Raw genomic sequence first — 69,125 nt, forward strand, 5'->3', positions numbered from 1 at the left:
CCTCATCCTTTCTATTTCTTCACATGCCCACCATATCTTTTTATTCTGTCTTCTTGGACACTTATTATTCCCTGTCTTTCTGCTAAGACCCATCCATCATTATTCGTTTTATTTGTTTCCAGTTTATGATTCCTGCTTTTGCTTTACTTCTGTAACCAGCTCTTTTCTGACACTGTATCCCCGTGACACTTTTGTTTTTTTTTCTCTCACAATTCCTTTCTTTTTGTCCAGGAGTTGGATCTTCTATATTCTGATCCTCCCTTCTGTCAATCTGGGAAATGTAAGCAGATGGCATGTGTTGAAGGGGATTTAAGAGTTGCATAAGTCTCAGATTCCGCCTCTACACTCTAGAATCTGGCTCCGGACCCAGGACTTGCTGCCAGCAATGAGTCTGGGGACAAAGGGATGAGATGTGACTTGAAAACATTCGGAGCAAGCACTCCTATCGGAGGAAGAGAAAACTTTTTCACCTTGAAGTATTGGTACCGAGGTAAGGAGTGCCCTGTAAAACGCTGGTAGCATTACTTTATAGAGGCTTTATATAATTATGCAGTAAACATTCCAGGAACATTTCTTTTGTATTACGTTACTTAATCCAAGCGAGTTTTCACCCTGGTCAGTTGTTATTTCCAAAAGACAGGCTAACAGTTGAGATCGACAGAATTGTAGTCATGCATGTCAAATTACCATATATATAAAGAACTATCCACCAGCTGATAGTTGTATGATAAGGACTTATATAATGTTCTGCTCCATTAGTTGTAGCTCAGTCCATCGGGAAGAAATATTGCGTTTCCTAGTAAATGTTTACAAAGAAAGGAGTTGAGGATATGTCTGTGATTACACTGGCATTGGATCAAATGACTGCTTACGGAAAAACAAGCAGATCCATTTTTCAAAAGTGTCTTAATTTTATAATCTAATTAGTTATTTAAAAGGTTTCATTTCTTTACGAACAAACACTAAACATTCCAGGCATACTGAAATGCCAGTGGTCACTTCGTGCCCCTAGCTGTTTGTAATAATCACACATCTATTTTCAAAGATGCTATGCAAGAAATTGATACATGGCCAAAATCCAAAGTGAGCAGCGAGACTGTCAATGTTTCCTTTAAGTTTTGAGGTGGCCTGATTTTGCGGCTTTGCTGTGGAAGCTGACGAAGCCTTTGTTTTTTTTAAAAGTCGGTTAGTCACAAAAAAGGCTGACATTAACACTGCAATGAAGTTACTGTGAAAATCCCCTAGTCGCCACACTCTGACGCCTGTTTGGGTCAATGCACCTAACTGGCACATCTTTCAAACTGTGGGAGGAAACCCTCACACATACACAGGGAGAACATGCAAACTTTGCCCAGACAGTGATCCAAGTTGGGAATCGAACCCTGGCAATGTGGGGTAGCAGTGCTAACCACTGTGCTGCCAGAGGTTTTCTGAAATGGAGATAAGGGTTTGCTTAACTGCTTCCTTGTTTCTGTCATGTGAGAATGTATCTTTCAAATGGCAATAACGACGTGGGCTTCCACCGCAATGTGATTGATGAGCTTTGGAGTGCTCTGCCTTTCAGGGTTCTGTAAGCCTGCGTATCAAGTTTAAGTGCAGTTTTCTGCCATTATACAGTTCTGCAACATTCTATGAAATGAACTCCAGTTTCCCAGAAGGGATACAGTGATATTAATATGAAATACATTGATGGAAAGGAAGTGAATTCTGAACATTCTTTCATAGTGTCAGGAATGTGGTGCTCTTCCACTGCAGGCCCGTTGAAGTAAAAGAGACCATTATCTCAGCAGAATGCTCAGGGAGGGCACAGAATGAGCAAAGTAACGGAACATCAGTCATGAGTGATTTATAAAGCTCTTTCTCAGTTGTGCACCGTTGAAAACCAATACTTCTACAATGAAATTCTGTTAATACATTTGCTTTCTCACTGAATGAAGGTTATCTTTGATGACTGTTTTAATAGTTCCTAGTTTTTATAAGTGTTTGGGGAGGGAGAGGAGCTATGGTGATATTGTGCACAAGTGACACAATGATGTTTCAAGATGATTTATATCATTGCAGTGTCCATTCACCAACAAGCAAAATAAAATTGATCAAATGTGTTTGAATGATCCTTAACTAATGTTCAGGCCTTACTCTTCAACCTCCCTTCATTGAGGGGACTGAACTTGCAGAAACCTTAGTGAAAATTATTAAGTAAAGACATGGACCAGTTACAAGAGCTAATTAGCATGATATTATAATGCCTGATTCCTAAAGTTTCACATGATTCTGTTAGCAGAAAGGTCCCCTATTGAGTCATAGAAGTTTACAGCATGGGAACAGGCCCTTCAGCCCAACTTGTCCATTCTGCCCAGTTTTTACCACTATGCTCGTCTCAATTGCAATGCATTTGGCCCATATCCCTCTATACCCAGCTTACTCATGTAACTGTCTAATGCTTTTAAAAGACCAAATTGTACCCGCCTCTACCACTGTCTTTGGCAGTTTGTTCCAGATCTCACCACCCTCTGAGTGAAAAAATTGTCCCTCTGGACCCTTTTATATATCTCACCTTAAACTTATGTCCTTTAGTTTTAGACTCCCCTACCTTTGGGAAAAGATGTTAGCTATCTACCTTATCTATGCCCTTCATTATTTTATTGACCTCTATAAGATCACCCTTGAGCCTCCTACGCTCCAGGGGAAAAGTCCCAGTATATCCAGCCTCCTTATAATTCAAACCATCAAGTCCCAGTAGAATCTAGTAAATATTTTCTGCACTCTTTCTAGTTTAATAATATCCTTTCTATAATAGAGTGACCAGACAATGCTCAATGGGCAGTTTTCACAAAATCTCAAGAAAATGCACTTGTTCATTTCTCAGATGCCTTACGACTTCTTTATTACTCTGATTAAAACATGCTTTGAAATGCAACAAAACTTTTGTGACCTTTGAAAGATACCCCAATGGCAAATTCTTCTAATGTCTTGCAAACGAATTAGGTTAGTTAGAAAATTGATACCTTCTTATAGATAAAAAGCAAGATGTGTATCATTGAAACCATCACTTTTCTATCTGTAGCTGCCTCTATATCATACCCTTAACATCAGAATCATTCTGAGATTATCTGTCGGCTACTGCTGATAGTAAAATGATAAAGTCACTGTCGCAGATCAGTATCAATAGCTGCGAGCAGTCTTGCATCATTTTGGCATTGGATTAATAGTAATATAAAAGGTCTCTTTCACCGCACCAGGTTTGACTGTTATTAAACAGCAATGCCAAGGGAATTTGCCTGTGCAACAGGCATGTAAACAGCATTCTTCAAGTTTAACGTGGTGACAGGTCAAACCTACAGCTTATCCCAGATTGAAAATGAATTTGGAAACGTTTAGAGCTTATTTATTAGGCACAAGCAGGGTTACATTAACACTGCAATGAAGTTTTTGTGAAAATCGACTAGTTGCCACACACCAGCACTTGTTTGGGTACACTGAGGGAGAATTTATCATGGCCAGTGCACACAACCAGCATGTCATTCAGACTGTGGGAGAAAACTGGAGCAGCCAGAGGAAACCCACACGGACATGGGGAGAAGGTGCAAACTCCACACATACAGTGACCCAAGCCAGGAATCAAACCCGGGTCTGCTGTGCCACCATGCCATCCCCTTTAAATACTAAATTTTCACACTGCTTTTACTGGCTGCAGGTGAGATATTTATCCACTGACTCTGGTGGGTTGAAGGTTGGGGGGGGGGGGGCGGTGGGGTAGATTTTAAAGTTTGGGTAATCCACCCACTCCCAGAGCCAAGAGTCCCCCTGAGGTCTGGACATCACTTCAGCAGTGATTCAAGCAAAAAAAAATCCTGGTTCCATTCACACTCCAGCTCTGCCAGATTTCATAAATATTACTTTCAAACATAACTTTTCAGGATCTCTCCAGCTGTTTTGCGAAGGGCATGGGGCCAGCATCCCTGTCAAGTGGTCAGAGAATGCATCGATTTGATAGTAAATTTACCAACATCATTTTGAGGATGCTACCAGTCTTGCTGCATTAAAATTGGCCTCATCAGCTTTTAAAGTGCTTCTCATTGGGAGCCAATCAGTTCTAGGTTATTTTACCTACTCTTGGGTGAATGGACAACAATCAAAGTGGAAGCACAGCTGACTTTTTTTTTCCTCCATTCACAAGCATTGTGAATAATTATTAGCAACCTGATATCTGCCCTAAGTTGGTTCCACTAAAAGAGCATTTTCTGCCCTTGTTTCAGTTGGGCGGGATTGGTGACAAGAGTGGAAAATCTGGTGAGATGTACAAATTGCGTTTCACGCCAATGTAAAAGAATGAGGCAATGGTTCAAAGATGTGTGGGTTAGGTGGATTGGCCATGTTAAATTGCCCCTTAGTGTCAGGGGGACTAGCACATTATATTGCTCCCAAATGCTACATCAGTACGCCTATACACCCCAGGTACACATCAACTGCTACCAAAAGTCAAAAAGGAACTCAACAGATATTACCTGCCATTGAGCCCACCTGTTTGGGGCTTGAAACAGTCCCCAAATGAATGGCCAGCTCAGGTTTTGCATTGACCTCACACATTTAAAGAAAACGGTCCATAGGCAAATTCATCCGATGGCGGCAATGGATCACAGCTTGGAAAACTCACTAATAACGTCCTCTTCACTAAACTTGAAACTAATAGCAGGTTCGGGCAAAAACCCCCTTGCCCAGGAATCCAGGCTGTTAACACCATTGATCACACAGTTTGGATGCTTCTGCTTTCTTTTGGGGGTATCATCAACTCCAGAGATATTCCAGCAAAACGCATCAAATATCCTAGAAGGTCAACAAGCAGTAATTTGTCACATGGATGACATTCTTATCCATGGAATAACAAGACAGGAGCATGACAACAAGGTTTGGGAGATTCTCAAAGCCCTACAAGAGGCAGGTCTCAATTTAAAGGAGAATTCATCAAAACTGTTATCAAGTTCCTGTGGCACATCATCCAAAGACAGGGGATAATGCTAAACCCTCAAAATGCGAAAGCTCATAACCAAAATGTGTTACTGACATCCAGAGGTTCCTTGGAATGGTCAATCAGGCTGGCAAATTTATCCCAAATCTAGCCACCATTGTTGAACCTTTGAATGATCTTTTATGAAAGGGCCAACACTGGTTTTGGGGCATTGAGCAAATCAATGCATTTTGATGCTTAAAAGAAAAGCTTACCTCTTCCAATGTACTGGCATATTATGATCCAATATTGCCAAGTGTGGTGACTGCTGATGCATCCCAGTGTTTGGATATTCCTGGAAGACAAAACTTCTAAATCTGTCTGGCACATTGCTCACAGGATATCATTCTTGCTGAGATTATATTCACCCTCCCTTATCTCGCATTGTCTCCATAGGGGATGACAATCAGTTTCTGGATGGCATTTGTGCTTTTGATGCATCTTTGCCTGGGACCGGGGTGTAATTCCATCATCTTCCATTAATATTACCCATCAGCAATTCAACCTGAATTTATATTCTCAGCCATCTTTGGCTTCTATGCCCATTTTTAAAATCTGTAAGTCTTATTTAAAATCCAATATTTCCATGCGTAATTCCATTTATTTCCTTAATTGTGACAAAACTACCTTTAACCTTTATAGTTAACCATGGATGGTGTATCCATCCCTTGGACTTTTCTCTTACTCACTGAAATGTATTTATCCTGTGTATCCTGAAATATCCCATTAAATGTTTGCCATTGCATCTCCATTGACCTATCCTTGAACCAATTTTGCCAATTCCAGCCCTCATAATTGCCCTTGTTTAAGTTTAAAAACGGGCGGGATTTTTCAGCTGCGCTCGCCCCAAAACCAGAAAATCCAACCTGAGGTCAATGGACTTTTGCATGGTCCATCCTGCCTGCTACGCTTCCCGTGGCAGGCAGCATGGAAAAGCTCCACCCATAATCTCAGACTCACCCACTTCTCTCTCAAACTGAATGGAAAATTCAGTCATATTACTGGCAGAATCTGAGATTGACCTCCTCGAATTTCTCAGTAAAGGATACCTCATTACTATTCTTGTTACTTGTTAATTATTTTTCCTGGAGATTGGAAGCTGGCAGACTTCACGCTGTGTTGGCTGATGTGGTAATAAGGGTGTTGTCGAACATATTCTCCACACATGGCTTTCCGGAAAAAAAAATGCCTTTGAGAATGGGCCACAATTCATTAATGAGCAGTTGAAAAAATGTACAGATGTTGTGGGATCATCCATGTTGCCAGTTCTCCCGTCCACACACAAGCAAATGGAATGGCTGAGAGAGCTGTGAAAACCAGTAGGAAGTTAATGACCAAGAACTTTGATTGGAATTGAACCCTGCTGCCTTACAGAGTGACACATTTAACTTGTGGAATCTGCAACCAGTTAACCATAAAAAGGGTGAGGAACATCAAGACCAGCCTATGCAAGAAGCAGAAGAATTAGTAGAATTCCAGACATAGAATCAAGGCTTGAATTCCTTTAACACCAGTCCAGAAGATCTGGATTTGGGATCACAACTCTGAAAGCATAGTTCCTTCAATGAATGAAACATCTCTGTTCCTACATGGTCTAAACACCAACTTGCACTTTCTGATGAAACAGGAGAAGTTGATCCCATTGGTGCCTGCAAGAACATGTGCTCGATTACCACTCAATTTAGGATGAAACTCTGACGAAAACATCAGTCAACTTGCAAAATGCTGACCCATCCACTGAACTATTTAAGTGGTCACAAAGGTAAGACTGGGGAGAATTGTGAAGACGCCATGGAGACACATCCTCTGAACTGTGGACCTTGGGCAGGGAGGGGGGCGGAAAGTGGTGGTAAGAAAGTGCAATGTAAAAAGTTTAAGAAATAATTTAGCATTGTTATTATAGAAGTTGACAATATACTTGAGAGAAGGGGTGTAGTATGCTGAGTAAATGGAATAGTTATGGCAATTAGTCATGTATATCATGCTGTAACAGTGACATCAGCAATCATGTGCTAGGGCCTCTGAAGAGGAGATGGAAAAGTGTGTACTCATTGGAGATGTGCCTACCTAGCAGCTCATAATGTGTAGAGTGTTAAATAAAGCAGTTTGAAGTAATCCTCTGGTGTCAGACCACAGTTACTCAACTCCAAACTCCTTCCCAATGAAACAGCCATTCCTTTCCAGTCATTCACTGCTCACTGCGCCGTCTTCTCTATACTGGGGAGATCAAATACAGATTCTGTCACTACTTGTGGAATACCACTTTTCATGCTGCAATTTTAGTCTTAAGCTTCTGGTCACCTGACATTTTAATGCTTTGCTCCACTTCTGCTGTGATTTCCCTCTCCTCAAATTCTTACCCTGTACCAATGAAGCTCCAGGGATGTTTGGTTTGGTACTTTTTGGCCTTCTGGGTTCAACACTGAGTCTGATCATTTCAGATCATCATTTCTGCTTCCATTTTTTTGGACAGTAGCTACTGGTAATAATTCTGCTGTTCCAATTTACATGCCCTCTAAGCTCAACCTTTAATTCTTTTCCCATCATTATCTCTTCAGGCCTTGCACTGTTAACTCTTTCTCATTTAATCACTCCTGTCTTCCTCTTGTACATTTCTGTCTCATCCCTTTCTTTGCCTCTGTTGTGGATTAAACCTGTTTCATCTGTAATTTTTTTAGGTCATTAACCTGAAATGTTAACTCTGCTTCTTTCTCCACTGATGCTGCCAGATCTATTTTAGATATCTGAATGTTACAATCCTGTGGTGTTCCAGCAGGAACCTGAGGAGGATTTTGAGGGTCAGAAAAGATTGGGAATGGTTTTCAGCATTTTTCCTTTTTGCCACTACACAGGTGATTACACTAGTAATGGGAGGCCTGCTTTCCAGGAGAGACCCATGATGCCATGCTGCCTCACAGTGCCAGGGACCCAGGTTCAATTCTGGCCTTGGGTCACTATCTGTGTGGACTTTGCACTTTCTCCCCATGTCTGTGTGGGTTTCTCCCAGGTGCACCAACTTCTTCCCACAGTCCAAAGATGTGGGTAGGTGAATTGGCCATGCTAAATTGCCCCATAGTGTCAGGAGGATTAGTAGGGTAAATGTGTGCGGTTCTGGGGTTAGGGCATGGTATGAGTAGTTGTTGGTGTAGTTTTGATGGGCCGAATGGCCTTCTTCTGCACTTTAGGGATTATATGATTCTGTTCTACTCTAAGGGGATGTACCCACATCCTAGGACATTCAGAGGCCTATGAGAAGATGGGGGAAATGAAATGGGGCAATTGATTGGAGCAAAGATTGTTGGTAAGCTTATAATTTTTGTTTTATCACCTATGTGGCAAATAAAAAGATCAAAACATTTAACTTTGAAAGGGTTAACTTAGGAAATGGAAAAAAATGGTTCAAGAGAACTTCATTTCAAATTGTAAAAATTACAATTCATATTTCGGAGAGATTTTCTGGCACTGGTTCCAAGTGGTGACTTGACTGCATTGTAACCCACCATCACTGTGGCAACTATACTTTCCAAAAGCACCCCAAAGGATATTTGCATCTGTTCAATGCAAAATAATCCAAAACAATTAATCTCTGAAAAGTACTGTCATTTTTTTCAAGTTGAAGACCGTCATGTTAAAAATGTTGATGGCTGCCTGACATTATAACACAAATGGAATGCATTCCATTCTCTCACAGACTGCTAATCACAACACCAGGGACAGAACTTGCGAGCTCTTGTCAAAACTGGTGAAACTTGGTAATGCTTTATGTCACTGAAGCCATTTTAACTTAGAGGGGTTGTGTGGAGTGTAATATTGGCCAGAATTCTCCGGTCTTGCATGCCCCACTATAGCTGCCAATGAGAATGGAGAATTTGGCACTCAGCCAAATCTCCACTCACTGCAGCTGGATCAGAGAATCCCAGCGCGGGCAAAGTCGGAGAAATCCAGTCATCATCTCAATAATCAGCAAAATCCCTCTCCCGAGTTTAATTCACCGGGAGAGGGGAATTGTCGAGTCAACAGGATGTGTTTTGCCCTGCTGTCTCACAGTGCCAGGGACACAGGTTCGATTCTCAGCTTGGGCCACTGTCTGTGTGGAGTTTGCATGTTCTCCTAGTGTCTGTGTGGGTTTCCTCCGGGTGCTCCGGTTTCCTCCCACAGTCCAAAGATGTGCAGGTTAGGTTGATTGGTTATGTTAAGTTGCCCCTTAGTGTCAGGAGGACTAGCTAGGGTAAATATGTGCGGCCATGGGGATAGGGATAGTGGGATTGTTGTCGGTGCAGATTCAGTGGGCTGAATGGCCTCCTTCTGCACTGTAGGGATTCTATGATTCTATCACCACCTCCCAAAGTCAAAACTGACCCCAACTGAGTTCTTCCAATAATCCCTATTCGAACCAACAAGCTACCTGTATAAGAATAGAAATGTCTTGAATATGAAAATTGACCAGATTCATGAGATATTCTTGATTTAACAGAAACTTTAGCTTGTTAAAATAGAAACATAGAAAATAAAAGCAGAAGTAGGCCATTCGGCCCTTGAAGGCTGCTTCTCCATTCATTTTGATTGCAGCTGATCATCAAGTTCAATGCCCTGATCCTGCCTTCCTCCTGCATGCCTTGGTCCCCTTAGCTCCAGGAGCGATGTCCATTAATGAATGTTATTACTGTAACCAAATAACATTAGCGCACCAGCAGAGTACATTTACAAAGAGGCTTCAAAGATGAATGAACTCTATAAGTCCGGTATGGCCCAAAGATCCATTTAGTTGCACAAACAAAAACAGAGTTCTACATGAAAAGCCCCAAAGCAGTTTTACAAAATTGAATGGATTTGTGGTCGTTTTAGTTGGAAGCTGAATAAAAGTAGAGTTAAAATGAAACTCTGAGGATCTTCCTATTTTGCTTTTGCTTCCTACACAATGTACTGTACATTGAGTAAATGCATCTCAGGTGAGAATGAGCGGATCAGCAAAATGTCAAAACCTCATCAAAATAAAGAGAAATGTTAAACCAGTGATCAAACTGATGAATCATCTGTGCCTCAGAATCCCTCTAATTTGCAGTTTTTCCAAAGAGTATGAAGAATTGGTCTCACTCTCTCATTCTTCGTGCCATTTTGCAAGAGGCAGTCATTCTTCTCTTTTAATGGATGCCTCAATATTGAAAAATGATCCAATATATGTGAAAAACAGAATGCATTTTATTCTAAAGGCCATTTGCCCTGTCAGTTTTCTCCTCATCTATCTCAAGGGGATGTTACAGAGGCTTGAGGCACTTGCTGATAACTCAGCAAAGGGAGCTTTTAAGTGTGACCCTGGGCAGCAAATGTTAACAGGCTATTTGACTTTGGACGCTTCACAGTTACTCATCTCCACATGCATGCTCTATCTCACAGTGGTTATTGGGGAAGAAGTGAGAACTTGAAATAGTTTTCCCTTCCCAACCAATTGTGGTGATGTTCCCAGTATTCCAGCTAATATTGTGGCCGCCTCTTCTGGGGACTGACAATCACCATCGGATTGTTGCTTTGCTTTTATTTATCTCCGCTAGGCCAGAACTCCACATTTCTGGCCAAAACCTCTGATCCCAGCTTCTGTAGAAATGCGACAAGTAGAAAAGGAACTACTTTTTCATAGGATTGGATTGGTGGGGGAAGAGAAGACAAGCTCCTTTTTTTATGGCACAAGCTGCTTTATTCTGGTTTACATGTCCCAAAGCTTGTTTAAAAAGCTATGCAGAGAAGGTGAGTGAGTCAAGGGGCAGGTGGGTAAGTTGATAGGTTGGGTGAGAAAGTTGGGCAGGTATGACAGATGGATAAGAGGGTAGGGTGGATAGGGAGGTAGGGAATGAGGGATGACGGAAGGGAAGGAGGTATGGTTGGTAAGGGGGTAGAGTGGGGAAGATGGTCGACTGGATAGGGTGGTGAGGTAAGTAGGGTTAAGGGGGTTAGGTGTGTAAGGACGTAGTGTGAATGAGGGGGTAGGGTGGCAATTGAGTAGGGTGGCATGGTGGCAAGTACATAAGGTGGAAGGGTGGCTGGTGGGCAGGATAGCAACTGAGTAGGACGGTAGGTGGGTGAGGTGGCAAGTGGGTGAAGTGGTAGCATGGCAAGTGAGTAGGGTGGTGTATGAGTAGGTTGGCAGGTGGGTAAGATGGCAGATGGGTGAATGGGTATGTGGGTCAGGGGACAGTTGACTCTGGCTGGAGGTGATTTGGAGGGTTTGGGGATGGGGGATGGTGATGGGGGCTAGTAAGGTTGAGTCGGGGTCTAGTCAGGTCGAGTCAAGGGGGCGTCAGGCAGGGGTTGAGGGGTTGGTTGGGTGGTCGGGGCTAGTCATTTCAGGTCACTCGTGAGTCTGGGGGAGTCAGAACATAAGAGATTAGGGGTGGGGCTGGGAGGTCAGTTGTGCAGTTGCCAAGGAGTTAGACTAGGTTCTTTCTGTCCTATCTTTCCCTGTAAGAAGTCTTACAACACCAGGTTAAAGTCCAACAAGTTTATTTGGAATCACAAACTTTCAGAGCGCTTCTCCTTTATCAGGGTCACCTGCTGAAGGAGCAGTGCTCTGAAAGTTCATGATTCCACGTAAACCTGTTGGACTTTAGCCTGGTGTTGTGAGACTTTTTACTGTGCCCACCCCAGTCCAATGCCGGCATCCCCACATCGTTGCCACATTTCCTTGGTAAGGATCCAGGTAAATAAGTTGGAACGATGCAAAATTCCTGATTCTAACTCGGAGTTGGAGACTTTTTTTGGAAGATTCCAGGGAACAGAGGAATTGTCCACTGGAAAGTTAAACTTCCTGGGCAATTCTCATGGAGTCAGTTCGCTGGGAGTTTTGAGGGATTCTGTAGCATTTCTTCTGGGGTAGCTGAGAGTCTCGGACCATGCTGAGACTGGGAGATCTGGGCTCATATAATTCAGCATTGGCCAGGAATGAAGCCAAGAATTTTCTAACCTTGCTCTACCTTGGCTTTAACAGCTGAGCCATTAGGAGAGCTGTTCATTAGCTGAGCATGTGTGAGCGATTAGCTTCAATTGCAAAAGTAAGTGAAATGTTTATATGTACCATAGTCAACCACACTATCCTCCTCCAACACTTCTTTTCCAATGACTAGCCCAGTGACAATGCCCTATGCTTTGCTTTACTTTCTGAGCAATGGTTCCTTTTCTCATCCTTGCACTGGATTCCTGAAGTTGTGCATTCTTCATGTTGCCTTCTTTCTCACCGTCATGCTGTCCCTAGTGATATCATCCAGAAAGACAGAGGTAGCCCCCACATGCAAACAAACCTCTCACTTTCCAGACCACTTCCACCTCTCTCACCACTGATTGCAGTGTTGTGTGTGTCTGTTTAATTTGAGAGCCAAAATGTATGTTTACACTTTTTAAAAAATTCGTTCATGGGACACGGGCGTCGCTGGCTGGCCAGTATTTATGGCCCATTTGTAATTGCCCTTGAAGGGGCTGTTAAGAATCAACCACATTGCTGTGGATCTGGCATCACATGTAGGCCAAACCAAACAAGGATGGCAGGTTTCCTTCCTTAAAGATATTAGTCAACCAGACAGGTTTTTATAACAACGGTTTCATGATTGCCATTAGACTTTTAATTCCAAATTTTTATTGAATTCAAATTTCACCGTCTGCCATGGTTGGATTTGAAACTGGGACCCCATTATTCTGGATCTCTGGATTATTAGTGACAATGCCATGATGCCACTGCCTGCCCCCCATAGATATTTCTCTCAGTCCCATTCTTGTACATGTCTATCTTTTACAGCCTTGTCAGATAATTACTTTTCTCTTTGTGTTTCTGAGTAATCATGATGCTATTTTCTTTTTATAACAGGTTGTAATGTGGTTGAACATGAATGTCCATTTTGCTTTCTTGCTGACTGTTGAAGTCTCTGTATGCCTGATACATATTGATGGATTCCTAATGGGAACCCCACCAATGCCACACACTGATGAGCCAAACATTGAGCAAATGGAACAAGAACACTCAGATATTGAATCGGATATATATGAACCTGAGCAGGATTGGTTTAATGTGGAAGCCAATCAGCCTAAAAGCAAGGCTGCAGAGACTGGCGCTGCCCAATGCATCCAATGTTGTGATCGTCCATCACGCCGCAAGCAGCGTTACCATCACTACAACGAGGATCCACCAGAGTTTCAAGCCATCCCTCAAATCAATCTGACGATTCTCAAAGGTAAGGTCAAAATTACAAATGAATGCTACTCTCTCATGGAAGGAAGAGGTGGGAGTAGCATAGAGTCATATTTTCCTACTGTAGTTCCTGAAATTCCAACTGAGCTTCTGGTCTTAAACGTGCTGACCTAACTTGTAAAAAAGAGGCGGATGTAGGGTGATGAGAGGTCACAGCTCTGAAACATTGGTTAGAGTTTTTCCAAGGGCTTTAGGACTCCAATGTGAGGATCGTGTAGGGCCCCAATCTGCACTTGGGATGTACTCAGGAACTTTTTTGTGGGTGGTCGCCTAATTGGCCATCTCTGGTCTTGCTGTTCAATTCTGAATAGCACGTGGGATATAGACACTGCCAGTTTTATCAGAGATCTGGCAGCCCTGAAAGCTCGGCAGCTGCGCCACTGGGATAGGGAAGCAGGAATTAAAAACTTGAGAGACCAGGTAGGCAGGGCACTCTGGATGGCCCCTTAGAGCCATGGTGAGGCCTTCCTTTTCTCAGCCTCCCACTTTGGGGTTTGGAGCTTCCAGCTTCAAATTGTCCTTATGAAGGTCTTTGGTTATTTCAAATCACTACCCACCTCCATTCAGCAGGCAGCTGATCCACATCCGTTCTCTCCGCTGGGAGGCCCAAGGCTTCTTTGCAAGGCCAGGAGGCCCCTATCTCTCCTGGTTCACAAGAACATCTGAAAAATACATTTTAAACTCCTTCACCTCTTCTGGCCCCTGGCAAATTTTGCCCAATGGAGGAGTGAAAAAGGTCTCTCCTCAATCAGACCTGTGGTTGATATTGGACCTCAGATTCTGATGACTGATTGCCATGTGTAAAACACAATCCAGATTCCTTCCTGTGCTTGTCCTTTCCATTTTCTCAAAACGATAGGGAAGGAAACAGGATGGGTGAGGGTAACTATTGTAGCTGCCCTCTTCACCCAATTTCTGCCCACTGGGGACATTTCAAATCTGGATCTAGGTGTCAGCTTGGCTGAGTGGCAGCACTCTTATCTCTGAATCGGAAGGTGGAAGCTTGAAACAACAAAACAGACCTGAGCGTGTAATGTAGGTTAATATTTCAGTAGGCACAGTAAGTAGTCTCGCAACATCAGGTTACTGTTAGACCTTAACCTAGTGTTGTGAGACTACTCACAGTGCCTACCCCAATCCAACACTGGCAATCCACATCAATATTTCAGTAGGGTTTAGCGTTGTCTATAGGATGAAACATTAATGCTGTTCAGATGGAAATAGAAAGATTTGATGATATTATAACACAATCAAGAGTTAAACAAATAGCTGACTGGTCATTTATCACTTTGTTTGTTCCTAACTGCTTACGCCACAGTACAAAAGTGAGCACATTTCATCAGTGATTTGTATATCAGGCGGGTATGAGAAGTGATAAATAAATACAGGTGCTGCTGGACATCTTTTGTTTTTGCTTCACCAATTCTTTTAGCTCTTGATGTCAGTAAAAGATTTGGGTTGGAATCATGGATCCAAATTTAGACACATTGCTTTTTACTGCACAATCAATAATGTATATCAGGGATGGAAAACAAATAGAAAAACTACATGGGCAGTCTCTCCAGAGAGGGTGACTCACTGCAGCACTGATATCAATTCTTCATCAGGCACAGAGAGAGCAAAACAACAACGATGACCCTAAAGACAGCAACATGCTTTTACCATGAGTCTGCTGGTAATGTCACCTCTCAGCATACAAGCTGCTATTCGGGATCACACAGAATCAGCTGCATAGAAACAGGCCCAACAGTTGGCACACAGCATTTATACTTCACACATGGGATGGCACAGTGATTAGCATGGCTACTTCACAATACCAGGGACACAGGTTCAATTCCGGCCTTGGGTCAGTGTTTCTGTGGAGGTTGCACATTCTCCCCATGGGTTTCCTCTGGATGCTCCGGTTTCCTCTCACAGTCCAAAGTTGTGCAGGTGAGGTGGATTGGCCATGCTAAATTGCCCATTAGTGTCAGAGGAACTCGCTAGGGTAAATGCATGGGGTTATGGGGATAGGGCCTGTTGCGATTGTGGTTGGTGCAGACCTGAAGGGCTGAATGGCCTCCTTCTGCACTGTAGGATTCTACGTCTATTTGACTCTTTCACTTCACCCCCATTCCCATCTCCCTCACACATGGAATTTACACAGCAATAGTGTGTTTATTGACACGTGTTTCCAAACATAGAAAATAAAAGCAGGAATACGCCACAAGGATGAAAAAGGTTCACCACCCCCTGGGTGATGAAATTTCTCCTCATCTCAGTCCTAAAACTATGATCCTTAGTTCTGGACCCCCCCCCCACACTATCAGGAACAAATCCAACCTGTTGACTCCAGTTAGAATTTTTAAAATTTTAATAAAGATTTAAAAAATAGTTTCTTACAATTGGTCTCCAATTACAATATTGTCATAATTTATTGCATTTTTTTTCTTAAATGCTGTTTAGCAATTTGAGAAGTTATCTTATTTTTGTGGACACAGACATGGACGATTGGGAGTAATTGTCTCCTCCTGCTATTTGTCCCAAAGCAGGATCCGTTACTGAGAGTGATTCCTGCCATGGAGTTGGGCTGGTTTTTATCTGCAGTTTGCTCGCTCCCCGCCTCATTAGTCATGCGTGTTTTGCATGGAGTCTCATGGCAGGATGGGCAGGGAGTCAGGTGCTTCTCCTGTCAGGTTCGGTCATCATATTTAAAAGGCACCTGGACAGGCCTTCACTGACAGGAAGAAAGGTGAGCAGGGAAGGTAATAAGCTGTGCCTCCTCTGTGTCAGTGATACATCCTTGGTGCATATCATCGAGGCAGCACAGGAAAGTCCTCTTCCCCGGGATGCTCTTCCAACTGACCATTGCGGCCTGGGAGAAGTTCGTCGGGTGGTCAGCGTCTGTGGGGTGCAGAGGAGGATCGACCTGCAGTGTAGGAAACAGGTCAATCCTATCCGTGTTTTTAGGGGAAGTGAACCCTCAACTCACCCAATCCACATCACCACTCGTTTGTGCTTGTCTCATGAGACCTGGGCATTGCTGGCAAGGCCAGTATATCTCTTGCCCATCCCCAAGTGTCCTTGACAAGTTGGTGGATGCTGCCATATTGCCAGTCAATGTGCCATGTTGTTAGCGGATCAACCGCAGGATTTTCACCCAGCTCAGTGAGGGTACAGCCATGGAGTGGAGTGCGGAGTAATTTACATGCGGTATTGTTCCCATGTGTCTGCTGCCCTGTTCTTCTTGCTGCAGGGCTTTGGAAGGTGCTGTTCAAGGAGTTTTGATACTTGCTGCAGAGAATCTTGTTGATTATACATTCTGCTGCCACTATGTGCCAGAGAGACTAAAGGTGGAACATGCTGATGGGATGCCAATGAAGTGGGATGCTTTGCTGTAGGTTGTGTCTAACTTTGTGGGTGTCCTGGGAGCTGCGCCCATCCAGACAAGTGGAGAATATTATCTCTCACTTCTCAATTGTGTTGTGCACACAGTGGTTAGGATTTGGGTTACAAGCTCAGTTATCAGCCACAGGATTAGGACCCTGTGACCTGCTCTTCCATCATACATATTCACAATCCATCGATATGTCTTTATAGAGGAGAAGATGGAGAGAGACAAAATGGGAGGGCGGATGTCTGAGCTCCTGATCCTTATTGCATTTGAACATCAGGTTACTGAGCTAGCAGGGGAGCAACATGACCATACCTGTGCCAAAAGCGAGGTCAGCCTTGCCAAAGCATCCAACGAGGAACCAGACAAAATCAAGGTGATTGATGAGTGCCAAGTTTGAGCCATCCTGGGTAGTCACTCATTCTTGCCTCTCTCCATGCCTGGTGTCCGCAGGAAGAGGGTAAGGCCAGTCCCTGCACCAGACATAAGCCCCAGCCTACTGGAGGCTTCAGAGGAGGATGAGGACAACTTCATATTTGTGAAGCCATCACAGCATTCACTCGCTCCCTCCGTCAGCCTAGAGACACGCACCTTGGTCTCTTATAGATTTAATTTAGGTTTGGGCTCACACTCTGGTGGTCACCACACAGACACATGTCCACAGCAGGGGGAGGCAGCAACAGCCAAAATCTCCAGCACTCAGAAGACTGCTGGAGAAGAGGTTTCTGCTAAGTTAAAGTCAGATGATGACCCTCTGGAAGTGATCATGGAGAAGAGGCTGGAGTATCGATGAGATACAGGGAAACATCAGGCAGAGGTGTCAGAGGCCCTCATCAAAGGGAAGACGTGTTGTCTGATGTAGTGGCTCTGATATGTGAGCACACCTAAATCTCCATGAGGAGGATGACAGATGCCATGAAGAACTTGGCCCAGCAGAATGTCTACTCTATGCCGGAATCGTGCTCAGACCTGCACTGCATCGCTGTAGCCATGGGGAGATTTTGCAATGGTTACACGAGAGGAGAACTTGGACCTTCTTCCAGGTGGTCCTTCCCCACAAGAAGTCAAGGAATGGCCCCTAGGCACCCGAAGGGAAGAGGAGAGCCTGGCGGATGACAAGTATTCACCCTCCATTGGTGTCCAGGCATTGCCAGTGCCCTCTGACTGTGACTCCCATCCGCTCAGGCTGAGGAGAGTGCAGCAGTCTCTAGCAGGAAACCCAAAGTAGGCCGGGGTCTTCCTGGCCTTGGACCTCCAGAGGACGCCTGCAAAAGTCATCGCCAACAAGAAAGCGTGTTAGTCAGCAGGCTAGCTCCACCTCTGCTCCCGATGTTGGGGGAGCCCAAAAGTAACTGTGGTGCAACCCAACCTAACACTGTATATTTTTATAAAAATAAATCCTCATCGTTACTTAATTTTAAACTGGATGTTTTTGGCTGAACAAAGACCATTGAGATGACACACTCTGTGCCTGTGAGTTATTGTCTGTGAGTCACCAGAATAAAGGAAGCCACTTAGCAGTTTTGGAAATGTCGCACCTCATTAATTCTGACTTGGGGATTGCACGTGAAGGCTAATTGTATTTGATAAACTGGGCTGCCAGTGGAGTCAACGCGAGAGATTTTCTGGGTGGCAGAGGCGGCAAAGCCATTGGCCACCGGTGGGATCTTCTGGTGTTGCCGATGCCTCTGGTGTTTTACATGGCTCACCCACCCTGCCGCTGGGGAATCCTTGACATGGCCGGAAAATCCCGCCCTGGGTTTATGGCTGGGATTTTCTGTTCTTTCCCATGATGGACCAGCCAAAAGTTTGTTGATTTTGGGCAGGAATTTCTGGTGATGCCTGTGATTGTTGAGGCTGGATTTAAAAATATCCAGCATTAGAAATATTAGGCGGGATTTTCCCAAAAATATCCAAGTGCCACAAAAGTTTCACCCCGGTTTTTTCAGCGAGCTACCCCATGCAATTTTCCTACACTCTTGTCAATTTTTTCAGCAGTAGGGGGTTTCATGCCTGCAGGTGGAGAATGGGCGAAGTCTAAGCTCACCAGGAAAGCTGGCTGCAGATGGCTAGATATGTGTCCTGATCTCCCATATACTGTGTATAAGTCTGTGCATAAGTGGGAGATCTGTTAACCCCCTCCCACAATTCACATCGCCTCCCCCCCCCATCCCCTCTCTGATCGCAAACACCCCACAAACCCTGCCATAGACACCCTGACATTGACACCCCCCATAGAGCTCAGCCACAGACACTCTCTGATCATGCACCCCCCCAGTCACACCCCAACAGAACCCCCTACAGACCCCCACACACAGATCCTCCCCACAGACTCTTCAACCGCCTCCCCAACAGACCTCCCTGACTGTTGGTCTCCTGATCGCTGCCCCCCCACTTGCACCCCCCCCCCCCCCCCCCCCCCCCCCATCCACGATATTGATCTCCATTTAGCTTAATGGCAATCAGCCAAAGGCAAAAGGTAGACAAATCTACTTCTAGGCTAAAATTATTTCCTTACAGAGTCCGAATGCATTGTAAACCAAAGTGCCAGTGGGTAAGTGTATTTCTTTTGTGAAGTCGATAAGTATTGACCTTTCCAGTACTGACTAAGGGCCATCCAGAATCAAAACGTTAGCTCTATTAGATTCAAGAAAGAAACAGGTATGTTTCTGATCAAAAGCGGGGATAAAGGGCTATGGAGAGCAGGCAGGAAAGTGGAGTTGAGACCAGGATAAGATCAGCCATAGTCACGTTAAATAGCAGAGCGGACTTGAAGGGCTGAATTGCCTTCTCCCGCTCCTATGTTGCTATTCTCTCTCCACAGATGCTGTCAGACCTGCTGAGATTTTCCAGCGTTTTCTGTTTTTGTAACTCTCAAGTACTGCTTAGTTCTAAATGGTGAACAAAACCTGCTGGCCGTGTACGCCTCAAAACCAGAATTACCATTCGAGCTTATTGGATCTTTATATGTTTGCCATATTTCTGTCTCGCTCACTATGATTCCCGTGGCAGGTAAGGTGGGAAATTTTCAGATTTTAGTTTGTTTTCAAATTGTTGCTTAAACAAAACTCGTGTCTGGTATTTGGAGAGAATGAAGCCATTCAAGCATTATTTTATCTCTATTGACAGAACAAGGGATGATGGTTCTTTTAGTGTGACAAACACAGTAAATGTGTGTGAGAAAGCAATGAAGTGAGATTTAAAGTGATAATGGAGTCTACTGTCTGGACCACTATGCCGAGGACTTCTGCTCCTCCAGAAACAGGAGAAGCTAGTGAGAAATACAACTAAGTTTGTGCTTAAGAACTCCTGAAAGTCAGTAATATGGAGCTTGTGAAGTTTTCATCAGATAAACCAAAAAGTTACATTTTACTCTGCTTGGATTTGGAATGAAGGATCTGAATGAATGGGAGAATATTGAAGATAAGCGCAGCAATGGCAAAAAGTAGCATTAATCTGAATGATGTACATGTGCATGGATAACAGGTACAGATACTAGATCAACAAAGTTTCAGTTTGTAAACTGAATCAACTGAACTTCTAGCCTCTACCATAGAATCCCTACAATACAGGAGGAGACCATTCAGTCTTTGCAACCTGCACCACCCAGGCCCTATTCATGTAACCCCATATATTTACCCTGCTAGCCCCATTACACTACGCAGCAATTTAGCACGGCCAATCAGCAGACACAGGGAGAATGTACAAATTGAACACAATCACCTGAGGCAGGAATTGAACCTGGGTCCCTGGCGCTTTGAGGCAGCAGTGTTAACCACTGAGCCACCATGCTGCCATATCCAGTCCTTAAAGAAAAGGAGCTCAGGTGTGAAATACGTTCTCTGCAGAGGCCCAGTATCACTTTGGCCGACAATGATGTCCACTGGGTACATCCAGTGGGTTTTGTGCAGCTTTGCGTCAGGATAAAGGTACAGTTGGGGTTCCTTAAGTCTGTGTCAGAAAGCTGTGAAATGACACTGTCCCGATATCACACAGACAGCCCAAAGAGAATGTCAGTTTATCAAATTCAGACCACACAGGTCCAGGCCACAAATTAGTCAATCACTCACCAACCAGCGAACAATAAGCTACAGAATGGATCTTGCACTAACTTTTCTTAAAGAATCAAGTGTTTAAATTGTAGCTGATATAATATTTATGAACTTCAGACATTGTGAAGTGTCTGGAAATACTCTGGATTGTTTTGGAGGTGATGTGGTTAGTTCCTGAGAGTCGAGATTCCCATCAAAAGATTCTGTGATTGGGACAATGTTTACACAATGGTTATGTGGTTATAATAAATTGTGCTTTCTGTGATCTCTTTTCTCAATGTTCCAATATTTGTTTGCATAAGTTTAAGAAGAGTGAACTTTTTGTTATTGATACTTCAATGGTTGGTTTGGTTGACAGTTTTATAAAGTTGTAGGAGCATCAGTTTTGTTTTGCCTTAGACTTACGAATGGGTGTTTCGAAAGCAAGTTCACGCACACTGTAAGTGTTGTAGAATACAATGGTTCTATTCATAGTATTTACTGGTTGAATGTGCATGGTGGGGCCATTAGTTGGCATGGATGGCATGAAGGGCCATGGGGCTGGGTGAGGACATAGGTTGGCATGAAGGGGGGATGGGTGACATTATTAAAATGTTTTGAACGTAACTTTCAAAACGTTTCCAAATATAGATTATGGTTCATGATTCCTCTGAGGTCCATGAATGCTGAGTCATGGAGCAGCTGGTCCAATGCCATGAAAATTGTGAGGGCTAGGAAATGCTCTTCCCCTCAATGGAGCCAGTCAGGTTTAGAATTCAGGATGTGAGCTCACTCACCCACATCCTCACTCCTTACCATGCACCAACAAAAATTGGGGGTGCCAGAACATGGATCTGGGTCACATCCACCATTTAGATTCCCTGACTCCGTTACAATGCAGTTGGTAGTGTGAAAGCTTGGGCCCAAGCTGTTGGGGATAAGGAGGATAACATTTTTTAGTGAAATGTGGGTTTGCCAACTTTTTTTATCTGAATTTTGTGAAGCTTTGTGAAGCTGCAAACTGCATACCTGAAATTTGACTTCAATATTCACCATAAAGTTCTATAACTCTCACTAAGAAGCACAGCTTCAGAAAGTCTACATTTCCATAACGAGCATTCCCGTGATAGTGAGTTGTAAAGTACAAAGCAAATGGGTTATATCCCAATCATTTCTAAACAAAATATGGAATGGTAGGGGCTTTATCATCACATTGCACCTAAGCCATGGCTGTGAGGGAAAAGACATGTGCAACAAAACATCTGCTTAAAGTATTCAAACAACTCAAGATAGAAGAAGGAACTCCAATCTTCTGTGGTCCTTTTAATGTTTTGTGAGAAAAGGTAAAAATCAAGACAATGAAATACCAGATTATTGGCTCTTTGGCATCTATATTATGTAGAGGGTAGCATGGTGGCACAGTGGTTAGTACTGCTGCCTCACAGCGCCAGGGTTTGATTCCCAGCTTGGGTCACTGTTTGTATGGAGTCTGAATGCTCTCCCCGTGTCTGTGTGGTTTCCTCCGAGTGCTCCGGTTTCCTCCCACACTCCAAAGACATGCAGGTTAGATGAATTGGCCACGCTAAATTCTCCCTCAGTGTACCCGAACAGGTGCCGGAGTGTGGCGACTAGGGACTTTCACAGTAACTTCATTGCAGGCCTATTTGTGACACTAATAAATAAACTTAAAACTTATAAACAACTATGAAGGATGGAACCGAATCAGGAAATGATCTGAAGAAGTTACAATGTGTATGAAATGAGTTGATGCTAAAGCTGAGTGACAAAAACAAATGCCAGTGATACCAACAGCAAATATGACATGATGCCAAATATGTGCGTCTGCCTTCTTTGCTTGGTTTTGGAAATGCTGTTTGAGTAAACACTATTTCATAGTGGTTCCATTACAGTGTTTTTAATTAACCGACAGCTGCTCTGCAGGAAACTTAGAAACCAGTAAGCATAAAATAGTGGAAAAATTTTAAACTTTCCAGATTCCCCAAGCAACAGTTGAAGCACGTTCACTTCTAAACAATGTGAATAATGCAAAAAATACGGGAACTGAAGAAATGGCCTGAAGCATATTGGTTTTACGATACCACACTTAAGATCATTTAATATTAGGATAAGACTCGAATAGATAATCCAGGCTGAAGGCTTTGTAGGTGCCATCTTGCCGATGAGATATTTCATTAAGGACAAGCTGTTGGGGTGTAAAAGGCTTCCTGGCACATTTGGGAGGTGTTGAAATTCTTCACTCCTAACCTCCATTCATCCTTTAATCAATACCACTTAATGCAGATTAGCTGGAAACCCTTCTCATTTGTTGTAAAGTGGGACCATACTGAGTAAATATTTGCTGCCATGTTTGTCTACACAACAACATCACCACTTTTTCTCTCCCTTGAGGTTTTATTCCACAAAGGTATTTATTTATTTAACTTTGAGAGATTCTGAGGAGATAAAAGGTGTTACAAGTTCAAGCTTTCTATTTCTTTCACTTATACCATTTTTCTATTGATGTACGATAAATGTGAGGGTCGTTTCAACTTCTGCCTATGGCAATGAATGAGTAATGGCATTTGCTGCCTATTTCCCACCAAACTTTAAAATAAATGTTTCTATGTTTTGGATCACTATTTGTCATTTTATCCCCATGATTACTTCCACATTTATTCCCTAGTTACCCTCGAATTGAACTAGGTCATCTCAGAGGGCATTTAAGAGTCGCATGTAGGCCAGACCAGGTGAGATTTTCTTTTCTAAATTACATTAATCAACCAGCTGGGTTTTTACGATGATCAACTTTTAATTCCAGATTTTAAAAAATATTAGATTCAAATTTCAACAGCTGCCGTGGTGGGATTTGAACCTGGGTCCCCACATCATTACCCTGGGTCTCTGGATTACTTATTCATTCTATGGGGGAATTTTCCTGTTCCGCCTGCCATGGGATTTGTAGTGGGCAGGGTGGGGTGGACCATGCAAAGGTTCAGTGACATTGGGTGACATTTGCTGGTTTTGGGGTGAATGCATCTGGAAAATCCCTCCCTATATCTCTTTGGAGCCATTTTCTTTCTTCCTAATAGTTTGCATTGCTACCCGGCTTTGCATCATCAGCAAAGCCAGATCTCTGTCATTTCCCCTAATTCAATACTAAAAGTTTGAGTTAGTTGAGGCACCAGCACTTCTTCTTCCAGCACTTTACTAGTGATAGCCTGTCAAATTGAAAATGCTCTATTTATGTCTAATCTCTGCTTCCTGTCCATTAACCTATCCTCTATTCATGCAAAAATATCACCTCCAACTCTAAAAGCATTTAGTTTGTGTAACAGCCCTTTTTGTGTCACTTATTGAATGCCTTTCCAAATGTACTACTGGTTTCCCACTACTTACTCTACTAGCTACAAGCTCAAAAAGCTCTAATGAATTTGTCAAGCAGGATTTCCATTTCATAGAACCATGGTGACGTGTTCTAATCTTTGTTTATCCATCGATTTAAAATTGAGATCAATCACGGGGTACACAGATCTCATCTTTTTTGACAGGTAAATATCACAAATGACATTAGCAAACCCAATGCAAAGCACAAAATCAGCCGGCTGTTTCACAGCAAATAAAGGTGAATGAACAAATAAATTGTTGACTTTGTAGGAAACTACTGGAACATTTGTTAAAGGAATAGTTTTGGTCTGTAAAGAAAAATGTTACATAAGTCATGAAGATGTTGCCCTTGATGATTTGGTGTGGGGGGAAGGGAGGATGAGGTAGCACAGTATCTATTATTTTAATCATCGAGAACTATTATTAGTCATAGAGTCATAGAGGTTTGTAACATGGAAACAGACTCTTTAGCCCAACTTGTCTATGCTGCCTTTTTCTTTAATAACTAAGCTGGTCCCAATTGCCCGCATTTGGCCCATATCCTTCTATATCCATCTTACCCATGTAACTGTGTAAACGCTTTTTAAAAGACAAAATTGTACCCGCCTCCACTTCTGCCACTGGCAGCTTGTTCCAAACCCTCATCATCCACTGGACCCTTTTGTCTTTCTCCCCTCTCACCTTAAACCTATGCCCTCTAATTTTAGACTCTTCTACCTTTGGGCTATTAGTGCTTTACAGAGAGAGGATTGGTGCTGAATCTAATAATTACTCCACTTAACCTTGAATTTTTGGTTCCAATTGTTACACCTTAAGCTAATGAAAAGGAATACAGTTAGACATATATGGTCAAAGAAAGTTTATTTATTAGTCACAAGGAAGGCTTACATTAACACTGCAATGAAGTTACTGTTAAATTTCTCTAGCTGCCACATTCTGTGCCTGTTCGGGTCAGTGCATCTGACCAGCACATCTTTCAGACTGTGATCATTTACTGCTTTATAACATACTATTCATTTATTTTTAGGTGAGAAGGGTGATAAAGGGCCACGAGGATCTTATGGCAAAAATGGAAAAACAGGAATGCCTGGAATGCGGGGTCCAGCAGGTTCAAAAGGAGCAAAGGGAAATACAGGAAAGTTTGGAGAGCCATGCAAAATGTATTACGCTGCTTTCTCTGTTGGCCGAAAGAAAGAATTACACAGTAACAATTACTACCAGATATTGGTGTTTGATACCGTGTATGTCAACCTGTATGATCAATTTAACATGTTCACAGGGAAGTTTTACTGCACCATCCCAGGCATTTATCACTTTAGCCTGAATGTCCACACCTGGAACCAGAAGGAAACCTACATGCACATCATGAAGAATGAAGAGGAGATTGTCATTCTCTATGCTCAGCCCAGTGACCGCAGCATCATGCAAAGCCAGAGCATCATGATAGATCTGAAACAGGACGACGAAGTCTGGGTTCGTTTGTTTAAGGGAGAACGGGAGAACGCCATCTTCAGTGATGGCTTTGATACTTACATCACCTTTAATGGCTACTTGATTAAACCAAGCAGTGAGAAATGAATGAACAGCTAAATAAGCAATGTTTCAGTTAATATGGGACTGTTATTAGGAAAGAATAAGGAAGCTTATCAAAGGGAAACTCCAGGATTCTGTTTTTAAAGTTGTTTCATGTCTTTTATCTTGATTTATAGTAGCTGAAATCCTCTGAGTTGCTTTGTATGTCTTTTTAATTCCATTGTTAATAGTATGAAGCTGCCCTTTCCAAAGCTCAGAAATTTGAATTCATTTTAGTGGCTCTTTTTTTGCCTCCAGCATGCTTCAGTGGTATCACAGAGACTGTTAGAATGATCTCTGTTGTGGAGTTCTGTTCTTCCAGGGAATACAGTGAGGCTTCAGGCCCCCTGCTGCTCTTTTCTGTGGCTGTCATTAAGATCCCTAAGTTCAGTACAGTGATATTTTACTACACCCACTCAAGCAACCTGCTTTTATAACCTGCGTGTCCAATTAGTATTGTGCTGTTAAAATATGAGACGACTAGGAGATTAGTGAGTTAGTGTCTGTAATTATCTGAGTTGCAATGCACAAAAATCCTTGTGGGACGGGATCCCTGCAATTATGGCAAAGAATCTATTCTGTTGCTGGCAAGAGGGAGCAATTTTAACCTAAGCCATGGAGTCAGTTGTAACCCTCCTTTTGAACTCCATTCCATTTGTTTATTTATCTGTGAGACATGGGCATCGCTGCCAGGCCAGCATACATTGCCCATCCCTAGTTGCCTTTGTTCAGAGGGCAGTTGAGAGTAAACCACACTGCTGTGGCTCTGGAGTCACATGTAGGACAGACCAAATAAGGACAGCAGATTTCCTTCCCTAAAAGACATTAATGAACCAGATGAGTTTTTCCAACAATGGTTTTGTGGTCATCAGTAGATTCTTAATTCCAGATTTTTTTTATTGAATTCAAATTCCATCATTTGCTATGGCGGGATTCGAACCCTGGTTCCCAGAACATTAGCTGAGTTTCTGGAGTCATACTCTAGCAATAATACCACTAGGCCATCATCTTCCCTTTAACTTGACCTTTAAGGACCTAAATATAAATTATGGCACATCTTCCAAATACAAACACTGTGGAGTTGTGACCGAAGGAACTTTATTCTGTTTCTAATGTTATAGTTTACCTAGTGTATGTCATCATGTAAAGTGACACTGGAATGTGTTCTCACAACTCCGAGATTGAATTTGGGACCTTCCTGGTTTGCATGGGGCAGTAGCCTGTCTGCCCACTGAGCCACGAGGGGAAAACTCAACTTTTATATTTTCAAATACTGTACCAACATTATTTATAATACACAGCATAACATAATTGACTTCATTGTAACGTTGGATGGGGTGCAAAACTATTATTCCACTTGCCTAGCTAGTTACATTGAAATTACCCACAGAGATAATGGCAGGGATTTTCCAGCCGCACTCACCCCCAGAACAGACTATCCCACCCGAGATCAATGGAATTTTCCATGGTCTGTATACCATTTGCTAGGATTCCTGTGGCAGGCATGAGGGGAAAATTCCGCCTAATGTCTTATATCCCTGGAGATTCCCATTAAATAAATAGCTTTCTTTTTGTTTGTCAGTCTTTCTGTCAACTCTTTTTGTTGTAATTCTATTCACTTTTTAGCCAAAGGAATTGTGACCGTGAAACAAAACAAATTATATTAATTTATCAAATCCAGCACTTAAGCTTAGATTTTCCAGTTGGTCCACATGAGAAATAAACATCACTTGGTCAAAACTTATGAGAAATCAGAGTGAGGAGCCACTGCCAAATCCTTTCCTATTTATTGTTCACGAATGTAGGGGCTCATCTGTATGTTTGCTTCCAGTTAACTGCTTCAACTTGGCAGCAAGCAGAGTGAACCCTGCTACATTTATGGACATCATTGTTATCATGATGTGTAGCCTATTTTGCAGCATTCAAGCTGGTAGCTATTTTGTGCAACTCTCGTTATGTAGTTCACATCAAGGTCCTGTGACACTTCAAGCTAAAAAGAGCTGTTCTCAGCTGTCCTGTGTGTCACTTCCTTTGGCACAAGTTCCACTGAATCATCTGAAAAGTAGGGCATGCTGTTGAACATCTTCCAGACGTTGAAGAGTTCCAAGGAAGCTCACTGCCTTAAAAACAAACCACAAGAGCTAGCCATTTAAGCTCTGCAGAAAGACTCAATTTCCAGTCTTAAAATGGACAAACTCTCAATCACGGGGTTTTACATAGCCAAGGACTTTCCTTTTTGTATTGAGGCTGATCACAGAATTACAAGAATGGGTGCTCCACAAAAAAGGCTGGGCAGCTGCCATTCCTGTATAGAACATAGAACACTACAGCACAAACAGGCCCTTCGGCCCACAAGTTGCGCCGTATCTCCTAACATCTAGCAATCCTAATTGGTACATTTAGACTCGAGTGTTGCTACTGTAACAAAATTAACATACAACATTTGCATGCACAAACTACATTGATCAATCTGTAATTTTTCCACGAATACTTAACTAAATAAAAATATGTTTAAGTAAAACGGGAACTTACTCAATTTTAGGCTTAAGTATCAATCCTTGTTATGGCCAATCTCTTTTATGTGGATGTTAATTGGACAACAGGTAGCACCATAACTTGCCTGTAATTACATTAATTTCCATTTTGACCCTGGGTTTAATTCCACTTGATTTCCCTTTCAAAATGACGGGTGGAATTTTCCCTTCCTGCCCACCACGGGATTCGTAGCCGGCGGGGCGGGGGGCTCTGTTGACCTGATGGAATCATAGAATCTTACACTGCAGGAGTCTGCATCAAGTACTACCGACCCAGGCCCTATCCCCATAACCCCATGCATTTACCCTCGCCAGTCCCCCGACCCTAAGGGGCAATTTAGCGTGGCCAATCCACCTAACCCGCACATCTTTGGACCTCGGGCCAGATTTTCTGGTTCTGGGATGAGTGCAGCTGGAAAATCCTGCCCAAAATCTTATTCAACACATGCTATTTATGCAAAAAATAACCCAAATTATATTATACAAAATTATATTTGTGGAAGGCTTCTGTTCCATAACCTGCAGAGTGTTTTCAATAAATTACAGAAAGGTAGAGATGTTATTTGTCTTCTAGAATCTAGCAGCCATCTTTAATATGGACTCATTTAAACAAAACAAATAAACAGCAACACACTGAAAGCACAGTATTTGAACACATGCCATGAAAATCATAGAATCATACAGCGCAGAAGAGGCCCTTCAGCCCATTGAGTCTGCACTGACACATTAGAAACACCTGAACTCCCACTTAATCCCATCTGCCAGCACTTGGCCCATAGCCCTGAATGTTATGATCTGCCAAGTATTCATCCAGATACTTTTTAAAGGATGTGAGGCAACCTGCCTCCACCACCCTCCCAGGCAGCACATTGCAGACTATCACCATCCTCTGGGTAAAAAAGTTTTTCCTCGCATCCCCCCTAAACCTCCTGCCCCTCATCTTGAACCTCGTGACTGACCCTTCAACTAAGAGGAACAGCTGCTCCTTATCCACTCTGTCCATGTCTCTCATAATCTTGTACACCTCGAGCAGGTCGCCCTGGATGATTTATGTCAGTTCTGGGGACGGGGCAAGTTCCAGTTGTGAAACCAGTTGGTCAAGGTCAAATGTAGTACAAGACTGAGGCAGAGTAAAGGACTCTGTGCTCAATCGCAACACAGTGTTGCTTTATCTGCAAAAGAGTGCAATCTTCTGCATGTAGGCGAAACTGCTCAGAATAATTTCAAATAGGGTCCTTACCGCCAGCAGAGAAGAAGGAGGTTTTTATCATATTGGGATTGGTCTCGATTTTGGTACCTTTCTTTTCAGGCTCACTATTCGTGATGTGACATATAAGCTATTGAGCTGGATAAATGCCAACCTTAAACATTGCGTTAGGCTAAATTATGGCTCTTCTTTCAAATACAAACACTATGGAGGCGTGACTGAAGGAACTTTATTTTGTTTTAATGTTAGGGATTAGCTAGCGAATGTCTTCATGGAAAATGACATTGGGATGTATTCTCACAAATCTGACACTGAACCTAGGATCTTCCTAGTTTGCATGGGGCAAGAGCCTCCCTTCCCATTGTGCCACGTGAGGGAATTTAACTTTCACTTTTTAAAGTATTAACGTCATATATAACATGCAACATAACATAAGTGGCTTCAATAAGCTATTTGGGTTTCAATGGTCTGAAGTGTGAGCATCAGAATATAAATGTTGTTTCCTGAAGTCAACCTCAAGCTCTTCATAAGCTTCCAATTTTTTTTAAATATCAAAACAGTGTTACTGAGTGCAGGATCTTCCCTGCAAACTTCCTCCTTTCCTGGTCTTGGTAGGAGTGAAAAACCAAGTCGGCCACGTCTGTGATGTAACATTGTGCAAAATCACGTCCATAATCCTGCCACTTGATTTCAGCATTGTCTCTATTTTCCCACTTTTTACACAGTCTCATAAATGCTATGACACAGGCAGGGATTTTCCTGCCCTGTTGCAGCGGGACCCACTTGCTGCTGGAGATTCAGTAGCCCAGCCAGAAGACTAGATGGTGGGCAGGGCTGGAAAATAGTGTCCATAGTTTCTGCTGATTTTCCATTGCTTCAGAAATGCTGAATTATTGCACTCCCTTGGCGTTTGACAATGTTCTCATATTGTGATACCGCTGTATTCTCTTTATGCAAGATAAACATAAAAAGAGTATTTCTCTGCTGAGAAAACTGGTGCAGAAGTCTCCAGCTCCACTGGACAGTTTTCTCTCCAGATCTTCTTCCTTTAACTGCAAAAAAAAAGTGGGCGTGGTTTGCGTCATCACACTAGCAGAGCAGGGGCTCTTACAGAGATTGGTATCCCCACCTGGCAGTGCCAACCTGGCAGTGCCAACCTGGCAGTGCCAACTGAAAGTGCCAATTTGTGCCAGGACAGTGCTGGAGGCATTGCGAGGTCAGTGTCTGGCCATGTCCCTCCCCTCCAGGGGCTATTACAGGCCTTTGTACCCCTTGAGGGATCTCTTCAACAGGTTCACGTCTGGGTGAACCTTTTGTGATCATGGTGGTGAGGTATAAAAATCTTGTGGGGGGGAAATCTGGCGTTGGGGGTTTTTGATTACATTTAAATTTATTAAAATGTATTAAAATCAGGTTAAGGGGCACAAAAATCAGAGATCGTGATCTCCTTGGTGAGGTTTTTGATTTCCATGTTTCGCCAGATCTTGAGCCCCTGCTGACGATCTCACAGTGTCCGCCCACTGAATTAGCATTATATACAAACCATATTACATTGCCGTTATCATTGCTCATTTCTCATGTAACAACTGAGATTTATACTGTACCTTTAACATAATAGAACATCCCAAGTTATTTCATAAAAGACAACGCTTGACATGAGGCACATAAGGAGATATTAGGGCAGATGATCGAAAATGTGGTCAAAGAGGTCAGTTTTAAGGAGCATCTTGGAGCAGGAAACAAAGCTAATAGGGTAGAGAGGTTAATGGAAGGAATTCCAGTGTGACACAGTGGCACAGTGGTTCGCACTGCTGCCTCACGGCGCCAGGGACTCGGGTTCGATTCCCGGCTTGGGTCACTGTCTGTGTGAGGTCTGCATATTCTCCCTGTGCCTGCACAGGTTTCCTCTAGGTGCTCTGGTTTCCTCCCACAGTCTGAAAGACATGCTGGTTAGCTGTGTTGACCTGAATAGGCACCAGAGTGTGGTGACTGAGGGAGTTTCACATTAACTTCATTGCAGCATTAATGTAAGCCTTACTAATAATGAAACTTTAAAAAAAACTTTAAGGGTCCAGCCAGCTGATAGCACAAACACTTGTGATGGACGGGTTAAATCAGGAATGCATCAGAGACCCAAATGAGAAGAATGCAGATATCTCGGAGGTTGGTAGGGCTGGAGGAGACGACAGAATTCTGGAAGGGGAAAGGCAATGGGAGAATTTGAAAACAATGGTGAGAATTTAAAAAATGAAGTGTTGCTTAACCAGCAGCCAATGTAGGTCATCTAGCACAGGGGTGAACCAGGCTTGAGGCAAGTAAGGACACGGGCAGCAGAGCTTTGGATGGCAGCATGTTTGCAGTAGGTAGACTGAGTGAGACAGTTGTGTGTAGAAATAGTCAAGTTGCATTCACATGCCATTGTTTGTATTGCCATAGATGCTGAAGATCTAATTTCTGTGAATATTTGTGATTATTGCAGCATTAAAATCACTTGTCTAAAAAAAAATTTGAATTTAGAACAGGCCAATTAGTATGAGGAATTAAGTTAAGGTGAATGGGTTCATGTGGATAGGGCAATAATCACATTGAAGGGAAATACCGTGGATGCTGAAAATCTGATATAAAAACAGGAAATGCTGGAAATGCTCAGCAGATCAGGCAACATCTGTGGTGGGAGAAACAGAATTAATGGGAAGAATTATAAACTGAAAAACACCCAGAAGAATATGGTTTGTTTGAGAGGCTAAAGTGTCAAAAACATGAATCCTAGCACAACCACACTTCTAACCTGCTGACACCTAAAGATGGAGGGGTGATAGAGGTTAAGTAATAAACTCACTTTAAGGAGATGGATTGGCAATTTAAATATTATAATTAGGCTGCAAGACTAATTGTTACACAACATTTGAAATTTAACTGCGAACAACCAGCTTTCTTATGTCCTGGGAAACCCAACAGTGACAGACCATACAAGTGTCTTTTTCTTTATGTGCTGCGTGACTGGCTTCTTGTCTGTTCCCAACCACTTCCTGAGACCACCATCCTATCGTGGGGCACTGATGTCCCCAGACTGATCCCATGTTTACTAACTTGTCTATGCTGCCCATGGTTCCGGTGGATTATTATCCAGCCCAATATTTCAGGTTAGTGAGATTTTGTCATAACTAAACAAAGAGTTGCTGATCTAAAATGGTCACTTTGGCAACATTGTGCCATTCCTGATGTCATAACCCAGGACAATACATCACTAACCCTTTCTGTCTTTTTGCCTATTCCCATGTGATTGGCATTAAAATTCAAAGCGCCAACGGCAAACACGTTCAATTTACTGGCAGGGAAAGCTTTTCATCGATCAATTCAGCTGACAGTGCTGGGTAGTTTGTTAAAGAGCCTCATGGTCAAACAGGGAGTCTCTGCTTTACACCCACAACTTTCCTGACCAACTCCGTCACCATTAACATAAGACCCAAAGCACAAAGCTGGCAGGGATGTTTTCAAAATTAAATTTCATTTGTAAATATTACACCTTACATTGGTTTCACTACATTCATGTCAGCATTATTGTTCTTTGTTGAGACTGGCTTAGTCAGAGGGCTAAATGTACTGGCATGCCTGATAGTTGGCACACACTGATGGTTACAGGGGTGTCAGGGACATTTCGTTTAGTGTGGAAGAAACAATTTTGTGTTTTTTTTATTCTCTATTGAATGTTTCTGTTCGAGTCCAGTGTGGTATTCATCACTCTATGGGGCATGGCTGAACATGCAGGCTCACCTGGTCCTAATTGTCCACACATTGTAGAGGATAATGTCCAAGATCCCTGTCAATGGGGTAATTGAAATATTGTTGGTGAACTCAAAGCCCTGTAAAGACTCTGCCAGCCAAAACCGTGAGAACAACATATGTTTGGACAGTACTGACACTACCCTTAAGGCCCCTCTTTTTTTTATTGCGTTCCCACCAACAATACCTAGGATGCCAGGCCCTTCTGACTTCACTCTATCATGCCCCCGACCCACACTGCTGTGTCGACTGAGCCCAGTCCACAATACCCTCCCCCACCATCATTGACTGACACTTGTGGATACTGAGCCTCCATGTAAGCTGCCGTTCTCCTATTCTCCTCCCTTGTGCCTTAGAACTAAAGAAGGAGAACTGCCGGCCTTACACATAACTGCAGAAAACCAACCAGCGCATACAATCTTTAAACAATTGCCAACCAGGTGTCAGGCGAGTCTCTTGCATCACTGACTTTCCTTTTAAAGTAAGATATCATTTTTTAAAGTTTTACGTTATTGAGTATTCATAGCATGCAAAATCTCTATTTTGGCTGGCATAATGCCATAAACACATCACTGACTTAATTGCTGCATCTCAACCCACAGTTGGGAAAACAACATTTTGCATCTTGCCAAAGTAAATCATTTGCCTGCAATGATTCCCCCTCTCGTGAGCTCCAAATAATCTCCCCACCATCCTTTGTTTATCTCTCAATGGATATTCTCTGATCTGCTGAGTAATTCTAGCATTTTCTGTATTATAAATCAAATTGTCATTCTGATCCATGGGGCAGCATGGTGGCACAGTGGTAAGCACTGCTGCCTCACAGCGCCAGGGAGCCAGGTTCAATTCTGGCCTCAGGTCACTTGTCTGTGTGGAGTTTGCACATTCTCCCTGTGTCTGCGTGGGTTTCCTTCTGTTTCTTCCCACAGTCCAAAGATATGAGGCAAATATTAATTGGCGATGGTAAATTGATCCTTAGTGTCAGGGGGATTAGCAGGGTAAATATATCAGGTTATGGGGATAGGGCCTGGGTGGGATTGTTGTCAGTGCAGGCACGACAGATCGAATGTCTCTCTGTATTGTAGGGATTCTATAATACTTATGATTTCAGAACATTTGTTCTCTCTCTGAAACACTAATGCTGAGAGCAGTGAGAAAGTTTAAAATTTATTTATTAGTGTCACAAGTAAGCTTCATTCACACAGCAATGAAGTTACTGTGAAAATCCCCTGGTGGCCACACTCCGGTGCCTGTTTGGGTACACTGAGGGAGAACTTAGCATGGCCAATGCAGGTAACCAGCGTGCATTTTGGACTGTGGGAGGAAACCAGAGCACCCAGAGAAAACCCATACAAACATGGGGGGAATGTGCAGTCCCAAGCCAGGAATCGAACTGGGTCCCTGGTGCGGTGAGGCAGCAGTGCTAACCACTGTGCACCATGCCACCCATACCACGGGAAGGTTATCCTTCCTGGTCGTGGTCAAAAACTACAACTGAAATAATTTCCATTTCCATTTGACTTGAGTTTTTAACCAGCATATCCTTCATGTTAGTGTTCATTAAAAAGAAATAGTCGTGAACGTTACAGAGATCTGGTTGTTGTCATCTCAATGAGTTTTGCCAAACTAGATGCTGAGTTGAGTTTCAAGTTATTTCTACATTGAAGTTTTCAGTTGTGTCAACAGCTTCATTAAGCAGCTTCAGAATGTTCATTTATGTTTTCATTGGCTAGAAGCTTTTTTTTTAGGTTAGTGTATAGCACTACCCTCCAGGCAAGATACTGCGGATGCTGGAAATCTGAAATAAAAACAGGAAATGCTGGATGAACTCAGCAGGTCTGGCAGCACCTATGGGGGGAGAAACACACTGGGGTACATTTTCCAGACCTGCCTGCTGTGGGAGTCGTTGCAGGCGGCACAGTAAATTTGACAAACCATTTAAAGGTTCATTGACCTTGGGTGGGATTTTGAGGTCTTGGGGTGGACGCGAAGGAACAATCCTGCTCTCTGTATTTCTTATTCCAGGGAGAATTAAGGTTTACGATGATTGTGGCATTTGTGTCTGGCTTCCAAAACAGGCCAATTGCTTATGATTTCGTGCAATCACTGTGGACCTTGTGTTAGCTTGTTGACACCCTAGCTACGGCTGTAACACTACATTCTGCACCCTCTCCTTTCCTTCTCTACATATGGTATGCATTGTATAGCGTGCAAGAAACAATACTTTTCACTGTATATCAATGCTTATGACAGTAAATCAAATCGAATCAAAACCTTATTGCTCAGTGCACAGCGTCTGAAATCTCATAAAATAAAGTATGATATTTAAACTGTAACACTCTGCAATACTATATGGATAAAGTCATTACAGGAATTTTAACTGACCAGCTTGCTGGCTGTACCCGGTCAGAAGATAACTATTGCATGGAAGCAATTTGCTTCATGGTGTGTACCGAGAACTTTATACAGTAACAAGATTCTTCATTTCCATGTATTCATCACAAATCATTCCAGTCTCTTGAAGTCTTTTGTGAAGACTGAAAGAATAGTTTGGAAACAGAAAGCTGTGCTTTTACCAGACAAAACCTTTCTATTTTGTATGACAGTATCATCTTACACTTTCTAGTATATGTCTAATATTTGTAATTTTGCATATATGTTTGAAATATAAATAAACTTATTGTTCACATTGGTTACATTGATAATATACTTGCATTTGAAATTGGTAGGGCGATGTAAAAAGAATCCTACATTAATTTGTCTGTTCACTATCATTACAAAGTGGGCAAACGACTCAAATGCCATGTAATCTGGAGTGTGCCAAATTGCAAAGGGTGGAAATGTCCCATTTGGAATGGTGGGGGTGGGGATGGGGAGTGTTTCCTGCTGCAGTGGCTGGCGAGAGACCACACCATATATTCCAGCCCTCACCTCATGAAATATGCACCTGGGGTTTAGAGCTGTATTCTATCATGGGCCAGGCTTGATTGTGCGTGTCTGCTTTGTCATATCTGAGTCTCATATTGAAAAGGCGCCCAGTATCGCTGACTCATCTTTGAAGAAAAGAGATGGACCACCTTGAGACACTGAAGCTAGAAGACCCAACTGATAGATGCATCCTCCACCCATTACTGTGGTGTTCCAGAGTCTAGGTTGCTGACAACCTTCATCCTGGACTCTGGAGGCCACCCAGGCATTGTTCAGGTAATGGCCCAAACTACGTCTGGAACAATAGGGTGTACAGAGTTTGGGCCAACGTGTTTTACTGCTGGCATTCTGGAGAGTTGAATGTTGGAGATGTAGATTCTGGTCAGGTCTACAGAGAGTTCATGGAATTTCTTAGAATCCAGTGCAGAAGAAGGCCATTCAGTTCATTAAGTCTGCACTGAAGGCAATCCCACCCAGGCCTTATTCCTGCAACCCCACATATACACCCTGCTACTCCCCCTGACACTAGGGTCAATTTATTAAGGCCAATCAACCTAACCCGCGCATCTTTGGATTGTGAGAGGAAGCTGGGACACCCGGAGGAAACCCATGCAGACACAGGGAGAATGTGCAAACTCCACACAGACAGTGACCCGAGCTGGAATTGAACCCAGGTCCCTGACGCTGTGAGGCAGCAGTGCTAACCACTATGCCATTGTACTGTCCACATCTGCATCCCATTGGCAGGATGCATATCAGTTTCACATCGGCCACTAGTGTGTTTCCTGATCTGCCATGGCAGGCATGAGCCAGAGATCTATGGGAAATTCATGCCAATGTAAAACCAATTTTTGGGCCTACCACTGAATTCTTCCCCACACCTGCCAATGAACCTGCCAGTGAGGGCATGGGAGAATTCTGACCAAAGAATCAGTCCCAGTGATCCACGTCCAATCATTGAAGGAAAACTGTGTTTGGAAAAAAATCCGACGTGCATGGCCTCATTTCAAGTAACTTTGGTGAGCTAGTCAAAGTACGTTGCTGTAGTAAAGATGTAGCTATCTTAGCTTAAACAACATTGTTAAGAGAGTAAAGAGGAACTCAACTTTTGGACACAATCGCTTAGCAATTTATATGTTCTATGTTGCATGCAGAAGGATCTGAGTAGATATAATTCAAAACTTGAAAACTCATCTAAGTATATCAGAACACTTATTAAATCATGATGGGAAATCTAAAATGCATCAAGCAGCCTATCATTAAAATGTATTAAATTTTACTTTATTGCATCTCTAATCAGGAATTATGGTTCATGTGTAAAACTGGATACATGGGAACTCAAAAAATATCATTTGAAAAATGGCAAAGATTAAATACGGCAGAAAGAGGATTAATTATCTGTGGGTTTCAGTAATGTTCACTTTATTTTAATTCAATTGACTGTTGAATTGTGGAAATGAGCTGAACATTTTTGAAGGCCGATTAGGGCTTCTGGAGCTTCCACGCTCAGTTATGAGACAAGACACTCACAGAATATTTGATTCAAATACATGAATCTCCCTTTTCATCATATTTGCAAAATGCACATTTTGATTAGATTCTGAACTTGGACAGGGAATATCAAATTAACAGGAGGGCTACAGCAATTATTTCAGTATAAAAGCCAGTGTGCTTTTTTGTTTTACTGATCGGATGAATCTATTCACACTCTCCAGGTTTCCATAGTCTTTTTGTTATTTTTAATTCTTGATGTCACTCAAAATATTTCACCTCAGCATTTTGAGTTCTATCAGATTGCACTCAGCCTCTGTCTCCTTTGTTCTGCTACTTTGCTTATTTTCCTTTTCACTGAGGTAAATGCGAAACCGACCATGCTTTTCAGATCATTTGCAGACTGTTTACAGTATTAACCTTGAGAAATTAACCGACGATTTATTGTACTTGAAAGAGGAAGGCTGTGGACCCTCTCAACAAAACAGAAAACACTGTCTGTTCAGCAAGGTGGGAATGGATGCATTGACCTTAATGGTTCACTGAGAGTAAATCTCAGACATTGAAGATCATTAGTTGGTTAAAGCAACTCAACACCACTTTCCAACTCTTTAGCATTCAGACTTCACATGAATTAATTTATTATTGTCACATGTATTGGAATACAATGAAAAGTATTATTTCTTGCAAGCTATACAGATAAAACATGCCGTTCATAGAGTATGAAAGGGAGAAGGAAAGGATAGGGTGCAAAGTATTTCAAAAGAGTGAGGGTTAAGTTTTATGAGCATAGAAGATGGAATTAGAGGGTATGCTGGGGAAAGTTCGGAAGGAGTTGCCATGCTCTGGCGCCATTTTTTTTGTCTCTCTTTAACCTGAATCAACCTGTAAAACAACTTTGAAATTTTCCTTTATTCTACTGCCAGTATCCTTTCATGTCTCCTTTGTGCTCTTTTAATTTCCTTTCTAAGTTCCCTCTTTCAAATTCTATGCTCTTTTAGGGCTTCTGCTATTTTGAGCCCTCGATGTCTGCCATAAGCTTCCCTTTTTCTCTTTACCCAATGCTACATGTCCTTCAATATCCAAGGTTCACTCGACTTGTTGGTCCCATCCTTTTCCTTTGCTGGAAAATGTTGGCCATGTACTCTTCCTCTTTCCTTCTTGAATATGTCCCATTGTTTGGTTACAGATTTACACTTCCCGCAGCCAGCATAATTAAGGGCCTCACACACCACGGACATACTTTCTTCTGCCTTCTTCTGAAGGGAAAAAAATACAAAGGTCTAAGATCATGTACCAACCGACTCAAGAACAGCTTCTTCTCTGCTAACATCAGTCTTTTGAGTGGACCTACCTCAGACCTAAGTTATATAATTACAAACTTAATGCTAAGAATACAGTGTTCCTTTAGCTGATTCCGGATAAAACTTCTAGATTGATTATTTTCTCTTTCCAAGTTGTTTGGCGGGCAAATTTTTTTGGGAATATCAGCAGAATAGAGAGTTTTGGAAAAGGGCATGGATATAATTTTTGTCCAGTTGAAAAAATTTAGAAATTTTGTTGTACCCTTATTATAGACATACTGAGAGGGTTTAATAAAATTAATTGTAGAACTGGGAATATATCCACTGTTCTCCCATGTGGCAAGGACAAGTTCACATCTTTCAAACTGAAATGAATCCATTTTTAGTGAGGGCTGCAAAGATTTATTGCCTCACTACCCCTGACTGTCTGCATAGGATGCATGTATTCGACTGCCAGTGAAAATAATTATGAGGTCAGGACATTAAGAAAAGATATTTATAGCAGTAATTTTCAGTTAACCCAACCGGACAGGATCAAGCTGAAAATAAATTTTACACCCTGTCCGAATTTAGCCTCCTTCAACCTGGAGCTACATCAGTCCATCTGAAAAACCAACCTTCAATCTGATTCTGTCCCTTTCCCACAGAGACAGATTAGGTTACTATCACCCAGCAAAATTATTATTATTATCTTTCATTGATATCCTCATCGTAAGCAAACCTAAATCACAAGTGGAACTTGAACAGAAGATTTTTTGCCACTGCACTTAACAGAAGATCCAAAACAGCCATGCGTCACTGCAATAGAATGTTTAAAATATTCATTTATGGGACGTGGGGGTCCTGGCCAGACCAGCATATATCGACCGTCCTTAGATGCCCTTGAGAAGAACTTGATGGGCCATCTTCTTGAACCACTGCAGTCCCCGAGGGTTAAGTGCTGTTAGGGAGGGAGTTCCAGGATTTTGATCCAGTGACAGTGAAGGAATAACAATACATTTCCAAGTTAGGATGGTGAGTGACTTGGAGGGGCACCTCCAGGAGTTGGCATCCCCAGGTATCAGCTGTTCTTGTCCTTCTGGATGGTAGTAATTGTGGGTTTGGAAGATGCTCCTAATGAGCCTTGGTGAGTTCCTGTGGTGCTTCTTGTAGGTGGCACAGATGGCTGCCACTGTTTGTCGGTGGTAGAGGGATTGAATGTTTGTGGAAAGAGTAGCAATCAAAAGGGATGCTTTCTCCTGGATGCTGTCAAGCTTCTTGAGTGTTTTTGGAGCTGCACCCATCCAGGCAAGTGGAGAGTACTCCATTAAACTCTTCGATTGTGCCTTTTTAATGATGTACAGGCTTTGGGGAGTCATTACATGAGCTTTTTGCTGCAATATTCCTAGCCTTTGACCTATGCTGGTAGCCACAATATTTATATGGCTAGTCCAGTTCAGTTTCTGGTCAATGGTAAACTCAGGATGTTGATAGTGGAAAATTTAGCAATTGTAACGCCACTGATTGTCAAGGGGGAATGGTTAGGTCCTCTCTTGTTGCAGGTGGTCATTGCCTATCATTTTCGTGGCATAAATGCTACTTGATACTTGTCAGCCTTGATAGTGTCTTGCTGCATTTGAACATAGATTATTTCAGTATCTGTGGCTTCACAAATGATCCTGAACATTGTGCGGTCATCGGTGAACGCCCCCACTTCTAACTTAATAATGGAAGGAAAGTCATTGTTGAAGCAGCTGAAGGTGGTTGGACCTAAAACATTACCTTGAGGAACTCCTGCAGAGATGTCTTGGAGCTGAGATAATTGATGTCCAAATGCCACAATCATCTTCCTTTGTGCCAGGTATCACTCCAACCAGTGGAGGGGTTTCCCCCTGATTCACATTGCCTCTAATTTTGCTAGGGCTCCTTGCTACCAAATGGTCAAATGCTACGTTGATGTCAAAGGCTGTCACTCTCATTGCAGCTCTTGTGTCCATGTTTGATTCAAGGTTTCAATGAGGTCAGGTGTTGAGTGACCCTGGCAGAACCCAATCTGAGCATCCGTGAGCAGGTTGAGTAAATGCAGCTTGACAGCACTGCTGATGACCCCTTCCATCACTTTACTGATGATCGAGGGTAGACTGATGGGATGGCAATTGTCACCTTGTCACTTGTAAGTGGCATGTCATTTTTCAGTGCAATTATATGGTTTGACTCAAATTGCATTGATGTGTTGATGTTGAAACACATATCTACAATAAAAAGTGTTTTTTTTTAATTTAATATTCAGTTATTAGCAGGAAATACACAACAGCACTTTATTTATTAATATGGATTTATCAACCATTATTGCATTTGAATAACAACCATACATATTATGAATTATTAGGTGGTTAAGTATCTTACGTCAAAGGTGATTATATGGCAGTGTTGAAGATCAAAGCATTGCCAAAACCTGAATGAACTCATGAGACATGGCATATCAAATGGTCAATAGAGCTAACACATGGGATGGTCTTGTGCCCAAGTTCACTCTGAGCACAAATGGCGATGTGGGCATAAAATTTCACAAGAATTGGAAAACAAGATTCTACCTAGAAAGATCTCATTTTCTGATTTTCAGAAAGGGAGGGAACCTCATTTAAAGATAATTTTTGGACTTCTCTGCCATATGTTCCCTCTATATTAAGAATTCCCTCTTCGTCAATGTGATATCACACTGACGTTTACAGCTGCTTTTGCAAAATGCCGAACAGTTGAGGGGAACCTGCCAGGGACACAAAAGTAAGCATAGGGAAATGCCCCGGCAGTGCTCTGGCAGTGTCATCCTGGCAGTGCCACTTTGGCAGTGCTACCCTAGCAGTACCACCCTAGCAGTGCCAGCAAGGCACTTTCAACCTGCCTATGGCAACCTGGCCATGCCAACCTAGCAGTGCCTACCTGCCAGGGGGCAGTGCCAGCCGAGGGCCCTCTGGGGAACTCCATGGGGGTGGTTCCCCTTATCCGTGGAGCGAGGTGTAGTTACCCCAGTGCTTATGAGGAGGGTCACCATTTCCATGAGGTACAGGGGTTGCTCTGCTGCTTTTGGAGGTTGTTCCCCTTAACTTTGGTGGGGAGGTGGAGTATTCTTTGCAGTGCAGATCAGGGCGCTCTTTAAAAACAGCACCCCAATCTCTGTGGAACCGTTTTGCTGGCTCTACCCACCCCACCAGCATGATGGCAAAAACGACACTTCCAGATTTTCTGTGCACAGAATGCTGTCGGATCTGGAGAGAAATCTCGGCTGTGTAGCTGGAAAGCTGCACACCGGTTTTCATGCCTCAGCCACAGAGTGCAAAACGCTGCCCATAACGTAGGCCTGGGTTGGGGTTTGTTCTATTTGACCAGAATGATAGCAGTTAGCTGAAGTGCGATATGGTACATGTGAATCCAGATATCAAGAGACGCATAAAGTTTAAGCAGCTGGGGCACAGATCAAATAGTTCCCATCTTGGCAAAAAAGTGGGCCTGCAGCAAAGCTGCTCTAATTCTGAAGTGAGGCAATAAATCCTCTTCAATGTTAATGTTGGCACTTGAATGCGCAATTGGTTCTATAATAATTTACACTGGAGGAGTGGAGGGCTGAATACAGGAATTTGATTGGAACTTAGAATACGCTGAAAGCAAATTCTAAAATATTTTGCTCAAAAGTATTCTTTCTCCATAGATTTAATCTCTGAATACAATCTTCTGGAATAATATACATCTATATATGTCTATATACACCCACATCCATCTATTTATGTCTATATACATCTACATCCATCTATATAAATCTATATTCCATCTTTGCCCTTCCAGTCCTGGTAAACTATCTGATTCCAGGAAAGCAGTTTACAAATCCAAGATTTTGTCAAGTTAAATATGGACAATAGAAAATGGTGACTCAGTGATAACCCTTCTTTATCAATAATTATCCAATGAATTATTTAAACTAAATAAGTATGAAGAGGGATTGTGTGCCACAGGTTTGATCATTGCAGGATTGGGCAGGCACACGTTTCTCAAAACTTTCGTTAGATGGATTATTGCCCACTCTGTGAAGGGGGCCAATCTTGCTGGCTTGTCCATTGGTTGACCAGTGTTGTGAGCTGGTAAGAGCGCTAGCGAGGCGAAGAAACCAACTTCGCGCCCGGTTTCTCACCTTTCACAATCTTACCGGCACTCTGAAACCAATGAAATCAGCATTGTGCCTGGGATGGGTTAAATTCTTATTTAAATATATCATCATGAGCATGGGTCCCTATTGTCTGGGTTCATGTTCCTTGGTGGCCTACCCGTTGGAGGTCCTTATTGGCGAGGATCATGTATGGTCACCCACCAAAAGGGACCCGATGTGATGGCCTTGCCAGTGGGATCAGAGGCCATTGTGGCCCCCTGGATGGTTGGGGGCAGGAGGGACAGTGTCCCTTAGGACCCTGACAGTGCCAGCCTGATGCACTAGCAGTGCTAGCCTGGCACCCTGACAGTTCCAACCTTGCACCCTCACAGTGCCCACCAGTGCACACTGGTCAGTGCTGAGGAGCAGGGCCAAGGGAGCGGGTGAGGCCAGTTGTGGGCGAGGCTAAGGTGAGGCTGGTGGGGGGTAGGAAGGGAGGGGAGGGTTGGGAGCTGAGTAGGCTGCAATCGTAGTTCAGCTGGGCAGCAATTGGCAGTTGGGTACTGGAGCAGCAGTCAGCCGGGGGATGGATTGGTATCAGGGCAGCAATCATCTGGGGGGGGGGGTGTAATCAGGCCAGCAGTGGACAAGGGAAGCCAGTGATCAGGGGTGGGGAGATAATGTTCAGGTGGGGAGGGAGTGCAACAGGCCAGGGAGTTGGGGGGAATGACAGATCTTTTTGTACACTTTTTTTTACTAATTCATGGGACATGGATCTTGTTGGCTGGCTGGCAGTTATTGCCCATCCCTAGTTGCCCTTGAGAAGGTGGTGGTGAGCGGCCTTCTTGAATCATTGCAGTCTATGTTCTGTAGGTTGACCCACAATGCCGTTAGGGAGGGAATTCCAGGATTTTGATCCAGTGACTGCGAAGGAATGGTGATATATTTTCAAGTCAGGATGGTAAGTGGCTCGGAGGGGAACTTGCAGTTGGTGGTATTCCCATTTATCTGCTGCCCTTGTTCTTCTTGATGGAAGTGGTCATGGGTTTGGAAGGTGCTGTCTAAGGATCTTTGGTGAATTTCTGCATTGCATCTTGTAGATAGTACACACTGCTGCTACTGAGCATCATTTTTAGGGAGATTGAATGTTAGTAGATGTGGTGTCAATCAAGCAGGCTGCTTTGTCCTGGATGATGTCAAGCTTCTTGAGTGTTGTTGGAGTTGCATGAGGCAAGTGGTGAGTACTCCATCACACTCCTGATTTTTGCCTTGTGGATGGTGGACAGGCTCTGAGGAGTCAGGAGGTGAGTTACTTGCTGTAGTATTCCTAGCCTCTGACCTGCTGTTGTGGCCACTGTGTTTATGTGGTGAGTCTAGTTGAGTTTCTGGTCAATGGTAACTCCAACGATGTTGACAGTGGGGGTTCAGTGATGGTTATGCCATCGAATGTCAAGAGGCAGTGGTTAGAGTGTCTCTTATTGGTGATGGACATTGCCTGGCAGTAGTGTGGCATGAATGTTACTTTCCACTTGTCGGCCCAAGCCTGGATATTGTCCAGGTCTTGTTGCATTTGGACATGGGCTGCTTCAGTATCTGAGGAGTTGTGAATGTTGCTGAACATTGTGCAATCATTGGCGAACATCCCGACTTCTGATATTATGACAGAGAGAAAGTCATTGATGAAGGAGCTGAAGATTGTTGGGCCTAGGAAACTACCCTGTGGGACTCCTGCAGAGATGCCATGGAGCTGAGATGACTGGCCTTCCACAAACACAACCATCTTGCTATGTATCAGGTATGACCTCAACCAGCAAAGAGTTTGCCCCCTGATACCCATTGATTCCAATTTCGCTACATCTCCTTGCGACCTTGATGTCAAGGACTGTCACTCTTGCCTCATCTCTCAAATTCAGCTCTTTTGTCCATGTTTGAGCCAAGGCTGTAATGAGGTCAAGAGCTGAGTGACCCCGGCGAAATCCAAACTGGCCATCACTGAGCAGGTTATTGCTGAGCAGGTAGGTGCTGCTTGGTAGCACTGTCGATGACCCCTTCCATCACTTTACTGATGATTGAAAGTGGACTGATTGGGTGGTAATGGGCCAAGTTGGATTTGTCCTGCTTTTTGTGTACAGGACACACCTGGGTAATTTTCCATTTTGTTGGGTACTTGCTAGTGTTGTAACTGTACTGGAAGAACTTGGCTAGGGGAGCAGCAAGTATTGGAGCACAAATCTTCAGTACTATTGCCAGAATGTTATAAGGGCCCATTGCCTTTGCAGCATCCAGTGTCTCCAACTGTTCCTTGATATGATGTGGAGTGAATTGAATTGGCTGGAAGCTGGGGATCACTGGAAGAGCTGAGGTGGATCATCCACTCGGCACTACTGGCCGAAGATTGCTGTGAATACTTCAGCCTTATCTTTTGCACTGATGTGCTGAGCTACTCCATCCAGTGAGTTGTTTAATTGTACACTTGTACACTGAGAGATCAGCTCATGTGCAATGGCACACTCTAGCTGTCAGCAACCAATTTTCTGGCTGAATAGACACTGTTCACTCCTGTACTGGTCTGAATCACACTTTGCCTCTTTTTTTGCACTAAGTGGCATAAGGTCGTGCCTGAGAGCTCACTGAAAAAATAGGTGTCGTTCTCTCCTGTTTTTACACTCGTTTGGCCCTTAGGATTTTTTTGGTCAGATTCTCCCCTATTGGTCTTCACACTCTGATTTTTTTTATATTTTGTTGTTTCTCTGCTGGATGTCTGTTTGATGGTTCATGTTTTATTTTTGGACAGTGGGTTTGGACTGGCGAGATGAAAATTTCTTTCCTTCCTGATGGTAAATGGTCACGTTTGGAATCCTAGATCTGTTTTTGATGGTTCTGGGCCCACAGCACAAAAAAAAAGTCATCAGTGTCTCAGAGAGAATTTACAAAGGGGCCTTCTGTTGGAGGTGAAAAAAAATCACAGCAGTGTGAGTGGACACACATCTACAGTTTAAATAAAAGGGCAGCACAGTGGTTAGCACTGTTGCCTCATAGCGCCAGGAGCCTAGGTTCGATTCTCGTCTTGGGTCACTGTCTATGTACAGTCTGCATGTTCTCCCCGTGTCTGCATGGGTTTCCTCTGGGTGCTCCAGTTTTCTCCCACAGTCTAAAAGACGTGCTGGTTAGGTGCACTGATCATGCTAAAATTCTCCCTCAGTGTACCCGAGCAGGCACCGGAGTGTTGTGACTCGACACTTTTCACAGTAACTTCATTGCAGTGTTAATGTAAGCCTACTTGTGACACTAATAAGTAATCTTTAACTTAAAAGATGCATTATTAAGGTGAGGGAGTGCACTATTCAGTAGCATAGTGAGGGTTTGCCTAATACTAACATATATCACCAAATTCTGAAAAGTGTTCCATTTTCTATAAGTGACAGCTATTATCTTCATTAGTGCAGTGGATATAAAGGTGAGATGTACTGTCATTGTGTTGGTGTGACAGGAACAAAAACATTTGGGCAGGATGTATGAACTGGAGATCAAAACAATCAGAGTGAAGGGAATTTCTATCTTTCTCTCCTTTTGACTCTAGCCTGCTTTTCTATCCTCATTTCTTATTTTCATTGCTCTCTTCACTTTCTCTTTTCCTTATCAACTGCCCTGTTCTTCCTCCCTATCTCCTCCCCCACCTGACACATCAGAACCCTGATCTCCAGAAATGAAAACTGATCAGTTTGCACCACTGTAATAAGTATCGATTTTTTTCACAACACCAGGTTAATGTTGAACAGGTTTATTTTATTTGCTGGGTTCCTGTTTATCAAAAACTATTGTAAACTGCACTGATGTGGCATCCTTGTTGGGGGGGGGATGGGTGGGGTGATGATACAGCGGGAAAGCCTGCTGATGGTATTTAAATGTTTGGCAATGGAGCTCCCGACCTTCAATGGAGGGGATGAGGGGTGGGGGAGGGTGGGGTGGGGGGCTGGGGGGAAGGTGAGAGCTGAGTGGAGTCAATCAAGGGGGTAAAGGGAGAATATCATGGAAACTTCCCCCCCTCCTCCAACAAGGATGCCACATAGGTGGGGTTTACAATAGCTTTTGATAAACAGGGACCATCAGGTTCACCTGATGAAGGAGCAGCACTCCGAAACCTTGTGCTACCAAATAAACCTGTTGGACTTTAACCTGGTGTTATGAGACTTCTTACTGTGCCTACCCCAGGCCAACGCCTGCATCTCCACATCATAGTTTTTTTCATTCATGGGACCTGAATGTTATTGGCTGGCCAGCATTTATTGCCCATCCCTAGTTGCCCTTAGAAGGCAGTTGAGAGTCAACCACATTGCTGTGGCTCTGGAGTCACATATTGGCCAGACCAGGTAAGGACAGCTGACTCTCTTCCCTAAAGGGACATTAGTGAACCAGATGGGTTTTTCTGCCAATGAATAATGGGTTCATGGTCATCAGTAGATTCTTAATTCCAGCTATTTTTTCATTGAATTCAAATTCCACCATCTGCCAAGGTGGGATTCGAACGCCGGTCCTCAGAATATGAGCTGAGTTTCTGGGTTAATAGTCTAGTGATAATACCACTAGGCCATAGAACATAGACATAGAATCCTACAGTGCAGAAGGAGGTCATTTGGCCCGACCACGATCCCACCTACATCCTATCCCATGCATTTACCCTAGCTAGTTTCCCTGACACTAAGGGCCAATCCACCTAACCCTCACATCTTTGGACTGTGGGAGGAAACCAGAGCATCCGGAGGAAAGCCATGCAGACACGGGGAGAATGTGACATTGCTATTTCCTCACTTTGTTACTGTCACTCAAATGTGTTGAAAGTAACCACTCTGATGTAACTCATTGGTTCGTTCTTTTACAAAATTGACCAATGTGACAACTTTATTGTTGTATGCTTGCTTTATTTGAAACAAGAAGTCTCACAACACCAGGTTGAAGTCCAACAGGTTTATTTGATAGCAAACGCCTTTAGCTTTTGGGGCTTTGCCCCTTTCTCACCTGACGAAGGGGCAAAGCCCCAAAAGCTAGTGGAGTTTGCTACCAAATAAACCTGTTGGACTTTAACCTGGTGTTGTGAGATTTCTTACTGTGTTTACCCCAGCCCAACACCGGCATCTCCACATTATTTGAAGCAACTCAGGACTGAGAGACATTTCTAATGATGGAGCAGCCTACCTAAACTCTTTCACTGATTCTCTTGTGGGTGATAGCGCCAATAGTGAGTGTCTGAAAGAACAAAAATATATTTTTGCTGGATGTTTTTCTACATAGAAAAAAATGATATTTGGGAATTGCAGTGAAACCTTTGAATAGAGGACCTTTCAGATTATTTTCAACTACTCTTTATGAATATCTAGTGTTCACTAAAGCAGGCTCAAGTTTGAATAATGAATATATTCTATGTCACATTAGGTGGCAACTACAAAGAAGCTGTTCTCTATAAAGGTAATCTTGAAGGCAATTTCCACTGTAGCATAGCACATATTCCCTTTGCTAACATTATCTACGCTCCATTTAGAGTTGCCAGATTGGTGGCATGTTCCAGGATTTCTGTATTTCTTCATTTCGAGATGTTTAATCAGAGTATTCAGTGAAACGTTTTATCTCCCATGTTAATATTCGCCACGGTCTGGGTGTTTTCCAAATATTTGTGATTATTTTTGAAAATTATGTCATTATACACTCTGAGAAAGCATTTGGTAAAGTGAATGGGGTTGGGGAGTGGGGATTTCCCATCCACGGCGACAGGGCGCAGGGTTTTCACAGCAGCAGGATTTCCCTCCTTGATTGACCCCACCCCTGATCTCCGCCCCCCCCTCCCCACCTCACATAATGACGTAAAGGGATTCCCTCCACAGAAGGTTGGGAACTCAATTGCCATACATTTAAATACTGTTAGCAGTCTTCCCCGCTATATCATCACCTACCTCCACACACACACTGCCCCCACAAGGATGCCACATCGGCAGGGTTTACAATAGCTTTTGTTAAACGGGAACCCAGCAACAATCCCTGCAAGGGGGACACGGATGAGTACAGGCTCCAGGGGGGCGGGAGAGAGTCATACCTGAGCAATACCTTGGCAGGGCACAGTGCCTGGGCATTGCTAAGGAGGCTTCCTTTGATTTTATTTGATTTATTATTGTCACATGTATTGGGACACAGTGAAAAGTATTGTTTCTTGCGTGCCATACAGACAAAGTATATCGTTCATAGAGAAGGAAAGGAGACAGTGCAGAATATAGTGTTACAGTCATAGCTAGGGTGTAGAGAAAGATCAACTTAATGCAAGGTAGGTCCATTCAAAAGTCTGATGGCAGCGGGGAAGAAGCTGTTCTTGAGTCGGTTGGTGTGAGACCTCAGGCTTTTGTATCTTTTTCCCAATGGGATAAGGTGGGAAGAGAAAATGTCTGGAGTGTGTGGGGATGTTTGGGGAGGGTGTTTCCTGCTGGAGGAGGGGAGGTCCCAGTCTGTGAGAGGGGGAAGGGGTTTCTGATCCATGGGCTGTAGGCTATTTGTCTTTCTATTTTTATTTTTATTGCTTTCAGATTGGAGTGTCCTTTAAATGATTTGTTAGGGGCCAAGATTCAAAACCCACCTGACTTTTGGGTCTTGGGATCCGCCTCCAGGATTTCTTCCGAACTGTGTCCAAAAATATGGCGGGGAAAGTCGACAGTCACGCCAGCGGGCTATGCATTGCCTTTTCCGCCTGACATGACACATCAATAAAAGAGAAAATTCCTCCCTATTTCTTCATCCATTAACTGATTCAGTGAGCCCCTGTTTCAATATTTCAGACAGAGGCAGCAGAAACTGAGTACTGCCACAACATTGTGAGAGGGCAATGTATAGGTATGAAACTTAAAACCGGCTCTGAACTGGTAACTTGCCAAGTTCTTTGGTACTTTAAAAATTTCTACTCAGTGTGCAATCATTAAGACTGAGGACCTGACACAACGAGATTTAGTTTCATAGTGAAACGAATGAAGAAGTACTTACATCAAGCAATTTGTTTTCGCTCAGCCCAGTGACGGATGTTACTGAATTTAGCTTGATAATGAATTTGTTTGCACTGTCCAAGGTCACACAGACTGAAACAAAACAGAACAAAAGTAAAGTTTCATATCTGCTCTTTAATATACATGTGGAATTTGCTATAATCTCAGCAAAATCTGATAACTTTTAAAAATAAATCTGAACTTCCAGTTAATAGGTGAAAGAATGGCACGTGATTTGATGTTCGAAATTTCACATTCTGCCTAATTAAATCACCCCACACACATGTTTCTGACACTTGTGGAATTCATTGAAGTACCAACCCCCCCACCCCAACTGAACCCCACTTTTTTGTAAGCAACTTATCCCTGAAATTAAAAAAAAACATTTATGCCTTAGCACAAGTGAAAACATACTTCACAGATATACACTGTGAGTCGACACTTAATTCGCTTGGAGCCAGTCCAAGGTGAATCTTATCTCCAGAGGGTTTGCTTCTGTTCTTTTCCTTCCTTTGCCTCAGAACTTTTAAATTCAGAATTATCTTTCATAATGTGTTTCTCCCCTCTTGGAAATTCTCCATCTACTGCAAATCTTCCAGCCTCATTTTGACTCCTCAAGGATTTTTCCTTTTAAATCCGAGCTTGAGTTCCCCATATGCATTCCTGTATAGTAAGCCAAAATGTCTTCCTGCTGAGAGCTGCCCTCTCTCTCCTGAATCCTGGCAGACTAAATTTTTCTGTGAGTTTCCGGGGACATCCAAGACTTATCCCTTCTTAAAATCCATCTCCTTTGCAACCTGAATCACATGGGCCTTACATCTAGGTAGAAATGTTGAATAACCGTTCTTGAACCCGTAACTCTCATTTGCTTGGAAGGAAACGGTCAGTTTAAAGGATGACTGTTCACATGCTGACATTCTCAACATTTTTCTGGGACATTGGAATTCATGATCTATTCATGTCAGCACACAGGCTTCTGCCATTGTTACCAAGTGTAAATTCCATTCCAGTAATACAATCTGGGCCCCCTTTAAGTTCTAATAATCAAAGCATCCAGCAAAATTCCAGCTGTTCTCGCTCTGAAACAGAAAATCATGCCTAAGGTAATGGAGAAATCCTTTGTGACTACTGAGATATTTTGAAGTACTGTAAATAAACATGTTGTAGATTCAGAACTATTGTTACCTCTACATTGCTCTGAGATAAATCAGATATAAAAGATACACAGCAAATCAATGAATACATTACAGATAACATGGGATTGTTTTCTTTAGAAAAGAGGAGAGACTATACAACTCATGATGTGTTGGAACAGCCTTGAGGGGTTGACTGGCTTTCTTTTGTTCCTGTTTCCCTTTACTCCTTGAACAGGGATTTTTCCATATACAGCTTGTGGGTTTACTATCAAATTAACTGGTTGGACTTTAACCTGGTGTTATGTGACTTCTTACTGTGTTTACCCCAGTCCAATGCCGGCATCTCCACATCATGAGGTTTATCAATACAGAAGCCATTGAACTCTTGTGTCATAAGGATCTGAGTCTTTCTAATCTATTGGGAAGATTAAATGGCGGAGAGTGCCTGCAGACTTGATGCTCTTATGTCCCACTGATAAGGAGGAGAAGTTATTAAAGATGCCAGGAGGCAAGAAACTATAGAAAATGTAGCACGAAGGAAAAACACTCTCAAACAACTGAGCAGCCAGAAATGGAAAAAGCTTGGATGCTCTATTGTTATCTTCCACTGTCCTTCATCCTCCCAGCAAACATACTTTTGTGTACTCATGGCTTCCTTTTATGTTTTATATATTCATATAACGATTTGCAGGAAGATTATGAGGTAAAGGTTATTCTACAGTATAAATTAGCAGATGAAAATCAGCAGAAATTTGATATAGGTAGTGAATAAAAATAAAGAAGTGCATTTACATAGTGCCTTTCATAAACTCAGGATATCACAAAATACTTTACAGCCAAATTTAGCATTGGAATGAAAAGAATATTGGAATAATGTTTGCCCTTTGGACCATAGGACACAGTTAAAAATATGTAAAGTGATAATAGAGTCATAGAGATTTACAGCATGGAAAAGGGGCCTTTGGCCCAGCTTGTCCATGCCACCTTTTTTTAACCACTTAGCTAGTCCCAATTGCCTGCGTTTGGTCCATATCTCTCTATACCCATCTTACCCATGTAACTGTCTAAATGCTTTTTTAAAAGACAAAATTGTACCTGCTTCTACCACTACCTCTGGCAGTTCATTCCAGACACTCACCACCCTCTGTGAAAGAATTGCCCCTCTGGATTTTTTTGTGAAAACCATAGTGGAGTATTTGTTTATGAGATTGTAAACCCTTTGGTGAACTGTCGAACATGAAGAAAATCTTTACTTACGGGCAAGGCAGACAAACTCAGGGTGTGGGACTGGGATATTATAGCAATTACTGAAACATGGTTAAGGGAGGTATAGGACTGGCAGCTCAACATTCCAGGGTACAGATTCTATAGGAAAGATAGAGCAGGTGGTAAGAGAGGCGGGGGAGTTGCACTTTTGATTAGGAAAACATCACAGCCGTACTGAGGGGGGATATATCCGAGGGTTCGGCCACTGAGTCTATATGGGTAGAACTGAGAAATAAGAAGGGGGAAATCACTTTGATAGGATTATACTATAGGCCCCCAAATTGTTGGTGGGAAATTGAGCAACAAATATGTAAGGAGATTACAGATAGCTCCAAGAAAAATAGGGTAATAATAGTAGGAGATTGTAACTTTCCCAACATTGACTGGGACAGTTATAGTACTAGAAGGTTGGATGGAGATAAATTTGTTGAGTGTATTCAGGGGGAATTTCTCATTCAGTGTGTGTACGGCCCGAGTAGAGAGAGGGCAAAACTTGACCTTCTCTTGGGAAATAAGGAAGGGCAGGTGACAGAAGTGTTAGTGAGGGATCACTTTGGGTCCAGTGACCACAATTAGAACATAGAACATAGAACATAGAACATAGAACATAGAACATTACAGCGCAGAACAGGCCCTTCGGCCCACGATGTTGCGCCGACCAGTTAAAAAACAATGACCCTCTAACCTAAACCAATCCCTTTTCATCCATAAACCTATCCACGGATCTCTTAAACGCCCCCAAACTAGGCGCATTTACAACTGCAGCAGGCAGGGCATTCCAATCCCTCACCACCCTCTGGGTAAAGAACCTACCCCTGACATCCATCCTATAACTACCCCCCTTAATTTAAAGCCATGCCCCCTCGTGCTAGCTTTCTCCATCCGAGGAAAAAGGCTATCACTATCCACCCTATCTAAACCTCTAATCATCTTATATGTTTCAATAAGATCCCCTCTTAGCTGCCTTCTTTCTAGCGAAAACAACCCCAAATCCCTCAGTCTCTCCTCATAGGACCTCCCCGCCATACCAGGCAACATCCTGGTAAACCTCCTCTGCACCCTCTCCAAAGCCTCCACATCCTTCCTATAATGTGGGGACCAGAACTGCACACAATACTCCAAGTGCGGCCGCACCAGAGTTGTGTACAGTTGCAACATGACGCTGCGATTCCTAAATTCAATCCCCCTACCAATAAACGCCAAGACACCGAATGCCTTCTTAACAACCTTATCTACTTGATTCCCAACTTTCAGGGATCTATGTACACATGCACCTAGATCCCTCTGTTCATCCACACTATTCAGAGTCCTCCCATTAGCCCTATACTCGACACATCTGTTATTCCTACCAAAGTGAATTACCTCACACTTCTCCGCATTAAACTCTATCCGCCACCTCTCGGCCCAGCTCTGCAACCTGTCTAAGTCCTCCTGCAAACTATGACACCCTTCCTTACAATCTACCACACCTCCGACTTTGGTGTCATCAGCAAATTTACTAATCCACCCAACTATACCCTCATCCAGATCATTAATAAAAATTACAAATAGCAGTGGCCCCAAAACAGATCCCTGAGGCACACCGCTCGTAACTGAACTCCATGACGAATATTTACCATCAACCACCACCCTCTGTCTCCTATCTGCTAGCCAATTCCTGATCCAATTTCCTAGATTACCCTCAATCCCATACATCTGCATTTTCTGCAGAAGCCTACCATGGTGAACCTTAGTGAACAATTCTATTAGTTTTATGATAGCCATGGAGAATGATAGGTCTGGCCCAAAAGTTAAAATTCTAAACTGGGGTAAGGTCAATTTTGATGGTATCAGGCAGGAACTTTCTAAAGTTAAGAGGGGGAGTCTGTGGGAAGGCAGAGGGACATCTGGTAAGTGGGAGGCTTTCAAAAGTTTGTTGACCAGCGTTCAGTGTAAGCACATTTCTCTTAAAGTGATGGGCAAGGCCAGCAGAAGTAGGGAGACCCTGGATAATTTAGAATATTGAGGCGCTGGTCAAGAAGAAGAAAGAGGCACATGACATGCATAGGCAGCTGGGATCAAGTGAATCCCTTGGAGAGTATAGGGACCGTAGGAGTAGAATTAAGAGAGAAATCAGGAGAGCAAAAAGGGAACACGAGATTGTTTTGGCAGGTAAGGCAAAGGAGAATCCAAAGGGCTTCTACAAATACATAATGAGCAAAAGGGTAACAAGGGAGAGATTAGGGCCTCTTAAGGATCAACAAAGTAATCTACGTGCGGATCTACACAGGATGGGTGAGATCTTAAATTAATATTTTTCATCAGTATTTACTGTTGAGAAAAGTATGAATGTTACGGAACTTGGGAAATAAATAGTGATGTCTTCAAGAGTGTACATATTACAGAGGAAGAGGTGCTGAACGTCTTAAAGCGCATCAAGGTAGATAAATCCCTCGACCTGTGTATCCCAGGACATTGTGGGAGGCTAGAGAGGAAATTGCAGGTCCCTTAGCAGAGATATTTGAATCATCGATAGTCACAGGTGAGGTGCCTGAAGATTGGAGAGTGGCAAGTATGCCTTTGTTTAAGAAGGGCTGCAGGGAAAAGCCTGGGAACTACAGACTGGTGAGCCTCACATCACTGGTGGGTAAGTAGTTGGAAGGTAATTTGAGAGACAGGATCTACAGGCATTTAGAGACACAAGGACTGATTAGAGATAGTCAGCGTGGCTTTGTGAGTAGAACATCATGTCTCAGAAATTTGATTGAATTTTTTGAAGAGGTAACCAAGAAGTTAGATGAGGACAGTGCAGTTGATGTTATCTATACGGACTTTAGCCTTTGACAAAGTAGGGAACGGTAGGTTGTTGCATAAGGTTAAATCTCACGGGATCTCGGGTGAGGTATCTACATGGATACAAAATTGGCTTTTTGACAGAAGCCAGAGGGAAGTTGTAGAGGGTTGTTTTTCAAATTGGAGACCTGTGACCAGCAGTGTGCCTCAGGGATCAGTGCTGGGTCCACTGTTATTTGTCATTTATATTAACGATTTGGATGAGAATATAGGAGGCATGGTTAGTAAGTTTGCAGATGACATCAAGATTGGTGGCATAGAGGACAGTCTCCGATTACAATGGGATCTTGATCAACTGGGCCAGTGGGCTGATGAACGGCAGATAGAGTTTAATTTAGTTAAATGCGAGGTGATGTATTTTGATAGATTGAACCAGGGCAGGACTTACTCAGTTAATGGTAGGGCATTGGAGAGAGTTACAGGACAAAGAGATCTAGGGGTAGATGTTCATAACTCTTTGAAAGTGGAGTCACGGGTAGAGTGGTGATGAAGGCATTCGGCATGCTTGGTTTCATTGGTCAGAACATTGAATAAAGGAGTTGGGACGCCTTGTTGAAGTTGTACAAGACATTGGTATGGCCACACTTGGAATACTGTACACAATTCCGGTTGCCCTATTATAGAAAGAATACTATTAAACTGGAAAGAGTGCAGAAGAGATTTACTAGGATGGTACCAGGACTTGATGGTTTCAGTCATAAGGAGACACTGGATAGACTAGGACTTTTTTGTCTGGAGCTTAGAAGGCTGAGGGGTGATCTTATAAAGATTTATAAAATAATGAAGGGCACAGATCAGCTCGATCGTCAATATCTTTTCCCAAAGGTAGAGGAGTCTAAAATTAGAGGGCATAGGTTTAAGGTGAGAGGGGAGAGATACAAAAGTGTCCAGAGGGGCAATTTTTTCACACAGAGGGTGGTGAGTGTCTCGAACAAGCTGCCAGAGGTAGTAGTAGAGGTGGGTACAGTTTTGTCTTTTAAAAAACATTTAGACAGTTACACGGGTGTGTAGGGTATAGAAGGATATGGACCAAATGCGAGCAATTGGGACAAGCATAGGGGTTTTAAAAAAAGGATGGCATGGACAAGTTGGGCTGAAGGATCTGTTTCCATGCTGTAAACCTCCATGATTCTCATTGTGATATGGCAAATGTGGAGTCTACAAATTGTGCCTTGATCTTGCTCCCTGCCACTGTTGCAAAATCAGTTTCCTGCCCAAAGGTGAATTCATTGTGAATTGCGTTACTTCTGATTGTTATTGTGATTTTAAAGTCATTTCCATTCTGAACTATTTCAGTAATGCTTTTCAAGTCTTTGCCTTTTTCAATCAGCTCATCTGGGATCCCTGGAGGTAAAAAGGGAGAAAAACTTGAGATTTAGCTCCACTGTCCCGTGTTAACAGCATCCAAGCCTGTTGGCGAAGTTGAAACCAAGATATAGCATGCAGAATTCTCCCAAGCCTCTGCCTGTGGCTTCGTTGATGGGTGGGGTTGTGAGTTGGGGAGGGAAACTTAGCAGAAGGCCCGAATATTGGTTTTATCCTGGTGTGAATTTTCCACACGATCTTTTGATGCAGTTCGGCCACGATCTAATTTAATGGGGCACAGGCTGAAGGGGCTGTGTGAGGCCTACTCCTGTCCTTTGGTAAAACTTCCTTTAATATGGTACATTGTCCACAGGCCAAACATCTTGAGCGGGATTTTCCGGTTGCGTCTGCCCCAAATCCGAAAATCCTGCCCGTGATCAACAGATCTTTGCATGTCCATGTCCTGCCCGCTACTATTGTCGCGGCGAGTGGGACAGGAAAATTCTGCCCCTTGTGTATTTTCATTGCCAGTGCTAGTTATGGCTTTCACTTTAAAATTTGCAGATGGAAGTATTTAGCACTGATGCAAATATTGGAAAGGACCTGTGATGTAACTCTTCTCCAAGAACGGAAGAGATTCATAATTCCTCAGAATTTAGGTGGGATTCTGATTTGGAGGCATTCAGTCATAATCCCACAGATGGTGGCTTTGCACTATTGGCTCCAAATGTCTGAGCCTGTGGTTCCTCTTGCACTGAGCAGGATTACTATTGCAACAACACTCTATCATCAGTAAGGTAAAACTAACCTGTTTCACCACGGTCTAATCCCAGCTCACATTCCCTGCTAGTGGGTGGACAATCCAACGCTTGGTTCAGAAGGTGAAAGTTGGAGCTGGTTTTTTACAAAAGCAGCTGTGGTTTAAGTCAGCATCATTTTCAGTCCCAGTCCCTGTAACAATATGGTGTGCAAATGGGTCAGAGAAAGTAATTAATTTTGTTACATGTGGCTATTCTGAAGTAAAGAAGCTGCAATTTCAAAAAGGACAAGATAACGATTAATTCAATACCTGGGGGAAATCAAGCAATATTTGTTACGTGAGCACTGGGTTTTAAAATGCTGCTTCTGCCAATATTTCCACAAAGTTCCTTCTCCTCATTTCATGAATGCAAGTTGGATTTTTATCCAATCCAGCCTGGTTTCCAATTCACAAATAACAGAAGTCTCAGATTATAAGCATTGATACCTAAGAAGGCAAAATTTGGAGTTAATACTATCGGGCAGATAAGGAATGGGTCTATTTAAATTGTTAACCAATTAGAGAGTTTTGTAAACTCCAAGGTGCACAGGTTATTTCAGATAATGGTTCTCAGGGATGACATGGCCTCAATAATAATTTCCTTTCTTGTGGGTTTCTGGATCGATAGTAATAAGCAGTAATCTGTCAAAGGGTGATTTTGATTAAGAACAGCAAGTTTTTTTTGTGCTGAAGTTCTACTTGCCTCAGGGCCAATGGGTTATATTCACTAGTTGCTTTCACAAATGGCTCAAAATTCTCAGGCTCATATTTTTGAGAGAAGGATATTTTGGAAGATCTTTGAGTCATGTCACAGATCTGATGGATGTGAACCTGTAGCCTTTTTACTTTGTTTTATAGTCCCACCCGCTATCCGGCCATCCGATAATAGACATTTTGGAAACATCATGTGTGCATGTTAGTAATAAGTGGATCTGATTAACGTTTAAAAGCGACATTATGCAATGTCCTCAACTAACTATTGTTCTTAACTTTTTGAGTCCATGCCATGCACTGCAGCTGGTTAGAGTGATGTGGAGATGCCGGTGTTGGACTGGGGTAATCACAGTAAAATGTCTCGCAACACCAGGTTAAAGTCCAACAGGTTTATCTGGCAGCACTAGCTTTTGGATTCTCAAACTTCTTCATCAGATAAGTGAGGCCTTGTCTTCACAAACAGGGCATGTAAAGACACAAACTCAATTTACAAGATAATGGAATGTGAGTCTTTACAGGCAATCAGGTCGTAAAGGTACAGACAATGTGAGTGGAAAGAGGGCCAAGCACAGGTTGAAGAGATGTGTATTGTCTCCAGCCAGGACAGTTAGTAAGATTTTGCAAGCCCAGGCAAATCGTGGGGGTTACAGATAGTGTGACACGAACCCAAGATCCCGGTTGATGCCATCCTCAGGTATGCAGAACTTGGCTATCAGTTTCTGCTCAGTGATTCTGCGTTGTCATGTGTCTTGAAGATCACCTTGGAGAACGTTTACCTGAAGATCAGAGGCTGAATGCCTGCGATTGTTGAAGTGTTCCCCAACAGGAAGGGAACACTCCTGCCTGGTGATTGTCGAGCAGTGTTCATTCATTCGTTGTCGTAGTGTCTGCATGGTCTCTGCAATGTACCATGCCTTGGGACATCCTTTCCTGCAGCATATCAGGTAGACAATGTTGGCTGAGTTGCAACAGTATTTACCATGTACCTGGTGGATGGTGTTCTCACGTGAGATGATGGCATCTGTGTCGATGATCCAGCATGTCTTGCAGAGGTTACTGTGGCAGGGTTGTGTGGTGTTGTGGTCACTGTTCTCCTGAAGACTGAGTAGTTTGCTGCGGACAACGGTCTGATTGAGGTTGTGCTTGCAAAAGCTTACTAACTGTCTTGGCTGGAGACAATACACATCTCTTTAACCTGTGCTTGGCCTTCTCTCAACTCACACTGTCTGTACCTTTGAGACTTGATTACCTGTAAAGAGTCGCATTCCAACCATTATCTTGTAAATTGAGTTTGTGTCTTTATATGCCCTGTTTGTGAACACAAGTCCTCACTCGCCTGATGAAGCAGCTTGACGCTCTGAAAGCTAGTGCTGCCGAATAAACCTGTTGGACTTTAACCTGGTGTTGTGAGACTTCTTACTAAGCCGGTTAGAGTCACAGAGTTATAGAGCAATACAGCACAGAAACAGGCCTTACAGCCTAACCGGGCCATGCTGACCATGGTGCCCTTCCAGCTAATCCCAATTGCCCATGTTTGGCCCATTTCCCTCTAATCCTTTCCCATCCATGTACTTAACCAAACACGTCTTAAATTTTGCTATTGTACCTGTCTCAATCACTTTCTGTGGCAGCTCATTCCATATAATCACCACCCTCTGCGTGAAGAAGGTGCCCCTCAGGTCCCTTTTAAATCTTTCTCCTCTATCCCTTATCCTGTGCCCTCTAATTTTCAATTCTCCTACCCTGGGAAAAAGACTATGGGAGGGATTTTATGGCCTCATTCATCCCAAGTGTGTTGTGGGACATCTGAGGTCAATGGACCTTTCTATGGTCCGCCCCTCACCTGTTTCAATTTCCCTGGTGGACGGGATGGTAAATTTCTCTGCTTTGTGTATTCATCCTTTCTATGCCGCATGATCTTACACACTTCAATAAGTCATCTTTCACTCTCCTACATTCCAAAGAATAAAGTTGTAGCTTGGCCAACTGCTCCTTGTAATTCAGATCCACTAGTCCTGGCAACATCCTTCTAAATCTTCTTTGCACTCTTTCCAGTTCATCAATGTCTTTCCTATAACAGGGTGACCAAAACTATACACAATACACCAAGTGTGGCCTCACCAATGACTTATACAACTGTAGCACAATGTCCCAACTCCTATACTCAATGTCCTGACTGTTGAAGGCCAATGTGTTAAAAGTCTTCACTACTCTGTTATCTGTGACGCCACTTTCAATGAACTAATAACAAGTAGGATGGCCAGTATTGGTCTATTCACCAATCACTATATCGAACAGCAACTGAGACATATGCCCTCTCACACAATTTCCCTTCTTCAAGATGTTCAGAATCTTTCTAAGGCACAGATGGAATCAGACAAAGAATGTGTTAAACCAACCAACACAAAAAGTCATTCAGTATTCTGTGACACAGTGGGTGGGATTTTATGGCCTCGCTCATCCCAAAACTGTAAAATCTCACCCGAGATCAATGGACCATTCCATGGTCCACCCCTCGCCTGATCCAATTCCTGCAGGACGGTAAAATACCAGCCAGTAACTCCAACAGCCTCTGAGAATGATTTAAATCGGGGAAGTCTCATATTGCTTTTATCCTTGGTCCATCACCATAATCAAAGCACAGTTTCATTTGTCATCGATTGTTACCATCAGTGATGGGATAAATTTACAAGATCTAAAACAAATTGAGTATCACTTATGTTTATAATATAGTTAAACAACTCAGACCTTCACTAGGCATCATAAAAGCTAAAAGAGTAGGAAATCCCAATGGAGAGTCCAGCGACTTTTTGGGGCTTTGGCTTCATCAATATGATCCTGGCAAACACAATATAAATCTCACTGCTCAGCTTGCCTGTTGAGCAATGGAGGAACTCTGCCTGGTTGACTGTCAGAGGCAGCCAGCATGGAGTTGAGTGGAAACATTTTACAGAGAGTGGTGGAGATTTCCAGACAGCAGTGATCCATAGTTTTCTTATCGAAACCAGAGCCTGGTTGCTACATTTCAATTTCCCCCAACACTTCTAATTTAAGATTCTCATTCTCATGCTTTAATTAATTTGTGGCCTTGCCCCACCCAACTCCTTTAATTTCCTCCAGCCTACAATATTCTCTTCACTCAACATTGGCCCCGGTGCACCCATCTCTTGCTCATGGTGACTGTATGTTCAACAATGTAGGCCCTAATCTCTGAAATTTCCTCCATAAACTCCTTAGTCTTCTTTCAGATCCAGCCTAAAACTCATCTTTCAATTCCCTTTGTCATCCCATACAGAATCTCTATTTATGGCCCAGGGTCCATTGTGTTCAATTCAACCTTTGCAAAACACCTTAGAATATTTTTTCTGCATTAAATGCACCATGTAACCATAAATAGTCATTGTTCAACAAAAACTGCCTTTGCATCCAAGAATAATGGAGATCTTAAGACTGGATTTGGCTGCTGATGCAACATAGGGAAAGCTAAGTGATAAGATATCGTGGCTGCACTGATAAAAGGCCTGACCCATTTTAACTCCTAAACTCATCAGTATATTCCGAGATGGATTGTTCCTGAATGCAGTGGGAATAAAGAGGTGTCAATAGGCAGGATGGGGATTTCAGTCATTGGATTCTGTTGCTGCTAAATTGGGGGATTAACACCCAACAGATTGGTTAGTGGGCTGAATGCCCTGCATTACGAGTCAATCCAGGCCAGGGGAGAGTAGAGAAGCTCTGGGCACTGGAGGCCCAAGGCCTAAATGTGGGGCATGTCTAGATGAGAGCATTTCTGTACCTTCTGATCCACTAAGACACTGTAAAAATTAAAATAAGGGTTAAATTCCTTTCATGATTTGCATGACATTATTGAACCCCAGCAGCTGACTTGCACATGACCCTTAGCAGCCAGGAGCGAGGTCTTCATTCACCTCTCAAAACATGTGAGATAAATAGAGGCTAGCACTGCAGCCTGGACACAGAGGCAAATGCTCTGCCTCTCCCATTTTCCACAGGCTTGGGATGTTAAAATTGAGGCAATGTGCTTTGCTGTTTTATATCCCGGCTTGGGTCACTATCTGGTGGACTTTGCACGTTCTCCCTGTGTCTGCATGGATTTCCTATGGGTGCTCTGTTTCATCCCACAGTCCAAAGGTGTGCGGGTTGGGTGGATTGGCCATGCTAAATTGCCCCTTAGTGTCACGGGAACTAGCTAGGGTAAATGCATGGGGTTATGGGGATAAGCCTGGGTGGGATTGTGGTCAGTACAGACTCGATGGGCTGAATGGCTTCCTGTTGAATTCTATGATCCTATAAAAATTCAGTTGCATCTAAATCAGGCGACTAACCGTATTGCATGCTGACTCATTGCAAAATGTTTCACGCTAGCCTTTCCCAAAACATTTTTCTTTCAATAAAAATTCTGAGAAACTTATTTTGGAAACAGCTGTTTGGGGAAATTTACATTGAGCCCTTTGATCTCCTTCCCCAACTATGCAGACACACCACAAAATAGCACAAAGAAGTAACTTGCTAGAACAAATGGCAACACATTGTGGATGATGGACTCGATGCTCACGTAATTATTTGTTTTGAAACAAACAGATGTGACAAATTCCACTGATCTCTTTCCCCGGAACACATGCTTATTTCCAACACAGCACTGCATAAGTGAAAATTCCACAGGAGAAAACAGTGGGCCTCTCAGTGTTTCTCGGCAGCAGGGAGTGGCATGCCATTGACAGGTGGTGGGATCTTCTGTTCCCGCTGTTAGCAATGGGATTTCCCATCGACTCCACCCCACACTGCGGGAAACATCTGGTGAGGGTGCACCAATGGTGGGACCAGAATATCGTGCCATTGTGAAGAGCCAGAAGGTCGCACCCATGTCCTAGCCTTGACTCCTTTGCAGCTTCTCCTCCATTTTCCACCCTACATTAAGATTCCCTATTTCTCACATCTTGTTCCCTCAATCCCCTCTTGTCCCAATTCCTAAATCATCTCTCCTGGTCACTGTGCTACCAACATGGCCCTTTCCTCTTGCACTATTTCTTTCCTTTTCAGAATAGCCATCATCTCACCTTGTTGACAAATCTACCTTTAACTTGTCCATACTCTTCAACTATCACTCGCATCTAATCTATCTTTCCTCTCTAATATCCACAAATGTGTCATAATCTCCCAGCTTCATGTGCTTAGTTAGTTTCCAATCCCTCCCAATTGCCTCCTAGTCTACATCTCAATGAATTGATTTTAAATTTTTGTCTTCATATAGCAATCTCTCCCAGGCCTCATCCTGTCCTGTCCCATTCGGCTCTAAACTTTTGATGATTTAGTCACATCCCTTTGATGTTTGTGGTACTTTTCTGTGCACACATTTGCTTGTCTACCTAATAAGAATGACTGCATGTGAAAAGTAATCCATTCATGATAAATTACTTTGGGATATACTGAGGACAAGAAAGGCAATATATCAATGCAAATTGTTTCTTTTTATCCACCCCCACTAGCAATGGAAGCAGTTTCTCTCTATCAACTCTCTCTCATGATCTCACGTGACTTTGAATACTTCTACCAAATTCTCTATTGAACCTTATTTTCTTTAAATGTAATATCTGGCTTCTCCAATTTTTTCATGTAACTGATGTCACTCATTCCTGGAACTGTTCTCTTAGTTTGTTTCCCTAAATCCTTTGCATCCCAGCCAAAGTGTGGGCCTAGCGTTAGACACAGTGCCCAGTGGAAGCTGAAGGTTCATCATTACTGCCTTGCTTTTGTACTCTGTGCCTCTATTTATAAATGGTGTGGAGATGCTGGTGCTGCATTAGGGTGGGGACAGTAATAAGTCTCACAACACAGGTTAAAGTCCAACAGGTTTATTTGGAATCAACAAAGAACAAAGATAATTACAGCACATGAACAGGCCCTTCGGTCCTCCAAGCCTGCACTGACCATGCTGCCTGATTTAACTAAAACTCCCTACCCTTCCAGGGACCATATCCCTCTATTCCCATCCTATTCATGTACTTGTCAATTTAAGCCATTAACATATATCAAGGAAAGCAGAGATCAAAGCACTTCCTCCCGTAGTATAAGGGTCTGACACATACATATAGTCAAAGAGGTTTACAGCATGAAAACAGACCCTCGGGTCCAACTTGACCATGCCACCCTGTTTTTTTAAACCCCTAAACTAATCCCAATTGCCTGCATTTGGCCCATATCCCTCCATACCCATCTTATCCATATAACTGAATAAATGCTTTTTAAAAGATAAAATTGTACCCACCCCTAATACTATCTCCAGCAGTTTGTTCTGGATAGTCACCATGCTCTGTGTGAAAAATTGACTCTCGAGGCACTTTTGTATCTCTCCCCTCTCACTTTAAACCTGTGCCCTCTAGTTTAAGACTCCCCTATATTTGGGAAAAGATATTGACTATCTAATTGATCTGTGCCCCTCATTATTTTATAGACCTCTATAAGATCACCCCTTAGCCTTCTATGCTCCAGAGAAAAAGGTCCCAGTCTACCCAGCTTATAACTCAAACCATCAAGTCCTGATAGCATCCTAGTAAATCTCCTCTGCACTCTTTCTAGTTTAATAATATCCTTTCTATAATAGGGTGACCAGAACTGTATACAATATTCCAAGTGTGCTCTTACCGATGTCTTGTACAACTTCAACAAGACGTCCCAACTCCTGTATTCAATGTTCTGACCGATGAAACCAAGCATGCTGAGTGCCTTCTTCATCACTCTGTCCACTTATGACTTTACTTTCAAGGCGCTATGAGCATATACCCCTAGATCTCTTTGTTCTGTAACTCTCCCTATATCTCTCTTATACAGTTATATGAGTCCAATATGACCCACACAGTGATGTAAGAGAACACATAACCCAAACCTAAGGGAAAGTCTAGTATTGGACAGAGCCGTGTGTACAAGCAAGGATGAAGAAAGTTCCTAGCGTAGTTAATAAATATTTGCTTGTAATTAATAAATACTTACAGCTAACCTGCTTAAGACTATGAAGATGTCACTGAGACCTACCAAACTGTATCCAATATCATACAAATGGCAGCAGCGAATGGAAAAATCCAAAACCAAGAAAAAATGCAGAAAATTCTGAAAGACTAAAGAAATATTCAACGAAACACTTTGATCTGAAGAAAAGTTCAAGAAATCGATGTGCTGAGGAAAATCATGAGGGAAAAGGTCCAAAGAAAGGCCTAGAAGCGGAAAGCAAGATGGACAGAGAAAGATTGGCTACCAGAATGATTTAACAACAATAATGGCAACAGTGGCTTTAAAATGGCTATTTGGGCTGTGACTTAAACATGCTGGGATCTTTGGTCAACTTACAATTGTTGACCAAATTAATAGTAGGTTGTGATCTGAAGCTTCCTGTGTTGACCAAATGAGGGAAGTTGTTTACATTTACATTAGAGATTGTGGCTTCAATTTATTAGTTATGTGTAGAACGTATCAAATGAACTAAGTGTAATGGCGTCATTTGCAAGTAATTTCATTGGATTTTTGAGCCATGTGATCGGTTTCTGGTTACACAGCTGGCTGGATGTCAGAGAATCTTCTGGAAGCAAGTGCAGGATTTATGGATAAAAGACATGTGCAGCCTGTTTGTGAACACAATTCCTCACTCACCTGAAGAAGGAGCCCTGAGACTCCGAAAGATTGTGCTGCCAAATAAACTTGGACTTTAACCTGGTGTTGTGAGACTTCTTATCTAGCCTTTGTTTGCCAGCGACAATGCAAAAGAGACTAACCATTGCAAGACATGTGTCCTGAAGGAATTTCCCTCAGGCTAGAACTTGACACAACCTCAGAGTGAAGGGACATTCCTTTAAAACTGAGATGAAGTGAAATTCCTTCAGCTGGAGGTGGTGAATCTGTGGAACTCTTTGCCACAGAGAGCTGAGGTAGCCAGGTCATTGAGTGTCTTTAAGACAGAGATAGATAGATTCTTGTTCAATAAGGGGATCAAGGGTTATGGGGAGAAAGCAGGAGAATGGGAATGAGAATCATATCAGCCATGATTGAATGGCGGAATAGACTCGATGGCCCTAATGGCCTTATTCTGCACTTATGTCTTATGGTCTTAAGATGCTCTGTCAGAGAGTCACTGCAGACTAAATGGGCCAAATGGCTTCCTTTGGTACTGTAGGGACCCTATGATGTATCCAGTATAGAAAGCTTGAATTTAGTGGATGTGGTTAAGTTATCTCAATTTGGACCAAGAGGTCTGTTGTTATCAGCCATTTTCTCCCAGTCTAGTCTGTTTGATTTCCCAGCTTTGGGTTGGTTTCAAGCACCTTGAGCTATTGCTGATGTTCTGAGATTCTTTCCAGCGTTGGACATCTTGTGGGAAATCAGCATACACCCTCCTTCTGAATGATGTCACTGTTCTCTCCAGCAGCTGCTGCTGTTGCTGGAGCCGGGGCGAAAGTCGCAAACAAGTAAAAGCACAGACATTTGGCTAACGCCTCTGATCACAGCAGCAGGATGTTCCAAAAGGCACAGCACTCCTCTTTGCACTGTGTTGATTCACTGTTGATTCTGTTGTTTGCAATTGTTAATCATCTCATTTCACCTCACGCACCCTCCCTCCCAGAAGAGCTAATCCGCAGTCACTGCTTCCCATGCAGTTTAAGCTGTCTGTCTGGTTGTGCTCCGAGTTGGTTGCATAAATAAATAGCTGATGCCTGCAGCAGATTACTGTTTGGCTTCACACTGGGATGGAGTGATCACACGAAATACTTGGTGGTGCTACAATTGTGCTTTTGGTATCAGACGACTGTCTTCCAAATATGAAACTGAAGTAAATTTAGATTTGGCTTGTATTTCTACCTAATTACAGTGCAAAAATGTTACCATCTAGCACTGTCTGTGCGTGTAAACTGGGAGAGAATGAATTAAACTATTCCTGGTTCCATTAGTTTTCCTATTTTGGCAGTTGGCGTTTTCAAAGGAGTTTGTATCACGCAGCAGGAAATATGAGAACATTGGCTTATAGACTGTGAGGGAGCCTGGCTGTACCAGGTTGTTAGTATAACTGGATGCAGCAGATCATCAGATAGAGTGCCCCTAATTCATCAACTGTTAAAGGCAAGGAGTACATGAGCCGTAGAGATCATAGAATCATAGAATAACCACAGTGCAGAAGGAGGTCATTCGGCCCATCAAGCCTGCATGGACAACTATCCCACTCAAGCCCTATCCCTGTAACTCCACATATTTACCCTGTTAGTCCCCTTGACACTAAGGGGCAATTTAACATGGCCAATCAACCTAACCCCCACATCTTTGGATTGTGGGAGGAAACCTGAGCACCCGGAGGAAACCCACACAGACATGGAGAGAATATGCAAACTCCACACAGACCATCATCAGAGACCAGAATTGAACCCGAATCCCTGGTGCTGTGAGGCTGCAGTGCTAACCACTGTGCCACCGTGCCACCCACAGTGATGGAGTGGTAACACGGGGTGGGAGTGCCGAACCAGGCTGGGAGCAAGTTCGCAGCAGAAGGGATAAAAAAGGACATCAAAAGCACTTTTAAGAAATTCTTTCATGGGGCATTATTGTCAGATTATGGCACTTATTGCCCAACCCTAGTTGCCTGAGGGCAGTTGAGAGTCAATCACATTGCTGAGGTTCTGGAGTCACATGTAGGCCAGACCAGGTTGGGATGGCAGATTTCCTTCTCTAAAGGACATTAGTGAACCAGATGGGTTTGTCTGACAATCGACAATATTTCATGGTTATCAGTAGATTCTTAATTCCAGCTATTTTTGAATGAATTCAAATTTCATCATCTGCTGTGGTGGGATTCAAACCTGGATCCATAAAACATTATTAATCCAGAAATTTAGCTAATCTAGCAATAATATCACCAGGGCTTGAAATTAGAAAAAAAGAATATGGTTTGGACAGTAACAATAGTGGCATGAAGATAAGGAAAAGAGTTGAGGAATAAGGTCAAAGTACAAAAAGAGATAAAGAAAACATAAATTTTCACCGAACAGCAAGTGTTATAGAAAGCAAGAATACAATATCTGTTAAGGAAGAGTAATGAAAAACAGGAGCATATTAAACTGCAATGCACTTAACATAAGCACCAGAATAAGGGAATTGGAGGCAATAATTAGAGGCGAGAAAACAGTAAACAGAAAAAGGCTGTAGACTTGACAGGGTCAGAATTTAAATATCACAGAAACTTGTAGAAAACAGTATATGTAAAGAAATAGTATTTGAAAAATTTATGGAACAAAATGGCAGAAGAATTCCCCTGGGCCTGCCGGCCTGCATCATTGGGTTTTAAAAGAGATAACTGCAGAGATAGTGAATGCTTTGGTTTGGATCTTTTGGAATTACTTAGATTCCAGAACACTTAGAATCATTGGCTAGGAATCTACCACCTTGCTCACCATGGAATCGGAGCGGGCAAGAGGCCGATAATGGAAATTTCCGTTGATCTCAGGTGGGAATTTCTGGTCTTGCCCGAGTGAGGCTGTAAAATCCCATCCATAGAGTCATAGAGGTTTACAGCATGGAAACAGGCCCTTTCACCCAACTTGTCCATGCAGCCCTGTTTTTACCATTAAGCTAGTCCCAATTGCCTGTGTTTGTCTCATATCTCTCTATACCCACCTTACCCATGTAACTGTCTAAATGCTTTTTAAAAGACAAAACTGTATCCATCTCTACTACTATTTCTGGCAGCTCGTTCCAGACACTCACCACCCTCTGCATGAAAAAATGCCCCTCTGGACCCTTTTGTATCTCTCCCCCCCACCTTACCTTAAATCTTTGCCCTCCAGTTTTAGACTCCCCTACCTTTGGGAAAATATGTTGACTATCTACCTTATCAATGCCCCTCATTATTTTATAGTTCTCAGTAAAATCACCCCTAAGCCTCCCACGCACCAGGGAAAAAAGTCTCAATCTATCCAGCCTCTCCTTATAACTCAAACCATCAAGTCCCATAGTATCCTAGTAAATCTTTCCTGCATTCTTTCTGGCTTAATAATATCCTTTTTATAACAGGGTGATCAGAACTGTACACAGTAGTCCAAGTGTG

At 42.8% G+C, this 69,125-nt stretch overlaps 2 protein-coding genes across 3 annotated transcripts; one reads left to right on the forward strand and one right to left on the reverse strand.

Annotated features, from left to right (window-relative positions):
- Nucleotides 1-380: 380 nt before the first annotated feature.
- c1qtnf1 (C1q and TNF related 1) lies at nucleotides 381-30,443 on the forward strand. 2 transcript variants are annotated; one of them, XM_080208860.1, is made up of 3 exons: nucleotides 381-490; nucleotides 12,855-13,218; nucleotides 25,051-30,443. In XM_080208860.1, exons 2-3 carry the CDS (start codon nucleotides 12,861-12,863, stop codon nucleotides 25,599-25,601), a joined length of 909 nt encoding a protein of 302 aa, XP_080064986.1. In that variant the 5' UTR covers nucleotides 381-490; nucleotides 12,855-12,860; the 3' UTR covers nucleotides 25,602-30,443. The 2 variants fall into 2 exon arrangements, with proteins under 2 accessions (XP_080064986.1, XP_080064987.1); XM_080208861.1 differs by lacking the exon at nucleotides 381-490 and adding an exon at nucleotides 8,258-8,306.
- Nucleotides 30,444-48,152: 17,709 nt separating this feature from the next.
- Nucleotides 48,153-58,120, reverse strand: LOC145356473 (fatty acid-binding protein 1, liver-like). The gene is made up of 4 exons (XM_080209210.1): nucleotides 58,042-58,120; nucleotides 56,379-56,553; nucleotides 49,977-50,067; nucleotides 48,153-48,203 (listed from the first exon to the last, which is right to left on the reverse strand). Exons 1-4 carry the CDS (start codon nucleotides 58,118-58,120, stop codon nucleotides 48,153-48,155), a joined length of 396 nt encoding a protein of 131 aa, XP_080065336.1.
- Between the last annotated feature and the right edge of the window lie 11,005 nt (nucleotides 58,121-69,125).

The sequence above is a fragment of the Carcharhinus amblyrhynchos genome, chromosome 21 (genome assembly GCF_965287045.1).
Source record: "Carcharhinus amblyrhynchos chromosome 21, sCarAmb.v2.hapA, whole genome shotgun sequence".
In the NCBI taxonomy this organism is placed as follows: domain Eukaryota; kingdom Metazoa; phylum Chordata; class Chondrichthyes; order Carcharhiniformes; family Carcharhinidae; genus Carcharhinus; species Carcharhinus amblyrhynchos.

Bases quoted from the DNA above. Each gene is read 5' to 3' on its own strand.
- LOC145356473 (XM_080209210.1), bottom strand. From the start codon at position 58,120: ATGACTCAAAGATCTTCCAAAATATCCTTCTCTCAAAAATATGAGCCT. The intron at 56,554-58,041 runs GTGAATATAACC...TTTTACCTCCAG, and splicing joins GCCATTTGTGAAAGCAACTA to GGATCCCAGATGAGCTGATT. The intron at 50,068-56,378 runs ACAATTTGTAGA...TTTTGTTTCAGT, and splicing joins GCAGGGAGCAAGATCAAGGC to CTGTGTGACCTTGGACAGTG.
- c1qtnf1 (XM_080208860.1), top strand. From the start codon at position 12,861: ATGTGGTTGAACATGAATGTCCATTTTGCTTTCTTGCTGACTGTTGAA. The intron at 13,219-25,050 runs GTAAGGTCAAAA...ATTTATTTTTAG, and splicing joins CAATCTGACGATTCTCAAAG to GTGAGAAGGGTGATAAAGGG.